At 47.9% G+C, this 67602-nt stretch overlaps 6 protein-coding genes across 13 annotated transcripts in view; 4 read left to right on the plus strand and 2 right to left on the minus strand.

Moving 5' to 3' along the window:
• Positions 1-3204: 3204 nt before the first annotated feature.
• FAM210B (family with sequence similarity 210 member B) lies at positions 3205-8390 on the plus strand. Its single transcript, XM_039719153.1, has 3 exons — positions 3205-3346; positions 5117-5289; positions 6304-8390. Exons 1-3 carry the CDS (start codon positions 3230-3232, stop codon positions 6518-6520), a joined length of 507 nt encoding a protein of 168 aa, XP_039575087.1. The 5' UTR covers positions 3205-3229; the 3' UTR covers positions 6521-8390.
• Positions 6790-14147, minus strand: AURKA (aurora kinase A). 2 transcript variants are annotated; one of them, XM_039719152.1, is made up of 8 exons: positions 13744-14147; positions 12680-12959; positions 12121-12196; positions 11320-11511; positions 10955-11093; positions 10466-10614; positions 9763-9937; positions 6790-9472 (listed from the first exon to the last, which is right to left on the minus strand). In XM_039719152.1, the coding sequence occupies exons 1-8, from the start codon at positions 13795-13797 to the stop codon at positions 9287-9289; spliced, it is 1251 nt and encodes a 416-aa protein (XP_039575086.1). In that variant the 5' UTR covers positions 13798-14147; the 3' UTR covers positions 6790-9286. The 2 variants fall into 2 exon arrangements, with proteins under 2 accessions (XP_039575086.1, XP_039575084.1); XM_039719150.1 differs by having other exon boundaries at positions 12674-12959.
• A 243-nt stretch (positions 14148-14390) lies between these two features.
• CSTF1 (cleavage stimulation factor subunit 1) lies at positions 14391-23814 on the plus strand. Of its 2 annotated transcripts, XM_039719148.1 has the most exons (7): positions 14392-14733; positions 15597-15758; positions 16256-16451; positions 18294-18571; positions 19677-19874; positions 20360-20750; positions 22318-23814. In XM_039719148.1, the coding sequence occupies exons 1-7, from the start codon at positions 14614-14616 to the stop codon at positions 22575-22577; spliced, it is 1605 nt and encodes a 534-aa protein (XP_039575082.1). In that variant the 5' UTR covers positions 14392-14613; the 3' UTR covers positions 22578-23814. The 2 variants fall into 2 exon arrangements, with proteins under 2 accessions (XP_039575083.1, XP_039575082.1); XM_039719149.1 differs by lacking the exon at positions 15597-15758 and having other exon boundaries at positions 14391-14733.
• Positions 23815-24599: 785 nt separating this feature from the next.
• On the plus strand, positions 24600-45551 carry CASS4 (Cas scaffold protein family member 4). Of its 4 annotated transcripts, none has more exons than XM_039719425.1 (7): positions 24600-25227; positions 36493-36867; positions 40017-40118; positions 41069-41215; positions 41718-43037; positions 43790-43849; positions 44478-45551. In XM_039719425.1, the coding sequence occupies exons 1-7, from the start codon at positions 25183-25185 to the stop codon at positions 44874-44876; spliced, it is 2448 nt and encodes an 815-aa protein (XP_039575359.1). In that variant the 5' UTR covers positions 24600-25182; the 3' UTR covers positions 44877-45551. The 4 variants fall into 4 exon arrangements, with proteins under 4 accessions (XP_039575359.1, XP_039575356.1, XP_039575357.1 ...); XM_039719422.1 differs by lacking the exon at positions 24600-25227 and adding an exon at positions 28208-28558; XM_039719423.1 differs by lacking the exons at positions 24600-25227; positions 43790-43849 and adding an exon at positions 28208-28558.
• Positions 45552-48694: 3143 nt separating this feature from the next.
• The window catches only part of RTF2 (replication termination factor 2), a 24501-nt gene continuing 5593 nt past the window's right edge, over positions 48695-67602 (plus strand). Inside the window, exons 1-6 of the mRNA XM_039719188.1 lie at positions 48695-48830; positions 49371-49465; positions 49717-49810; positions 50492-50631; positions 51739-51817; positions 66733-66846. Coding sequence (XP_039575122.1) covers positions 48762-48830; positions 49371-49465; positions 49717-49810; positions 50492-50631; positions 51739-51817; positions 66733-66846 — 591 coding nt within the window. The 5' untranslated portion in view covers positions 48695-48761. The remainder of the gene's footprint in view (positions 48831-49370; positions 49466-49716; positions 49811-50491; positions 50632-51738; positions 51818-66732; positions 66847-67602) is intronic.
• LOC120507014 (beta-1,3-galactosyl-O-glycosyl-glycoprotein beta-1,6-N-acetylglucosaminyltransferase 7-like) lies at positions 54967-63241 on the minus strand. 3 transcript variants are annotated; one of them, XM_039719187.1, is made up of 6 exons: positions 62968-63241; positions 59079-59311; positions 58476-58575; positions 56747-57777; positions 56255-56350; positions 54967-55531 (listed from the first exon to the last, which is right to left on the minus strand). In XM_039719187.1, the coding sequence occupies exons 4-6, from the start codon at positions 57720-57722 to the stop codon at positions 55305-55307; spliced, it is 1299 nt and encodes a 432-aa protein (XP_039575121.1). In that variant the 5' UTR covers positions 57723-57777; positions 58476-58575; positions 59079-59311; positions 62968-63241; the 3' UTR covers positions 54967-55304. The 3 variants fall into 3 exon arrangements, with proteins under 3 accessions (XP_039575121.1, XP_039575120.1, XP_039575119.1); XM_039719186.1 differs by having other exon boundaries at positions 56747-57774; positions 59079-59377; XM_039719185.1 differs by having other exon boundaries at positions 59079-59377.

Below are 67602 nucleotides of genomic sequence, written 5' to 3' on the forward strand. Positions count from 1 at the left end.
AACACTCTCGGAACATGATGTGAAAAAGCCAATGTACTAAAGAACAGGGCTACTTAAAACTAGTTCACATGCCATGCCCTTAATTTACTATAATATGAAAAAATTTACCTTAGCTTCTGTTCTAAATGAGGTTCATGATCAGTTCACAGCTCATCTCATTACATTTATATGCATGGCATTACTACATCTGTAATAATGCTAAATGACACAGCTTCCAGCACGAAGAAGAAATTGCCTCCCACTCTCACACAGGAACCACTTCCTACGTGTCCATTAGAAGGCATTAAATTTTGGTGCCAGCACATTCACAATCCCTGAATTATTTGTAGATTAAATAATTCTAAAAACATGTAATGAATCTGCTCTCATGCAATTTAGAAAACTTAGCAGACTTCTAAGATTTCTTCATCATCAAAACATCCTTGTAGTTTGGCTAAGGCACTCTCTCAAGCTGTTACTGAATTCCTGATCCCATTTATCCCTGCAAATGGATTTAACTCCTAAAGCAGCTCACTGCAGAGTCCCACAGGCAGCAGTGGCTGGACTCTCAGCAAAGCACAGACTGAACAACTCTGCATCCTGGATTTCTGCTTACAGAAACTGCACATTAGAGCACACTTCAGTTCTGTCACTGTTCCTGCAGCACTGTCAAACCAAGAGAGATTTTGACTTCAGAAAGTCAAATTATGGAAGGGAAATTGTTATCTAAGAGGTTTATAATAGATACCTTGATAAAGAGTACCCCCAGTGTTACTACATTATACACATTCTGATAAAAGCATGACAAACCTTTCTGACAAATTATAGAGAATGGTCATTATGGAAAAGTCCTTGCCTCACAGGAATTCAAATGCATCTCCTGGTGACATTATACCTACTGCCTCTTCAATAGCTCTCAGCTCAACTCCCAGCTTTCCTCTTACTGATGGTAAACAGTGACTGCAATAACACAAATAACACAAAACCAGAGCAGCACTCTCTGGCTGTAGGAAAATTGCAAATGGAAAATAAGAGTTTATCTGCATAGAGACAGGCTGAGAGATGGAACAGGGGTTCAGACAGAACAGGAATATGGTAGACAAAGTGCGTCAGTAATTTAGGTTTGGTTTTAAATAACACATCTCTGAGCCAGCTGGAATTGGGGCTCACAGCTCCACACCCCACACTCGTGTTTCAGGACTGCAGAACACACTGTTGAGATCTGTGCATTTTTTAGCATTTTTCAGCATGCCTCTTTTCAGTTTATCTTATATTTAGTGTAGACACCAAAACATTTTGAGATGTGTTTGTAAATGTGTGTCTGTGCAGAAGCCTTTCCTTGATCTCTTTCTGAAAGCTGTACCTTCTCCCATTTGTTTTAGTCACAATGAGCAGGACAGAGCTAATGTCTTTTTCTTATAAACAATCTTCACATTAAGGTGTCTCCAGCCTGGCTGCTGGCTCCTTTTTCACTGAGCATATATCATGGGGTGTTTATCATATTGCTCCTTCCTGCTTCCCAACACAACCTCCCACCGAGCTCTGGAGGCAGCAGACAGCCAGGCTGTGCACATACAGCTGCCAGCCCTAATGCTTTCATGCCTCATTAAGTGACCTCCTGCTCTCTTCTGCACTTGCCCAGGATTTTTGGATGTCCAGCAGCAGCCACACATCTGTCACAGGAGAGCAGCTCCGTGGTCTCTGTCCCACAGTGGCTCTGATGGATCTCCCAGACAAACACAGAGTCCCTGAGTAGAGCCCAGAGCTGCCACTGACACCTCCTGTGCTGAGACCAGACTTAACTCCTGGGAATTTTTATTATTCAGAAAGAAAATGGACAAAGTTGTAGTCAGGGCACTGCCATGCCCATATCGTGCGTCTGCTCCGGTGGTGTTGGTGTGTAAAAGGCACAGAAAACACACAGCAAACTGCTTTGGAGCAGTAATAGACACTGAAATTGTGTTCTGAGAAACTATTCTTCTCCAAAGCACTCAGAGAGGGGCTGGATTTATGAAGCAAGAGCTACAGGCAGTGTAAAGCCCTGGAACTGGCAGTGCTGTTGAGACAGAACAGATCATCTCAATAGAAGCAAAGCTCTCAGCCTCTCATCCCCTGAGATCCTCCCTGGAACCCATCTGTTCTGTAGAGCCCTGCACTCGACAGCAGCACTGCACCACGCCGTGCTGTCCTGTGCAGCTCCACTCCAGGCTCCTGAAAGGAAAATTCTTCTTATTTATCGATACAGTTCTCCCATTGTCCTCAGGCCTGTGTGCTCACATGGAAACACAGCGTGCCTGAAGAGGAAAGGCTTTGCAGCTGGGGGAGAGCAGGATTTTATTGCTGGGGCTTGACCTGGGGATGCAGTTTCAGGGATATTCACCCTTCACCCTGCTGTGAGCAGCTTGGTGGCACAGAAAAATGCATTTTTTTCTGCATTTCAGAAAAATGCAGGGATGAAACCCTTGTGACCACAGTAATGAGGGCACCCTCTGCAAGGTGCTGGCAGCTCCCGGCTGTGTCGGGTGGGCATGCACTGGAGGAATGGGATGGCATCCAGAGGGACCTGGGCAAGCTTGAGGTGGGACTGTGCGAACCTGGTGAAGTTCATTCAGCAAGGCCATGTGCAAGGTGCTGCTCTTGTGACAGGACCCAGGGAAGAGCTGGAGCTGTGGAGGGAGGCTTAGGTTGGATATTGGGAAAGGTTCTTCCCCAGAGGTGCTGGGCACTGCCCAGGCTCCCCAGGGAATGGCTGTGCATTCAGACACCGGGATGCCAGGGTGGGATTGCTGGGGTGCCAATTTCCTCTCTCTACATTTGAAGCCATTCCCCCGTGCCCTGTCACTCCAGTTCCTGAGGAAGAATCCCTCTGTTCCTTGGGGATTGTTGGGATGTCCTGTGCAGAGCTCGGAGCTGGACTGGATCATCCCTGTGGGTCCAGCCCAACTCGGGATATTCTGTAGCTCTGTGACCACCTGGAGCGACATGACAAGGGAAATGACTTCAAAATGAAAGAGGGAAGGATTCGACTGAATATTAGGGTGAAATTCTCGGCAGTGAGGACGGGGAGCCCTGGCACAGCTCTGCCGAGAGGAGCCGTGGCTGCCACATCCCTCAGGCGTCCAGTGCCGGGCTGCACACCCGCGCCTCACGAACGCGAACGCTGCGGCTTTAAGGAGGCGGTCGGGGCGTGTGCCCGGCCCGTCATGCCGCTCGGGGGGCCGGGCCGCTGCCGTGTGCCGGCGGTGCCGCCATGTACCGCCTGTGCCGGCTGTCCCCGCTGCTGTCCCCGCTCCGCCTGCCCCGCTCCCCGTGCCCCGCCTGGGCCGCGCTGCCGCCGGGGCCGGGCCCGCGCCGCGCCAGCGCCAAGGTACGTGAGGGCTGAGGGGCCCAGCGTGAGGCGCCCCGTGCCCCGCTCTCACGGCGCTTTTTGGGGGGTGCCTTTCAGGTTTTTTCACCTCCGTCCCCCTCTCCCAGCTCCCATGGGGTCAATAAATCGTGTTTGTCGCGGGTTTCTGGGGGAGCTGGTTCGCGCCTGCTGGCAGTGGGAGCTTTCTGCGGTTTAATGTCCACGGCGTAATTTGCAGCGTGGTTTCTGCTCCTCATTGCGGAGCATCACGGGGTGTTTTAGATGTGTTTTCATGCTTTAAATCGCCTGAATGATGCGAATAAAATCGGCTTTTTAGCTGAAATATTGTCTCGGAGTGACATGGGAATAAGCAGCAGTTTTACTTGCTAAGCTGGATGTTATTACCTACGTGACTGCCTTGGGTACTCCAAATAATATCAGTTGAAATACATTATTTTGTTTCAGTACTGTTCCTGGTGTGTGAGCCCGTGAATACAGGGAAATTGGAATGGGCTTGAAAGATCAGAACAAGCAATTTTTCAGTCCTTGTTATCCATCCTTACGACCGAGAGCTCATAAGCCACAAAAGAAAAATCTAAAGTTTTAAAACTACAAGGATCAGGATAAGCTGAGCCACACAGTTTCCTGTTTCTATATTTGACTTCCTGTCAAAATGAAATACAAAGTAACAGAAATAATTACAAAAGAGTAAAACAGCAAACAAATGTGTGGTTAGGGTTTGGGCGGGTGGTGTGCTTACCTTGGGGGTTGTAAGACTGTCTTGTGTGCTAATTTACAATCTTAGCAAGTCCGATAATTAATCAAGAATATTTTTCTTCGAACTTGTATGCCCTGAAACCACAGTGAGCCAGTGGTGGCAGGCACTTGGTGGCTCTACCTGTCCCGTGGTGGCTGTCACATTGTCACAGCTGCTGCTGAGCTCAGCTGGAAGGAGAGAACTCCTCTAATGTTTCCTGACAATTGCTGACTAATTAGAGACAAATCCTGAGGTTTTTGTGGAAATGTTTTCTTCCTGTCAGTATTTCTTCTCTGGCGAGCATGGGGAGTTTCCAAGGGCTGCCGGCACAGCTTTCCTCCTTTGATTTCTTTTCAGATTGCTTTGGGATATGGTTTTGCATGAACTTATACACTTGAAATGTGCCAAAATAAAAATCTGTCAATGACTTCTGCTGTGACAAAGATTTTCAGTGCAGTTGGGCTGTTGACACCAGCCCTGGCGTGTCCCTGCAGTTGTTGTCTGCACTGTAGCAACAGTTGCTTGTTGCTGTCAACACTCAGTTCTTCCTTTGATCAGCTCAGCATTAAGGGTGATTTATAGGAACTTAAACTTTGCTTCTCTTCCATCAGGGAGCTGTTCTTAAGTGGTACCAGGTGGGCTTCCAGTGCCCCTGGCTGCTTACCCTGGAATGAAAAGGAGTCACTGGGTAAAGCTGAGCAGTGGGTGGAAGCAAATAGCTCTCACACCTCAGCCTCACGGCTCCAGCAGCTGTGTGGGTGTGCCTTGGCACACGCTGGGATCAAATAATCTGGTTTTAATTATGAAACCTGAATTGTGTAAGAATTTACACCAAGACCAGTGCATTCCTTTGGCAGGAATAGGTGGGAGAAGGGAGCTTCTCTGGGCTCTGCCACAGCATCTGATGTGGAAGAGCAGGAGTGAGTTTCTGTCTTCCCAAATCACTCTGTGTGCAAGACACTTCTTTCACCATTTCAGCTAACTGTAATATGATCTTGTGCTTAATACTAACAATACTTTTGTTTTCTTTTTAGGATGCAACTGAACCCCTCAAAAAGACAGCCACTGATCCCAGTGCTGAAAACAAGAAACTCAACAAATCCCAGCAGCTGAAACAAGTTTTTAAAGAATATGGTGCTGTAGGGGTTTCCTTCCATGTTGGAATTTCCTTAGTATCTCTGGGAATCTTCTACCTGGCTGTGTCAAGGTGAGGTTTGTACAGCTGTCTGTCACCTCTAGATAGTGGTGAAAGTAAAATACATTTACCATTGTGCTTATCTCTGACAGGAGACAGGCACATAGTTACCTCCTGAATTTTGAGTATAGATTGGTCCATAAATGGACATTTTTGGTCCATCATGGACACATGGTCACTTTGCACGGGTTCATCAGCAGGGAAAACAGCAGGCACAGCACCACCATAACTGAGCAGGCAGAAAATGTGTTTGTTCTGCAGATATCTTTTGCTCTTGCTTGGTCTGGAGAGATAGAGCCATGCAAAAGTGCTCTGGGGCTTAGAGATAAAGGTATTTTTCTGGGTGTTCAACGCAGTTTGTGCAGTTGAACTGCAGAAAATAACAGCCACTAAAACAGGATTAGAGTGAAAATACAGGAGTCATGTGGGGAATTGTGTGTGTGGTTTGTTGGAACACATGTTACACAAGGTATTCCAGCTGAGGAGACAAGGGAACGTGTTATTACCCCAGACATTCCCTGCTGCTTATTCCTGACTCCAGTGGGAATGTGTGAATGCCTGATTTCTCCTGTTTACTACATTGTGGCACAGGGTGACAACATTTTTTTCCTCCAGGTGTGGTTGAATCCCTGATGTAATCTGCTATGTCTATATTAATATAATTTGGTAGATAATGCCCATTTGAGCTCCTCAACACTTCCTTCCCTTGCTAGATTTTAGATAATTTGTCATTTTCTAACACTAAGCCTAACAGCACATACCTAATTTGGTTTGTGCTTAGGTGATAAGTTTCCCCAAGACACAGAATAGAGTTTAATATAAATTTGTGAAGCTGAAACTCCAACACAGATTCACAGTAACTTTAAGAACCCCTTTGCAGAGAAACTTCATCTCTAAAAGAATCCCTTTGCAGAGAACATTAATCTAAAGGCTGAGTAGAGCCGTGACAGGTGAAACTTTGCAACCAAAACCCCGGCAGTCGATGTTCCTAACCCCAACCTGAAGCGCTGTCTCCTCTCTGCGCAGCGGCGTGGACATGAGCGCGGTGCTGCTGAGGCTGGGCTTCAGCGAGGCCTCTCTGCAGTCGCGGATGGCAGCTGGCACGGGCACCTTCGTGCTGGCCTACGCCGTGCACAAGCTCTTCGCCCCCGTGCGCATCAGCATCACCGTGGTGGCCGTGCCCTTCCTGGTGCGCTACTGCCGCAAGGCCGGCCTCTTCAAACCCCCCGCCTCCAGCCCCTGAGCCTGCCTCCTCTGCTCGTCAGTGCAGCTCTCCAGGTGAAAGGGTTCTGTCAAAGACTCGGCTGGGTTCAGGTCCATCTCATCTTGTGTTTCGTACTTGTTCTTTCGGGTAAATGTCACTGTGAAAATGCTGTCCTTGTCTCCTGTCACTTTTGCCGCTTATTTGTAGGATGAACCTGTTCAAATGGGATCTGGTTTGCATTTCGAGTGGGAATATAAATGCTTGGCAATGACCACAGTTCTGGGTCTTTATAAGCCAGCTTTTGAGCCTTTTTTTTTCCTTTTCAGATCAGAGTCATAGCTTTCATTTATTGCTGCATAGCTGAGAAACTGTGAGATTCTCCTTCTAGCCAAATAAACAGTATCTCACTACATGGGTAGTTCCCTTGACAAGGGTATGTATTGGAATCTAAAGTGGCAGGTGGGTGTTTCTTTAGTTAGAAGATGCTTTTGTTATAGCCCTTCTTACAGTACAACATAGGCAATGAACTGCCTGCAGTTAATTGTTTGCAGTCATAATTGGTTTGGTCACAATAGGTGAAGCACTGTTCTGGAACTATGTGTATTGCTTCCATAGTCCAAGATTGTATTGTTTGAAAATGTGCTGGCTGGGAGCCTGCCTTACTAAAGCCCCTTTGTTTTTAAATGTTTGTAGACTCAGAAGAAAGCCTGAGCCTCTTGAAATCAGTGTAACCACAATTACCCATGTGAACATACTCAAACAGCATCAAGGCAGAGAAGCTGGGAGGTTTTTAATAGTTTGAGATCTGGCTTTGTACTGGAAACACTCCTAAAACCAACTCCAGCTGCTTTCTGCTCCTGTGGTGAAACTCAGATCATCTGCAGCAGAAGTGCAAACATTCCAATTCCCAGCTTCCCAGGAAGAATTCCTGTGCTTTGGGCTGAGACTGGTGAATGTAGCAATGAGGGGGCTTTGCCTTTCCTAGGGGACACTGTGGTGTTAGAATGTAGTTGCAGGTGTGGATATCCACATTCCACCTTCCACTGACCCTGCAGGCTGATCCTAAAACAGATAAATTAGTGTCACACTGGGGTAAGCCTGGGTTTTGGGCTCAGCCTGTGCTGCTCTGAGCCTGAGCAAGAGCTGAGGCTGTGTGGGACCTGCTGCCTGCTCTTTTCCGAGTTCTCTTTGTGCTTGCACTTACCCCAGGGTGGCTCTGACAGATCTGTTCCTACAGAGCTCTGATTTAAATAAAATAACAGGAAAATACCCTGGAATAGCTTTCTAGTTTTGCTAAAATTTAGTGAATAGAGAGGAAGAAAGGGTGGAGTTTTGATAAGAACTGGCTGAGGGAAGAAAGGAGGAGCAAATAACTTCTTGTTATGAGCAGCCTCTTGCCTCCCCTCAGCCAGAACATTAAACTGCACCTTAACTCCTTCCCCCCAACAGAAAGGCCCAGGTTTCATGTGGACCAAGGATAAGACTTCAAAATAACTCTGAGGCAGCTTTGTTTACTTCAATTAGAATAATTTCTGAGAAGGATGTTTTGTCTTAAATGTAATAAAGAAGGAATATTCAACATTTTTTTCAAAATCATATGTAAAATCATATTAAATAATTTAAAACCATAAAATCATTTAAAAGTCATTAGGAGGCACCAGCACTAAACTAGAGTTTTCTTGCTGTAAAGAAACAGCTTCCTATAAATTATGGCCAGAATTCTGATTATGTGGTTGTATAAACTACTGGCAGTTTGTTTAGATGAAGATTTTTGCAAAGTATATTTTAAATTAATTTGAGAATATATTTTGAATTCTGGAGTCCTTGCTTGTAGAAGGATCATTTTTTAAAACTGTTTGTAAAATAGCAAAGTCTTATTCTGAAAAGACAATAAAATTGCTTTCTCTTAGTTTGCTTTAAGTGTTTTCCTGGAAAAGAGTTGGCCTTGATTTTGGTGGCAAGGAGCCTGACCCTTGGTCCAGTTTAAGGAGTGTCTTATAAACATCTGGTGTTGTTACTTGCTGAACATAATCTGAAAGTACTTCTGAGAGAAAGGGCTGGAAAATGCTTGAATAAATTCATTGGAAAAAGGAGAGAGCAGGCCAAGCTGTCAATAAACCCAGCAGTTTAAGTAGCAACACATTTGGTACTTACCTTGCAATCCTAAATTGGGATTGTGGGACGTGAATGACTGTGTGGTACCAGCACTTTGAGCTTCCTTTCTGACAGAGGTGGGAATTATACTTTAGGAATTCACCTCTGGGAGCAGTTCTGCTGAGCCAAGCAGCCACAAGGAACCTCACCCCGCTGGGTGCAGTATAACAAGTCTTTATTTTACAAATTGAGTGCTCACATTTAAAACTAGAGACAAAACCAATCATTTGCCACATCATTTTTAGAACACTTGAAAAAGGCATTCACCTCGCTCAGTTTCAGGTTACACCACAGTAAGACACCCTGAGCAGCCCAGGGAGGGAGGAGCAGGCATCTCCAGGATATTGCACTGTTCCATAATTCAGAAAACTTCCTTGTGGTGGAACAACAAACCATTTTCAGCACAAGAGCTTCACACTTACACCAGCCAACCTGGCCCACATGGAACTGATTCAAGTACATTAAATATTCCACAAGCTCCAGCTAGAGGTCAAATAATTTTATGCTGCAATTCGAGTTTAAGACACCAGCCAACCCAAGGACTTGCATCCCAATTGCCACTAGATTCCCAGACCTGCTTTTCCATTGTAAGCATTACAGTAGTCACAGTACAAGGCTCCTCTGTGCATCCCACGAGTCAGCCTCCTGCAGCTATGTTTTGGATGGGGCAGCACCATCACTCTTCCTGCTGGTGGGAACCTTGGTCGAGTTTGCTGTGATCCAGGGATGGAGAAGGACATCCTTCAGGGGCAGGCGGTGGAAGGGGTTGTGCTTCAGGAGCTTGGAAATTAAATCCCTTGCACCTTCTGTTACAAATGGAGGAAACTTGTATTCCACCTAAGGGAAAAAGGACATTAAGAATCATGCAAATGTTCTTCAGCAATAACCAAAGGGCTGTACTCAACTTCCAAGTTACCCCCTGGAAGTTGTGCCAGCCTTGCAGGCTGTGCACCTTCTGCCTACTGAGATGAGATCAAATCCCTCCATTATAACCCTGAACAAGCTTCTCACTGCTTGTGAAAGTTTTGTATATTCTTGTGTTTGTTTTCATTATGCTTGAAACTTGCTGAAACCTTTCTAGAACTAAAAGCATGACCCAGCTAATCCAGATAAGCACAGGCACTTACCCTGGAAATAGCTCTGTAGGTTTCTTGATAGGTTTTTGTTTCAAAAGGTGGTTTCCCTACAAGGAACTCATAGCACAGAACTCCCAGGCTCCAAATATCCACCTTTTCATCATGTGTCCTTCCCTCAATCATTTCAGGAGGCAGGTAGTCAAGTGTCCCACAGAGAGTTGTTCTCCTGAAGAAAAGTCCCAGTTAATCATTGATTAAGATAATTAGAGGATCTATTTCAAGAGCCAGATAAGATGCTGGCAATAATCTGTACCTCAGCACCACCAGAACAGCTGGGAAAGAAAAGCCAGCAGGACATTTTCTACTTCTCCTGAAGGTCTCAGGAGCCAAGACTGACATTGCAGGGACTTTCTTCACCCCACGTGCTAGAACAAACCTGTTCCTCCCTCCTCAGGCGCAATTTCCCACCCTCTCAGAAATCCCCAATTTCCAGAGTAATGTTTGAGTCCAAGTGCAGGTTTGTCATCTCAGGGACCATAGTAACCCTACACCAACCTTTCTTGGAGTGTCAGCAAGGTCTGAACTAAAAACCAGGACAGCAGCCCTCCTGTCACACCAGTTGCTGTCAGGCCCCTTGTTATAGCAGCATTCTCCCCAGCATTTCAAGAAGCTCCCATGTACCTCCCTTCCACAACTGTGTGACAAAAACTGACACTACAGAAGGATTTCAGTGCACAAGAGACTGAAGTCTCACCTAGAAGATGGAGCATGCACAGACCACCCAAAGTCAGCAATTTTTAACTCTCCATTTGAGCCCAGCAGCAAGTTCTCTGGCTTGATGTCTCTGTGGATCACACGCTTGGAGTGACAGTACGAGAGGGCATCTGCAAGTTCTGTGATGTACTGGGTGCAAAAAGAACAACCTGTAAGCCACAATCTTTCAGATACTGTCACCTGAGTTTATCTGGCTGCAGCACAGCCTTTTTAAGCCATAATTATAGTTTTAAGTTAAAGCAATTATTCCTTAACCCTTGAAGCCTGGCAATAGGGGCTATGCATTGCAACATTAAGCAATTCTGAACACAAATTCCTGCACAGCCCTAAATCTTCCCAATGATTCCCTGCCCAGATGCCCACTGGCAGCTCAAGAATCTCAGTTTCCCCCAGCAGAGTACAGAACTTGATCTGAAGGGCTGGCTCTGTCCTGCAGATATCCCAGACACAGAGGAATGGAACCACCTACAGTAGCAGTTCTTTGCTCATCAAACTTGGTGAGCCTCTGAAGCTCCCTGTAGACCTCCCCACGAGGTGCATGCTCCAGGATCAGGTAGACTCTTGTCACATCATGGAAGTAGCCATATAATCTGAGGATGTTGGGGTGCCTGCAAAGAGATTTCAATGTTCTTCTGAACCAGGTGTTTCTCCAAAACATTTTATTTCCCTGTCCTGCTCCCCCCACCTTTCAAGGCAAGCACAGGAATTTCAGCTCGTCTGTGTTCCTTCAGCTCACAGCAAAGAAATCTTATGATGAAGAAACCTCATGATAATCCAGGTAACTTTGTTTATTTGCATGCAAACAAAGCAGAGTAAATAGTCACTAAACTTTACCTAAGATGAGATTGTATTTCCACTTCTCTTCGTAGTTGATGTTCTACACCAGCCTCCTCAAGCTGTGTTTTAAAGAGCACTTTCAGTGCAAGAATAAATTTGCTCTGTTTTTCACGTGCCAGGTACACATTCCCAAATTTTCCTTTCCCCAGAGGACGACCAATTTCAAAATCATCAAGACACCATTGCCTTCTGCAAGAGGAAAGTTAAAAGCTGGAGGTTTGTGTTGGCTTTGACTCAAATTTACAGTTTATAACATTCCTGTTCAAGAGATGTTTAGTGCTCTAAACTAGATTTTAGTCTTTAAGAAAACATCAAGAGAATAAAGGCATTGAGATTTTTCAAAAGGAAGTTCTGAAATTTATTTTCTTTTTTCCTGAAGCTTTTGCAGACACTACACCAACCACACTGCTACAAAATGAAGACTGGATTGGAGTATCTAAAGGAGCCCAGCTTGGTAAACATCACCAGGGCGTGGCAAAACAACCTGAAGTTGCCATAAACAAATCCAACTTCATCCCAACTTAGACTCCAGCCTCCTGCTCAGCTGAAGGAGGCTTTGTTATCAGGAGTACATCTCGTGACTGGGGCAGCAGCTATCAGTGCTCTCCCATGGGAAGAGCTGCTCTGCATTTAGCCCAAAGTTTTCTTTAGATTACAGCAAGTCCTTGCTCCTGACAGTTACCAGGTCAAAGGCTGCTTTCCTGGTGTCGTGTCTGCACTGTGTGGGGGTCACCAGGCTCCACAGCCAAAGGAGCTCCAGCAGGGCTCAGATGTCTAGAATTCAGGCATAAAACTTACTTTTTAGTCTCTTCACTTTTCTTTTTGGTCTCTTCAGTTTTCTGTTTCGAGGTGCTTTCTGCTTCAGGGTTTTGTGCTGTGTACAGAGAAGGAAATCAGTTTATGAACCAGGCCCATGGGAACACACACAGGAACAAATCTAACCCCTCTGCATCACCTGAAGCAACTTTTAGAATCCATTCAGTGACATTTTAAGCAACATAGCATAGCTGACTGCTGGCAAAGAAACAGCACTGGCAAAAGGCAATTTTAAAAGCTTTCTGAGCTTTCCCCCTCCCTAAAGAAAAGTATCCTTGTGCATGGATCTTGGAAAATCTGTGAGGTCTGAATGCCATTTACATTAACTCCCAGCTGGCTGCTGAGCACCTGGAAGTTTTTAACTTCATACTGGCTCTAATTAGAGATAAATTCACAAGGATGCTGCAGTAACACACCACGTGCTGTTCTTCTGGCTGGGGACACAACCAAGAACTTCCCTCCAGGACCGTCCCTGGGTCAGCAGCAGCTTTGGGAGTATCCTGAGTGTGACAGTGACCACACAAACCACCCTCACCATTACCAGGTGCTGCAGCCTGGGGAGGCTTCTCACTGCTCTTGCTCGCAGCCTGAGGTCTCACAGCAGCCTGCTGGGGCGGCTTGGGCCGGAGCTGCTGCGCTGCCTGGCTGCTGGGCACTTTTTGGGTGGACAGTGCAGGTTTTTGGGGCTGCACGGGCACTCGCTGGGCGAAGTTCGCGGGACACAGAACTCGGGCTGGAGCTCCACTGGTCAGGGAGCGGCTCTGGGCCGAGTGCTGCGACACGGGGACACGCTTGGGGGCATCCCCGATGGGATTGGGGACCTGCAGAGAGAGAGGAGAAGGCGTTAATGGGGCAACAGCACAGCAGAACCGTCACAGCCCCGCTCAGGATGGCAAAACCCCACAAAAGCACTTCAACAGAAACACTAAAAACCATGTATGTAGTTGATTGAGAGGAAATGTTGCTTATGCTGTTCCAAAAGCTTACCAGACCTATTTGGTTTTATATAAAATAGTGAGAAAGTGCCTGTATTTCGAAATAGAAAAAAAATTCAATAAGCAGAGTGATCTTGAGCACTGCTGCATATATGTATCAATAGTGACATTTGCACAGTGCTTGCTTTTAAAAACTACATCTAAAATAATTTGATTATACACACTCACTTTCTCTTTAAGGGCTCTTAAATACTTACAACATGAGGAGGGTTTATACTATCGAATATAAAAATTATATTATTATATCATCTTATATTATTACATTATGTTATGTTATATATAATATAATATGTAATAATATTGAATATATAATACAACATATATATTATTATATTATTTAATATAAGATACGCTAATGTTAACAACAATTTGAAAAATCAGTTCTGGGCTGTTTTCTCTAGGACAAAGCTACTTAAAGATTAACTACAGGTTTCAAACTAGTAATTTATATGCGATAGGGAGAAACAAACCCAAAAAGTAAAAAATAAAAACTTCAACTCCGTAAACCGACCAGAATTGTAATGGCACACTCCCGGGCACCGCTAACAGTGATGCAGCAGAGACAACTGCTCAGGAAGAGGAGCACGAACCGCGCGTCTCACACCTTTACCTTGGCAGCGCGGCCTGGCAACGCGGCGTGGTTCTCCTTCATGTTCCTGTCCATAGCGCCAGAGCGGGAGCGGCCCGTGCGGCTCTGCCCGAGGGCGAGAGGGAGCCAGCGGGGCTCGGCGAGCGGAGCACAGGAGATGTGGGCTCCCTTATCAATGGCCGTTCTTTATCGAAGCGGCCCCGTATCGATGGCCCCGCACCCCACACGCACCGGGCCCGCCGCCTCAGGGCCGCCGGAGCTGTTTGAATTCAAACCGCCGCGCCTTAAATCCCCCTTTAACCCCCCGCCGCCCGCCATTGGCCGCCCTCCCGCGGCCCGCGCACGCTGATTGGCTCCTCCCGCGGGCGGCCCGTCCGCCCATTGGCTGCCGGGCGCGCTCCGCCGCGCCGCGAGGGGCTGCGTAGCGCCGCGCCCCCCCTCCGGCGCGCGCCGCCCGCGCACTTCCCGCCGGCCGAGCCGCCGCTTCCGCTACGCAAATCGCGTAACGCGCCGCGCTCCCACCTGTGGCCGCCGCCGCCTCCGCTCCGGTCCGCGCCCGGGAGCGCCGCCAGGTCAGTCCCGCTCCCGCCAGCCTCCCCCCGAGACACCCGCACCCGCCCCCGAGCCAGGCCGGCCAGCGGCGCTGCGGGACAGCGGGAGCGCGGCCGCTCGGCGAACGCGGCCCGCGAGGAGCGCGGCGTGAGGCGCGGCTGCCCCGGAGCCCGCGGGTCCCCGCGAGCGAGGAAACTCCACTCGGCGCTTGGGGCTCGTGAAGAACTGCGATCCAAGGCAACTTTTCAGTGTCTCCGCGGTGCTGAAAACAAGAGCGAAGGGAGAGCCTGGTTGTGTGTGTCGGTGTTTACAAAGCGGTTCAGGATAGGTAAAAAGAAGATGTCGGGTCGCCGTGTGGCTGCAGCGTGTGACAGACGACAGCTGCCCCGGGGCATGGGCAGCATGGCAGCGCCGCTGCTCGACCCGCGCCCGCTCCGGCTGCCCTTTCTCGAGGCTGACGTGAGTAGCGCTCGGGGACGGGACGGTTCGCGCTGGGGACGGGGCCGCAGCGCCGGCCGCTCCGCTCCATGCTCAGCCCGCGCACGTCGCCGTGTTTGGGATCCGGGGTCTGGCGGAAGCGGCGCTCCGGAGCTTTGCGGCTGCGACACAAAAGAACGGCCGGGCTCCCCCCGCGCCCGCCGGGGGCCGGGCCGGCGCCGCTGCGCCGCCCCTCCGCCCCGGCCCCGCTGCCCCCGGAAGGGGAACGGGGATGGAGCCTGGGGATCCCCGGAAGGGGAGGAATGGGAAGAGCGGCGCCCGGGATCCCCGGAAGGGAGAACGGGAAGCGGGACCCCCGGAAGGGCTGGAACGGGGAGAGCGACCCCCGGGATCCCTGGAGAGGAGAATGGGGAGCGGGACTCCCGGAATGGAGAGGAATGGAGAGAGGGATCCCCGGAATTGAAAGAAGGGACCCCCGGAAGGGGGAACGGGGGGGAGGACCCCGGGATCCCTAGCGCCGGGGAGGGGGGATAGGGATCCGGACCCCCAGAGCGGGGTTGGGTATCGGGGTCCCGAAGCGGGGTCGAGGATCGGGACCCCTAGATCGGGGGTTGGGACCCTCAGATCGGGGCCCCCAAATCGGTGACCGGGACCCGCAGATCGGGGACCCGGTGCGGGAATCGGGGCCCCCAGAGCGGGGATCGGGCCCCCCAGATCGGGGGCCCCCAGAGCGCGGTCGGGACCCCCAGGTCGGGGTGCGGGGTCGGGCCCCCCGCCATCTCCCCTCACCGAGGGAGGGGCGGGGCTCCCCTCGCGTGACGCGGGGGGGCGGGGCGTGGCGCTCACGTGACGCCGCCCCGTTGTGTCGCCCCCCCTCCCCTAAGAGCCGCCTCCCATCGATGTGCGGGCGCTCGATGCAGCAGCCTTCGCGGAGGAGCGTCCTGCGGGCCCGGCCGCCCCCGCCGCTGCCGCCGCCGCCGCTCGATGCGCTCCGCGCTCCCGCCGCCATCTTAGGGGCAGAGCGCGGGCGGCAGAAGGAAGGCTCGGTACGTACCGGGCCGCCCGCCCGCGGGGCTCCGCCGCCGCCCCGAGCGGCGCCCCNNNNGGCTCCGCGGGCACGCGCTGCCCCGGCGCCGCTGCCGCCCGGCCGGGCTGGGGCCCGCCTTTTCATTGACACGGAAAACAGGCGCAACAGGTTTTTCCTCTGCTTTTCCTTCCCTGTCCGCCGCTCTTTTCCTCCCTCTTGCCTCCCCGTTTTCCTCCCTTTTTCCCCCTCTTCTTCCTCTTTTTTCCTTCTCTTTTTTCCTTTTCCCCTGCCTCTTCCTTCCCTTTCTCCTGCCTTTTCCTTCCCTTTCCCCTGTCTTTTCTTTACCCTTTCCTCTTCTTTCTCTCCCTTTTTTCTCCTCTTTCCCCCTCACTTTCCTCTCCCCACCTCTGCTTTCCACCAAAACCACAGCAGTATTTAGTGCCTGCCCTGAGGTTTGTTCCAAGGTTCTGGTGGTTTCATGCAACTCTTGTGTGTGATTTTTGTTCTTCATTCCAGGCCCCCCCAAGGCAGTCCCTGCTCACAATGTATAGGACAAAAGTCAGTTTGAAAGACCGTCAGCAACTTTACAAACTGATAATTAGCCAGCTGCTCTATGATGGATACATCAACATTGCCAATGGCTTGATAAATGAGATCAAACCACAGTCTGTCTGTGCACCCTCTGAACAACTGCTGCACCTAATTAAGTTAGGTAAGCTGGAACCAAAAGCGGACATTAAGGTCTAGTTTCTAATTGCCCAGTGAATTAAGAGGTTGGTGTCACTGCAAAGACAGCTCTGATGCAAAGGTGGTGTCTGGCAATAGCACAGCACTTGGACCTCTGGCTGCAGCCTTTGCTCTCTGGGGTTTGGAAGGGCATTCCTGTTTCAGCACCAACAAACCAGATCCCTGAGTGCTGCCAGTGTTTGAACTCCCCTAAGGACACTCAGGGTGTGTTCTCAAAACATCCCAGTGAACAGGATCACTGAGCCCCAGATCTGAGGGAAAATCTCACCCTCACAGTTGTGCTGACTCCAGAAAGAAATCGTTCCAATCTGGTTGTTTCTGGCAGCATTGGAGAGGGAGCAGGTCCTTCATTGGCAATCTTTGCTGGCTTTATAGATCAGTCCCAGGAAACAGCTGCACACTGTGGGGTCTCAGCAGGGCTGTCACCTGTTCTGTCCCTGTTCTGTCCCTCTGGGAGTGCCACAGTGTGGGGAGAGCAGGGACCCCTGAGCTGGCCAACTCCTGGAAGGGCTCTGGCCGTGGCTCCACGTGTAACTCAGCTGGTTCTGCTGCCTGAGCTGGCTGAGTTCTGAGGGTATAAATCTGAGAAGCTTTGTGTCTGCTTGAAATGCAAATTCTAGATGCCACAGTGTGGGGAGAGCAGGGAACCCCTGAGCTGCCGTTGGAACGAGCTGGCCAGCTCCTGGAAGGGCTCTGGCCGTGGCTCCACGTGTAACTCAGCTGGTTCTGCTGCCTGAGCTGGCTGAGTTCTGAGGGTATAAATCTGAGAAGCTTTGTGTCTGCTTGAAATGCAAATTCTAGACTTGAAATGAGCAGATGAAAGCAGCAGAAAGATCAGCACTGGCTGAAAACTCCTGTGTCTGCCCTGCTGCCACTGCCAGTGCTGAGCTCTGGTCTGCAGCTGCATCTTGGCAATAAAAGTCTGTGAAGTGGGCTTGGAGACCAGCAAGGTTTTTCCCTTGCAGTGCAGGAATAGTTCGGTTTCAGTGCAATAAAATAGGGGAAGAATCAGTGAATGCTTTGGATTTTATACTTTAAAACTCATGTAAGTGTTGGGGCTTGTTGCTCCTCTGTGAAAAGCTCAGGCCTGTGCATGGTCAGTGGCTGATTGTCAGTGAATTTTTCAGCATTCCCAATCCTTGGGGCATTCCCAGAGCACTGATCAGCATTCCCAACCCTCACTGGGGGCATTCCCAGTCCTCACTGGGGGCATTCCCAGTCCTCACTGGGGGAAATCCCAGGGCATTGATCAGCATTCCCAGTCCTCACCGGGGCATTCCCAGGGCATTTTTCAGCATTCCCAGTCTTCACTGGGGGCATTCCCAGAGCACTGATCAGCATTCCCAATCCTCGGGGCATTCCCAGTCCTCACTGGGGCATTCCCAGAGCACTGATCAGCCTTTCCAGTCCTCACTGGGGTATTCCCAGAGCACTGATCAGCATTCCCAGTCCTCACTGGGGATATTCCCAGAGCATTGATCAGCATTCCCAGTCCTCACTGGGGTATTCCCAGAGCATTGATCAGCATTCCCAGTCCTCACTGGGGCACTCCCAGAGCACTGATCAGCATTCCCAGTCCTTGCTGGGAGGAATCCCAGGGCACTGATCAGCATTCCCAGTCCTCACTGGGGCACTCCCAGAGCTCCCGAGGCTCTGTGCCCGCTCCAGCGCAGCCCAGCTCTCCCTCAGCCGAACCTGCTGTGCCAGCTCAGCTCTGCCCCCGGGGCTGCCCTTGCCCACCTTCCCCGGAGCCGCGGCGGGCTCTGGCGAGGGGGCTGCCAGCTGAGTGTCCCCTGCGTGTCCCCAGGCATGGAGAACGACGACAGCGCCGTGCAGTACGCCATCGGCCGCTCGGACACCGTGGCGCCGGGCACCGGCATCGACCTGGAGTTCGACGCCGACGTGCAGACCATGTCCCCCGAGGCGTCCGAGTACGAGACCTGCTACGTGACGTCCCACAAGGGGCCCTGCCGCGTGGCCACCTACAGCAGGGACGGGCAGCTGATAGCCACGGGCTCGGCCGACGCCTCCATCAAAATCCTGGACACCGAGAGGATGCTGGCCAAGAGTGCCATGCCCATTGAGGTGAGGGACTGGGGGTTGTGTCTGTGCAGTGCCCATCGAGGTGAGGGACTGGGGGTTGTGTCTGTGCCATACCCATCGAGGTGAGGGATTGGGGATTGTGTCTGTGCCATACCCATCGAGGTAAGGGATTGTAACCACTCAGAGAATCCTCTTCATGCCATACCCATTAAAATAATGAATTGTAATCAATTGGTATCCTGTCCATGCCGTGCCCATCAAGGTAAGGGATTGTAACCACTCTGGGAATTGTGTCCATGCCATGCCCATTAAAATAATCAATTGTAATCAGTTGGAATCCTGTCCATGCCATGCCCATTGGGACAATGCATTGTAATCACTTTTGGGATCCTGTCCATGCCATGCCCATTGGGGTAATGGATTGTAACCCCTCTGGGAGTTCTCTCCTTGTCGTATCTGTACCTTGTGGCTGCCTCAGTGGGTTGGACTAAATACCTGTCTCAACATATTCCCTACTCCAGCAGCTGCTCATAAAATCCCTTTGAAGGAAGGAGAACCAGGGCAAGGACACTGATGTCACCCCTGGCAGCAGGGAGAGAGCTGAGCCAGGAGTGGCTCCTGCTGGGTGCTGATGGTGGCTGCAATGTCTGAGCACAGTTCACGTTAAACCCACCTGTGGCCTTGCAGCCCCCGTGGCTGTGTTTTCACTGGGTATTTCAGAACTGGGTATTTCACACATTGATTTGCTTTATCTTTCTCCAAGACAGTTATCAGGGGGCAATGAAAAGTGGGATTTTTTTGCACAGACGCCCACCAAATTCTCAGCAGAGAGCTGCAGTTTCAGTGCAGCTTCTCTCAATTCTTCCAGCAGTGTTTTGCTTTGGGCTGTTTATGAAGGTGATGTTTTCTTGCACCAGCTCTCTGCTACTGAAGTAGTTTGTCCTTGAGCCAAGTTGTTTTGACCTTCATGACACAGGGATCTCATTTGTTGACCTATAAAGGGCCTTCAAGGGAACAGATTGTGTGCCTGCTCGTGTCAGAGAGGAGCTGCTGTTCAGCCACTCTGACAAGCCTAAAACCTACTTTTCTTGTCAAAAACCTGCTTTATTTTCCAAGAGCACAGCAACATGTTGAATGTTCTTTGTAGGTCATGATGAATGAGACAGCACAGCAGAACATGGAGAACCACCCAGTGATCCGGACTCTGTACGACCACGTGGACGAAGTGACGTGCTTGGCTTTCCACCCCACAGAACAGATCCTGGCTTCTGGCTCAAGGGACTACACACTGAAATTGTTTGATTATTCAAAACCTTCTGCCAAAAGAGCCTTCAAATACATCCAGGTGAGGTAGTGCTCAGAGCAGGCAGAGCTCAGGTGTCTGAGTGCTGAGGTGGTGTGAGCTGAGCTGTGCCTCAGGGGATCAGGGGGTGCAGGAGCACACAGGTACAGCATGTGCAGACCTTTCAGAGATTGTGTCTTCATTCTGTGCATCATGGACACTTGTATTCAAGTCTAGAACCTGTCAGCTTTTTATTCATTAATCTGAATTAACTTGGAAGTCAGTTCTGTTATCTTTGAGCATTTGGGAATAGGTGATGGTGGGCTTGGGGAGTGTGATATCCTAAAATAAGGGGGCACTGCAGGCTGCTCTAGGACAAAAGCTACAATGCAGCCAGGGGCAGCCTGTAATTTCAATCCCACAGGAGACATTTTCCACTTTGTGCTGATAACTCCAGTAGGTTTTTATCACTTTACCACCACCAGCACCAACCCTTCCAGTTGAGCTTTTCTCCTTCCTCACCCCGCCGCGTGTTTTTATTCCAACAGGAAGCAGAGATGTTACGCTCCATTTCTTTCCACCCTTCTGGGGATTTCATCCTGGTGGGGACCCAGCACCCAACCCTTCGTCTGTACGACATCAACACCTTCCAGTGCTTCGTGTCCTGCAACCCCCAGGACCAGCACACGGACGCCATCTGCTCCGTCAACTACAACGCCAGCGCCAACATGTACGTGACAGGCAGCAAGGATGGCTGCATCAAACTCTGGGATGGGGTCTCCAACCGCTGCATCACCACCTTTGAGAAGGCACACGATGGGGCTGAAGTCTGTTCTGCTATTTTTTCCAAAAATTCCAAGTATATTTTGTCCAGTGGGAAAGACTCTGTGGCTAAACTCTGGGAGATATCCACTGGCCGGACGCTGGTGAAATACACAGGTATGTGGCAGGTGACCTAGACTCCTTCTTTTCCAGGTGCTGAGCTGTGGCAGGGCTGGAAATACTGTCAGAAAATAAGAATTTCTGAAGGCAATGGAGAAGCTGATGCTTTGAGGAAAAATTGCCCAGTATTTTTGAAAATATTTCCATTAGAGCAATTCTGGAAGAGAAGCTGTGATTCTGTGTGTGTATGTTAAAATATTTTAGTCTGAGTAGATTTTGGAGAATTTTCTGACATCATTACTCACTCCGTTGTTCTGGAGGGAAGTTATCACTGAATTTGGGAAAAGTAAGAAGAAACACTTCAGGGCAGTTGATTTAACCATTAACTCTGTGGCTCTGTAGCCATGGAATACTCTGAAATGTACCTGCAGCTGGTTTGTTCCCTTTTTTGTGTATTTTTTCCCAAGGATGCAGTTGTGTGCAAGGTACTCATCCTTGGAGCATGGTGACAGTGCCATGCTTGGATCTCAGCAGGATTTAGGGAATAATGAAGGCTGTGGAAGCTTTGCATGTGACAGCAGCTGTGTGAGAGGCTCTGGGGTCAAGCACTGATGTGCTTAAGCAGTAGGAGCACAGAATATGCTGGCAGTGGTGTGTGGCAGCTTTTGGGGTTTTTGCAGTCCAGCTCTGCTGCTCGTGGCCAGCAGGGAGCAGCACCTTCCCGGGAAACCGTGCAGATCCCAGGGAGGATCTGTGCCCTGCCCTGGCTCTGTGGGAAACACGTTTTACCTGAGGGTATGGCCAGGGGAGCTCATGCAGCAGGAGCTGTGTGAGAAATACACTGAAAAGTCCTCAAGGATTGTCACACTCTGTGGGTTCTCCTCTTGGGGTTCTTTCTCCTTGGTCACAGCTGAAAGCCTCATGCAAAAATACCAGGCAGAAATGCTCTTGGGTAAAGCATTGGACATGGCACAGCTGGAGCAGGTATTCCCTCTGTCCCCTAAGGAATTTTAGCATACATACATGGACAGCAGGAGGAATTTCCCCATGGAAAGGGTGCTCAAGCCTTGGCAGGGGCTGCCCAGGGAGGTTTGGAGGTGTCCAGGGAACACCCAGACATGGCACTCAGTGCTCTGGGCTGGTGACAGGGTGGGGAGGGGGCACAGGCTGGACTCAAACCTTTCTGGTCCTGTGATACAAAAGAATATTTGTTACTGCACCACCTGTTGCTTGTGGAAGTGGTTGGATGTCACTACAGGACACAAAACAACACGACACAGGCTCAGCTGCTCTTTCCAAGGTAAAAAGGGCAGTTTATTTGCTGACTCCAACATTTATAGATTTCTAAAAGTGACAGTGGATTGGAGGGTGAAAGTGCCATCTATCCAATGACACTGGACAAACCAAACATCAGATTTCTTGTCCATAAAAGAATGCAAAACAGTAAGTTATTTGCAGAAAGTGTGTGAGAGTGTTCGTTACAAGAATGTAAATATCAGAAGGCTTAGAAAATCTTTAAAAATCAGGGTGACAGTTGAACAGCAGAGAAAATTGATAGAAAATTGATACTTAGAGGAAATGATTGCTAGGTATGAAAACTTGTCGTTGTGCTGGCTGTGTTTAGGTGCTGGTCTGAGCGGCCGCCAGGTGCACAGGACCCAGGCTGTGTTCAACCACACGGAGGACTACGTGCTGCTGCCAGACGAGAGGACCATCAGCCTGTGCTGCTGGGACTCCAGGACTGCAGAGCGCAGGAACCTGCTGTCCCTGGGCCACAACAGCATCGTGCGCTGCATCGTGCACTCCCCCACCAACCCCGGCTTCATGACCTGCAGCGACGACTACAGGGCCAGGTTCTGGTACAGGAGATCCACCACAGACTGAGGGACTCCCCAGGCAGGGATTTCCCAGCTCCTGCCCCCCCTGGGATGGTGCTGCCTCTGGGGAAGCCGTGCTGGGTGCTTTGGATTCTGTCAGACCTGACAGGAAAATAACAAATATTGAGACTCTTCACCCCACACTAATTTTTTTTATTAGTGTGCGTGGTTTAATTTTTGTAAGTCATCTCTAATTGTACTGAAGGGAGGGGGTGGAGAATGAAATGATCCTGGCAGGAAGGGCTAAGCTTGTCCCCTGCCTGTGAATCACACAGAGATAAAGGGACTGTCCTGCTCACAAGGAGCCAGTTCTGCTCTGTGTTGTGTCTGTGCAATCCCACTGAACTCTGGCAGAGAATAGATCACACAGATCTAATGTATCTGATAGATCACACAGCAGCAGAACTCTGTGTAGAAACTTTAACAAAGCCTTAAGCTGCCTTCAGCCACAATTCATTATTTGTAAAGCTCTGGTTTGTATCTTTCAGTCTGGGGTTTTGATGAATTCTTTGTGGTGTTTTTTGTTCATTGGCCAGGTAGGCCGTCAGTTCTGAGTTGTGCCATAAGAATTCAAACAGGATTTTAAATTGTTCAGATGAATTCAAGAAATGGTCTTCTAGTTCTTGTGTTAAAGTCAGACTTCATCTCATCTTTTGAATTTATCTTAACAAGTGGGACCTCAAAACAATTCCTAATAGTTTTAAGGAATATCCACATTGCAATTGAAATGTGGCAGTGCTGCTGCAGGTGAAAATGAAAATAATTTTGCCTTAGAGACCTTTAATATCCTCTCAAAGAAAGAAACTTGTGCATCTGAATTTTTGTATGTGTACCTCAGAAATGTCACTGTTTCATTTGACTGAGAAATCTTCATCTATGTCTTACACAGCACTTCAATTACATTCTTTTTTAATTAGTCACAAAGCCGGTGCCCATCGTTGAGAAACTGTGCTTAAAATTTCTCTAAGTTGGAAAATTCACTACTTATTCTCCCAGAGATCTGCCTGAGCAGAGTCTTGGACTTGTTTTTTGAGGCCTCCTCGTGCAGAGCTCTTGGGCATCCCAGCTGGGAGGCTTTGGTCAGAGCTCAGCACTTGCCTTTGGGAGGGTTTGTAAATGTGAGGTGGTTCTTGCTGCTGGATTAACTTCCATTACACTGAGGAATTGTCAAGGGCTGGTGAGGGTACAGGTTTTGTCTGTATTTAAATAAAGATTGCCTTTTAAAAAGCTCTTTGATACAGAAAGAAGGAACTGTATTTGTTTTCTGTATAACAAAGGAGAAATGGTCAGATATGGGAGGCTGGGGCTTGGGGACTTGGGAATGATGAATTTGTTGTGTTCCACCTGAATCAGGTACAACTACAGACTCAAAATGCAGAATGTGGGATATTTTTATTGAAATAATGAAATTTCATTTTCTCTTGAGAAGCTCCCTCAATGCAGAGCATTTCTGAGGCTGAATCCTCTTTGCTGCTCCTCTGCCTGTGCGTTGGTGACCCTCAGCAGCAGGGGTGCTCAGGATTGTGGTGCTGGGGAAACAAGGAGCAGCAGAGCTGGGGGCAGGGAAAAGGGAAGTCCTGACACAGTCACTGGGGCGTGATGTGCCATGGGTGACAGCAGTGCCTTTTTATTTTTGGAGTGCCACCTTCTTTTAAATTCTCCTAAAGCACCTGTGTGTAATTCATCTTGTTGCTGGTGTTTGGGATCTGCTTTTAAGTGCCCTTTTTGTGGTTTCTGTGTTAAAGCACCGCTGTGGCTGTGAGCAGTGGGAGCTCTCACCTCAAGCTTCCATGGTTCTGGGGGCTTGAACTCACAGTGCAAGAGCAAAAAGTTACTTTTTGAACACAAAACCATCCCGCCATTGGCACCCTGCTGCCTTTCCATATCCTGGACATCCTCCTGAGGCCGCAAGGTTGGTGGATTTCTGTTGGAGAAAGAAAGGCTGGGAAAAACTGAACTCATCCTATTGAGGGAGAAAATGAACCTGGGGTGAAATTCAGTGTGCAGGGCCAGGCTGGATGGGCTTGGAACAGCCTGCTCTGCTGGAGGTGTCCCTGCCCATGGAATGAGGTGGTCCCTAAGCCCCTTCCAACCCAAACCATTCCCTGACTCGGGAACACCTTTCCTGTGGGAGTCTGGAGGTGCCTTGAGTTCCTGACGGGCTCCTGTTCCTGCAGTGGGAGCTGAGACTGCCTGGGAAGCCGGGAGAAGCTGGCAGTGAAAGGCTGCCCTGCTGGGACTGGCAGGGCTGTCTTATCAAGGCTGTGCAGCTCCTGGTTGTGCCACAGCCCTGCTCTCACTGCTGCAAAAGAGGAAACAGGAGCACGGGCAGAGGGCTCAGACTTCCCACTGCTGAGCTGCGACAAGTTGGTGCAGGAAGACCAAGGAAAATCCCACTTGACGCGGCATTTTCTCACTTCCAGCGGCCAGAAGGGCTGATTTTGGGTTTTATTCTGCCCTCCTTTCATCTTCTGCTGTCTGAGATATTATCTTACCTTGTCTCGGAGTGCTGCTGGGGGCAGAGCTGTCAGATGGACTTGGCTGAGGGGAGTTCCCCGCCCGGCTGAGCTGTCCCCAGCCCTCCTGCGCCCCTGCACTGCTCCAAGGGCACCATGACAACGATGGCTGCAGGCCCCAGGAGCAGCACAGCTGCAAAGGTACGTCTGGATTTGGGCAGGGAAGGGGTTGGTGTTTGAATCCACTGGAATTCTTGGTGATGCTGGAAGCAGCAGCGATGAGACCCCGCCGGTTGTGGCCCTTCGTGACCAGAGGGACACTGAGGGGCTGGAGTGTGGCCAGGGAAGGGAATGGAGCTGGGAAGGGCTGGAGAATTGCTGAGGGGGGTGGGAAGGGAATGGAGAATTCCTGAGGGAGCTGACACCTGGAGGTGCCCAAGGAACACTCAGAGCTCTGGGGACAAGGTGGGGAGCAGGCACAGCCTGGACTCGTGCTCTCAGAGGTCTCTGCCAGCCTCAGGTCTGTGGCTCTGTGAAGTGTTTGGGTTCCTCATCTTGGGGGACATCTCTGATGTCCCCCTGTGCTTTTCATGGTGACAAAACCACTGACGGGGAGAAATGTCTTCTTGGTGAGGATCCTGGATAAAGCAGAATTGAAAACCAACAAGTAGCTGGAAATAAGCACATTTGTGAAATTATAAAGATACATTGTCAAGGTTGCACCTTACTGCAGTGACATTAGAGACACAGATCCTTTCTTTGCCAGCCCTGGTGCCCTCTTGCATGACATAATTTCTTTGTTACATGAAAACATTTTGAAACACTCTGTGTTCCTATTTTGAAAGACTGGATGCAGTGTATAAGGTTTGTTACACTTATTTCTGTTTCCATATTCCATCTAGATTAATTTTCTGTAGATCAGAAGCTCTGAGCTGTAAGGGTTGGAGAATGCTGAAATCTCAAAGTCAATGCCTTGCTGTCCTGCTGTCTGCAAGTCTAATAAGTGTACTGGAATTAAGATTTTCATAGTGGATTATGATCTCAGTGTTTACTGTAAATAAACTGCCTCCTGGAAATTTAACACAAAATGTTATGGGGGGGAAAAGCTTAGTAGGAGCTCAATGAGTCATTTTTTTACACTCCAAATTTCCATCAAGGCTTGTAAAGAGTCGGGGGCTACGTTTCACATTGAGTCATCAGTGACTGACGCAGGGCATTTCTCACTTCTAGATAATTTTCTATTTCTACATCTATTTCCAGTTCTCTTGAGTGGATTGTCAATAAATCAATGTAATGGTAGCAGACTGATTACCTGTTCTGCTGTGAGCATTTTAGACGTGGCCAGAGCCCACCCAGTCAACTTCAGCTGAGTAATAAAACACCAAAATTCTTTCTGCAACGTCATTTATGAACTCTTTATAAATCCCCTACCACCTTGGCAGTACTATTACAATACTTAAATTATATAAAGACACAAAGGGTTTGGTTTTTTTTTTTAATTTCTCTCTGCACTCCTGGAAGCACCAGCCCTGAGCAGCATTGCTGTGGCAGGAAATGCTCTGCAGTGATCCCTGTGCCCCAACTTTTGCACCTGCAGGGGAAAACCCCTGTGAGAGGAGTTCAGGGTGAGTTCAAACACCAGGGCTGGTGTTTGTTTGAGCTCAGCCAGGGCTGGGGTTTGGTTGTTGTTGTTGTTGTTGTTGCCAGGGGCAGCACAGGAAGCCTTGCAGCCCTTGCTGCAACCTCAAACCCCTGAGCTCCAGGGGCTCCTGCAGTGGCACAGCTCTGGCTGAAGGAGAGCAGAACAGTGTTTGGATGTGCTTGAAGTGGATCTGGAGTTTCTCTCTCCTAAAGTGCCCCGTTCACACCTCCCCACCCCAGTGCCAGAGGTTCTGTGCCCAGGTGGGAGCTCACCTGCAGGGCTGCCCCAGCCCTGGGTCTGCAAGGAGCTGGAGCTGCTGAGAGAGCCCAGAGGAGGCCCCAGGGTGGGCAGGGGATGGGGCAGCTCTGCTGGCACTGCTGGCATTGCTCACTGGGCAGGAGAAGCTCTGGGGTGAGCTCAGTGTGGCCTGGAGGAGCCAGGAGCAAAGATGGAGAGAGGATTTCCAAGGGATGGAGGGACAGCACACAGGGAATGGCTTCACACTGCCAGAGAGCAGGGTTAGATTGGATATCAGGAAAAAATCCTTCCCTGGGAGGGAGGGCAGGCCCTGGCACAGGTGCCCAGAGCAGCTGTGGCTGTTCTGATCCCTGGCAGTGCCCAAGGCCAGGCTGGGCAGGGCTGGGAGCACCTGGGGCAGTGGGAGGTGTCCCTGCCATGGCAGGAATTCCCTCTGGGCTTCATTCATGGGAACATTTATTTGTATTTGAAAGCAGTTCTGTGGCCACAAGCTGTGGGTTTGTAACTGGTACTTCTCCATCATTTCAAATGCTGGAGCACCTGGAAAACTCCAGGGTAACAAATGGATGGCTCCTGATCACAGCATGAAGTGTCTGTAGGGGTCAAACTGCTGCTCCTGATGTTTAAAAAATAAAAAAGAAAGAAGATAAAAACCACAAAGGCACTGAAATGGGCTGCCTTGTGCCAGCAGTTCTTTCTCCTCGGGACAGCAGCTGGTTTGCTCCCAGCCCAGAGGTGTAGATTTGGTTGATGAAGCTTTTCAATTCAGCATTTTCTATTCAAGATATTAAAGTCTTTTCTAGCTGCAGGATTGTGGCTTTAGGAGCCAGTGTCTAATTTGAAGCTACTGTGGAAAGAGGAAGGAAGAGGCTTTTACCAGAGAAAAGCCAGCGTGTACAAAGGCAAACCAGTAAAAATTTGCTAACCCCCAAGATATCCTGAGTCCAAAGAGGTAAAACCTGTGCACCAGCACGACCAGGACTCAGCTGTGGCCAAGCAAATAGCAACCATTAATAATTTTAATTAACATTATACCTTAACAATATTTAAGTCCAAGACACAAAACCCTTCAGCTGCAGATCATGTTTAACTTTTCTCATTGGTTTTCTGCCCCTGCAGGGTGAGGTGGTTTTGCAGGGAATTTATAACCACAAAGGGGATCTGTTCAGTTTTCTAAAGACAGACTAAAAGTGTATCAAAACTCACACCACTTTGAACTTAAAAAAAAAAAAACCAAAACAACTAAACAAACAACCCAAACATAACAAACCAGGAGTAAAAAATGCAGCAAGAATGCTTCCAAAGCCAGCCCTTTTCCCGGTGCAGCCCTGCTGCCCTGGGTTGTGTGCTCAGAGCAGGGCAGGACTCCCTGCAGGGGAGTCTGTGTGTCCTGCACATCACCAGCTGCAGCCAGGGGCTCCCTGGAGAGAATTCTGCCACGTAACGAGCTCCCCCCGCTGCCAGAGCTGCTTTCCTGGGGCTCCCAGCGAGCAGGAGGGGGCAGAGGCTGAGCTTTCCCTCTGCAGCCTCCAGCCAGAGCCTGCAGAGCTGCCTGAGCCGCTCACAGGGCTGGGGACACCCTCCTCCTCCTCCTCAGGTGATGGACTAGCAGGGAAACGCAGCAAAATGAAGGTCAGTGGAAGCTCTGGGTTCTTTTCGTTCTGCTGCAGCTGATTTGGTGACTTTCTGATTTTATTTGTAGTGGACAGAGGGTAAAATCTGCATCTGGCAGGGTCTCTTTGCAATGTGTGTGTTCAGCTGATTTGCACATTAATGGAGCACGTGGGCTTAATTTTTAAAATACAATCCAAATTAACTGTTTCCTAAGAGCATCAGCGTGGCAGAGGAGGGTGAGGGTTTGTTCTGTGTACGTTGAGTAATGACAAGTTTATTAGAAATGATCATGAGTGACTCAGACTGGTCACTTCCACATTCTCTTGGAAAAAACGAGGTTAAGAGTTGAGCAGTGTTATTACCTCAAAAGAGATGATGTTTTTGCATTGACCCCTAGAAAATGGGTAATGGAAATGTCTCAAGAATTGAGGTCACTGTGTGATGAGGAAAATGAAATTTCAGCTGTGAGCCTGGGAAAGCCTTTGCACTCGAGGCTGAGGACTGGCCACATCTGCGAGGAGACCTGGGGCTCACAAGAGCAAAGCAGTGCTCAATTTTTAGGAAATACTCTTTTCTCCTGGTGTGGAGGGATGAGTGATGGACCAAACCCATTTTGCAGCCGTTTGTGTCGGTTTTCCCCAGCCCAGGCTGGGCTTTGTGCTGGGCTGTGACAAGGAGTGGCTCAGCTGGGCAGGCAGGGCTGTGCTGTCACCATGTGTCCCTGCTAATGACAGCCAAGAGTCCAGCTGCTGCCCGGAGCTGGGACTCCCGGCAGGGACCAGCCCAGCTGGACACCCAGAAATGTGACAATGTGACAATGCCAGTGACAGCCACCCAGAACCATCCACTGCTCCGTTTGCTGATGCACCTCGTTCATCTGCTCGGGAACAGGAGCCCTGTGGGGCAGTGCAGAGGGTGGGGTGAGGATAAGATTTGGGGGTGAGGACAAGATTTGGGGGCTGAGCACAAAATTTTGGGGGGTGAGCACAAAATTTGGGGGGTGAGGACAAGATTTGGGGAGGTGAGGATAAGTTTTGGGGGGGTAAGGATAAGATTTTTAGGGATGAGGACAAGATTTGGGGGGATGAGCACAAGATTTTAGAGGGATGAGGACAAGATTTGGGGGGGTGAGGACAAAGTTTTGGGGGAGGAGCACAAAATTTGGGGGGTGAGGATAAGATTTTGGGGGGTGAGGATAAGATTTTAGGGGTGAGGACAAAATTTTGGGGGATGAGCACAAGATTTGGAGGGTGAGCACAAGATTTTGGGGGGTGAGCACAAAATTTGGGGGTGAGGACAAGATTTGGGGGGTGAGCACAAGATTTGGGGTGGTGAGGATAAGTTTTGGGGGGTGAGGATAAGATTTTGGGTGGTGAGGACAAGATTTTGGGGGTGAGGACAAAATTTTGGGGGATGAGCACAAGATTTGGGGGGTGAGGAGAGATTTGGGGGGTGAGGACAAGACTTTGGGGGAGGAGCACAAAATTTGGGTGGTGAGGACAAGATTTTGGAGGGGTGAGGACAAGAATTTGGGGGTGAGGACAGGATTTGGGGGAGTGAGGACAAGATTTGGGTGGTGAACACAAAATCTGGGGAGTGAGGACAAGATTTGGGTGGTGAACACAAAATCTGGGGAGTGAGGACAAGATTTTGGGGGGTGAGCACAAGATTTTGGGGGTGATCAGTGCAGCCAGAGAGCCCCAGGAAGCCGCGGCTGTGGGAGTTGTGCTGCTGCTGGTTCTGGGGGGATCAGAGCCCCCCAGCCTGACCTCGGCCTCTCCACTGCTGCCACACCAGGGACAGCACCCTGGCACCTCCAGCAGCAGCAATTCCTGAAAATTTCCAGTTTTTCAATGAAAAATGTTTTGCCTGATTCACAGGAGGGTGAGGACCCTGCTCTGAGGAGGACACTTGTACCCAGCAGAATTTCTCTCTCTGTAAAGCCACATTTAGAAATAAATACAGTCAGGTGTCATTAAGATACTAAAAGGTTTAAAAAAGTCAAAAAAACCCTAAAGTGATTGGGTGCATATGGGAAAAAGAAAGGTCTGAGGACCCAAAGGCCAGGAATGCTCCCACAGGGAGTGCAGGGAGCAGCAGGAAGTTTTTATTTTCCCTGGAACTCGGGCATGAGAGCACTCCTGTAAAAATGCTCTGAGTGGGGTGAAATCCTGGCTGCACTTGTCTCTTGTGGTGATTTTAACACACATAGGATTTGATTGACTTCATTTGTGGAGAGAAGAGAGTTTGGGGGAAATTAACAGAACTCCAGCTTGTAATTCCCACCTCTGCAGCAGTGCCTGTGTGAAGCTGCACGATGTTTAACCTTGATTTTTTAAAGTGTATTTTTTTTCTCTATATGATCAAATTTAGAATTCAAAACCTGCTGATCAGCACCTGCTTCCACCCCCACAAAATCAATTAAAGCCATAAAAGCAAGTCCTGATGTTCATTCCTCCTTGAGGCCCACACAAAACTTCTGTATGAGCTGAACATTTATTTTCCAAAATACAAACAAAAGAAATGCAGAAGGACCTTCTGCAGGTCACAGGAAATGCTGCACATGCAGGTGGAGAACGATGTGAGCTTTTAAGGTAAATTCTCCTCTTTTCCTGTGGATGTTGATGTGAACTCTCTACAATGAACTGACCAAAATTTAAGTGACTCAACGTGGTCTGGGGTTTAAAAGGGAATTCTCAGGGAAGGCTGTTCCCAGCTAGGGGATGATGGAGAATGTTTATTTCTGCAGCTTTGCTGGGAGGTGAAGAGATTAACTGGAAGCTGCTCTGTAAACATGTCAGAGGTGTCTCTGATGCATGAGCAGAACTGTTTAGCAAACACAGCCCTCTATCTCTTCCTCCTCAAATATTTTAGTCCCACTTTCCTGCAGTAAAAGAGCTCACTCACGTATTGATGTGCAACATGAGAAATATTTCTCTTGATCCACAAAAACTCCCAAGATTAAACTGACCACAAAAACTCCCAGGATTAAACTGTCTCCTTATTTACATGATCCCAATAGGGGTTTTTGGGAAGCAAATTGAAGATAATGAATGAAAAATATCTTTTTTATCTGAAATGCTGTGAAATAGTGCAGTACCCATTCACATGAAATAATACAGGGTAGCAAACTGAGATTTCCAAATACAAACTGAGTGGGATGGGGGCAGAGAGAAATTATTTTGTGAGGCTTGTGGGCAAGATGCTGAAATTATCACGTGCTGTACATCATTGTGTTCACTTGGCTTTTTCCAGCAATGTTTGTATACATTTAATAATGATATTTCTTTCTGCTGCATGAAGATCAGGCTTGGGATAGGAGAGGCATCAGGAGACTTTGGTAACAGTGGGATGTTTCATCCTTAGCATAAATATCTATTGTGCACACAGAGCACAGATGTCACTCTGAGGGTACAACATTTTACATTATAGAACTGGGCACTGATCAGCTTTACTGCCCTTAATTACAACCTCTCCATTAATAAACATGAGGTGGCAGCTCTCATCCCCACGGCTCCCAGGGGCTGCCAAGGCTTTGTGGCTGGAAAAGGATCTGCCAACAACAAAGGTGGGAGAAGTGCACTTTGGGGGGGAATTGCTCTCCCCACGTCTGAGCCTCGCTCCAGCAAAGGAGATGCTCTTGCAGCCAGATGAGAACTTTGGGAGTGAAGCTGTTCACAAACCCTGCATTGTTAAACCCCTCCAGTTCCCTGCTTTGCCCTGGGGGGGCTCCGGGGGTCCCAGTGCCTCGGCAGGGGCTGCAGGGGACACTTTTCCCCTCTTTTCGGGTCTGTGCTTTGTCAGCAGCTTGTTTAAACCCACCCAGAGAGAGCAGAGCCCCAGCACTGCCTCTCAAGGTGCTCTTGGTGGGGATTTTAGGATGGTCCTTGTCTTAGGAGAGGTTTCACAAGGCTGCTGATGGGGATGAGGCAGCAAGAAAAGAAGGAAAAGCACTTGGACCTCACCCGTGTTGCTTTAGTGCTTTTTACACGTTGGTTGTTTGAGGACACAACACACAAAGCACCAGAGAACCCTGCACAGCCAGAGCTCTGCTGGATAACGGGGGAAAAGCATCTCCCGGGGCCCCCAGCACAGCCCCTCCTCTCTGAGCATCCCGAGGCTCGGGATCCCGGGAATGCAGCGCTTGGTTAGAGTCAGGGCAGGGCAGGGATGCCTGGGAGCACAGGAGAGGAGGGGGTGCCACAGTGATGCCCCACACAGCTCCGGGGAGCTGGGGGGGCAGGCAGGGCTGGGCTCTGGCACACAGATAACCCACCCATGGCCAGAGAGGGAGCGCTGAGCTCCTGCAGCTCTGCTGTGCTGCTGGAACACTCTGCACCCTCCTGAGACACTCTGCACTCTCCTGAAATACTCTGTGCCCTCGTGAGACACTCTGCACCTCCCTGAAACACTCTGCACCTCCCTGAAACACTCTGCATCCTCCTGAAACACTCTGCATCCTCCTGAAACGCTCTGCACACTCCTGAAACACTCTGCACCTCCCTAAAACACTGCATTCTCCTGAAATACTCTGCACCTCCCTGAAATACTCTGTACCTTGCTGAAATACTCTGTACCCTCCTGAAACAATCTGCATTCTCCTGAAACACTCTGCACCTTCCTGAAACACTCTGCATCTTGCTGAAATACTGAAATACCAACAGGGGATGGCAAAGATGTGCTCTCCAACTCCACAGTATTGAGGGTTTGTCCTGAAACTTGGAGTTTAATTAAGCCCTGCCTTAGCTGGAAAACCTTTAGGGTTTATTTTTTGGTTTTTATTTTTTCTTTTTTAATCTCTTTTTTTTAAGAGCTCCACTGACCCTGCTTGTGTGAGGTCTGACAATCTCTCAGCTCAGTCATGTTCTGCAGACTGGAGTTTAGGGCTTGTCTCCATCACTTCTCTGGTCCAAGTCTTCATTTTTCCATCCCAGCTCTCTGGATGGGAGATGATCCATGAACAGATCTGTTTTCCAGCTAGGTCAGGTTCCCCAGAGTGCCCTATGATTTCACTGCTTCATTAATTAATCTCCTGCTTGGCTTGATTTGGGACGATTCTAGAGGATCCTGGGTTTGTGTTGCTCACAGGTGTGAGCCCACATGCCCCAGTGTGAGCTCCAGAAATGCAAAATCTGACCACCGTGCTCTGCCTCAGCCTGGCCTGGGGCTGGGGCTGCTGCCCTGGGATATTTGAACTTATTTATTGGTCAAAGCAAGGGAACGTGTGCTGAGCCTCGAGCAGAGACCCCTCTGATGGCAAGGTTTGTGTCTCTGCTTATAAAATTAGGCTGAGCAGCATCTTGAGTGTGCTGTTTCCACAGGAAAAGGGAAACGTCAATATTTAGTTGCCTTTTAAAGCCACAGTGTGAACCCAAGGCTCCTCTCAGCTGCGTGGTGCAGTAGGAAGGGCAGCCTTGCTGTGTGTGCCAGGCTCAGGTCCTGAGCCCAGCCTTCCTGCCCCTCACCATCTCCTGGTGTGCCTGGACAAGGCTCTTCACGTTGGAAAAGGGGCAGAGTTCTCCTCTGCCCACCCTCCTCGGGGCTGAAGAAGAGGATTTGTCCTTCAGAAGTGCAGCAGCCAGCCCAAGGAGCCAGCAGTGTTGATGAACAACAGGAAAAGTTGGCTGTTCTTTTTTTGTCAGGGGGGATTCCTGGGGGCCTGACTCCAACATTTGGCTTTGTCCCAATCCAAAGAGGACTCCTGTGTTCGAGGCAAAAGCCAGGCTGGACCATGAGGCCAAGGGGGCTGCTGTCCAGCCCTGGCAGCTGCCCTGGTGCCACAAAAAGCCATTGTTCATGAAATGCCTGCAGCCAACAGCGGGCCCTGGTCGCCAGCTGAGCTGACAAATTTGAGTTCTTGAGCTGCAGCTTCAGGCCAGCTGCTGCCTCGCAGCAAATGCTCTGCACAAAAATACAAGGCATCACGTTTCCTATTTGGGTGCTATCTCTCTGGACATTACTTGCACTTTCTGATAAGAAATTCATGCTGAGGCACAGCCAGTGTCCCACGGACTGGGGAGCAGGCAGTCCATTTTAAAGCTGGAAGCAAAATCTATCTTGTACTAGAAAAAAAAACCTAAAAAATTACATCCAAAACTTTACCTATCCTTTGTAAAAATGCCTCGGGTGACTAAAGCTACCTGCTGGCTCTGGCTGCTCCATCCCTGGAAGTGTCCAAGGCCAGGCTGGACAGGGCTTGGAGCAACCTGGGGCAGTGGAAGGTGTCCCTGCCCATGGCAGGGGTGGGATGGGAGGAGATTTAAGGTCCTTCCCCACCCAAAGCATTCCATGATTCTGTGATCTTGTAATGTGTAAGTATGAGATGAAGAATTCACAGAATTACAATGGGAAAGCACCTGGTTTTCATATGGGATCACAGAATAGATCCCAGTTTTTCATATAGGGATCACGGAATAGATCCCTGTTTTTCATAGGGGATCACAGAATAGATCCCTATTTTTCATATTTCAGAATCATCAGGGTTGAAAAAGACCTCTGGAGATCACCAAGTCCAACCCCCAGCCAAGGCAGGGTCACCTGGAGCAGGTGCAGGAATGCATCCAGGTGGGTTTGGGGTGTCTCCCCAGAGGGAGATCCACACTCTCCTTGGGCAGCTGTTCCAGGGCTCTCATGGAAAGAGGTTCTTCCTCATTTTGAGGTGGAACTTCTCGTGTTTTAGCTTACAAGTCCAATATATGTAAGTCTAATATAATAAATCTAAATAATGAAGATTAGCAGTGCTCTTCAAAAGCCTCAAGCAGGAAAAGGTGATGATGAAATATATCACAGTAATCTTATTATTATCTATTTCTTTATTGCACTGACCACAGCAGACACAAAGCATGAGAATAAATCACATGGACTCAATTTCCTTCATGGTGGAACAAGTCCCTTCTTTATTCACATAACTCCTTTTTTACAGTTTTACAGACCTTGTGGGTCAGTAGCTTTCTTGCCAATCACTTTATGGGTCAGTAACAAGTTGTTATCCTGCATTGATTGGTCACTCAGACCCTGGTGTGTAGTGCAGGGAAAGTTGTTTGTGAGAGATAGTTTTCATTTTTCTATCTCAGGGTGTAAAACCAGTTTACACAGGTGCAGGTTGTTTTCACCCAGGAGTAATTGTTATGTTAACAACTGCTCACACCAGGATTGCTTCACATGGGAATTGCAAAGGGCCAGCTTGCCTGAGAAGAAATGACAGGCCAGACAGAGCAGGCTGATTTTATGGAGCCTTTCTTGATGATTTTCCTGCCTTACTGCAACCACAAAGCGCCACATTTAACTCTGGCACCAGCACTCCAGAGAGGCTGCTCAGTATGAAACGGGGTGGGGGAACCAAACCGAGATCCGGGTGGGAAGGGATCCCAGCAGGGTGAGATCCGGGTGGGAAGGGGATCCCAGCAGGGTGGGAAGGGGATCCCAGCAGAGTGAGATCCAGGCGCAAAGCAGATCCTAGAAGGGTGAGATCCAGGTGGAAAGCAGATCCCAGAAGGGTGGGAAGGGGATCTCAGCATGGTAGGAACCAGGTGGGAAGGGGATCCCAGCAGGATGAGATCCAGGTGGAAAGCAGATCCCAGGAGGGTGGGAAGGGGATCCCAGCGGAGTTAGATCCAGGTGGAAAGCAGATGCCAGAAGGGTGAGATCCAGGTGGGAAGCAGATTCCAACAGTGTAGGAACCAGGTGGAAGGGATCCCAGCAATGTGAGATCCAGGTGGGAAGAGGATCACAGCAGGGTGAGATCCAGGTGGGAACATGACCCCCGCAGGGTGGGAACCAGGTGAGAAGGGGATCCCAGCAGGGTGAGATCCAGATGGGAAGCAGATCCCAGCCGGGTGGAAAGCGGATCCCAGCCGGCTGGGAACACCAAGCTGGAAGCGAGGAGCCAGGCGTGGGTGCGACACTGTGACACTGTGACACTGTGACAAGGTGGGTGTTCTCCCTGTCCCCAGCACAGCCTGGCCAGGGCTCTCTACGACAACAAGGCGGAGTGCTCGGACGAGCTGGCGTTCCGCAGAGGCGACATCGTGACGGTGCTGGAGCAGCACGTGGCGGGCAGCGAGGGCTGGTGGCGGTGCTCCCTGCACGGCCACCACGGGCTGGCCCCCGCCAACCGCCTGCAGCTCCTGCCCCCCTCTGCAGCCCACGGCCCCGCCGAGCCGCCAGCCACGCTCAGCATCTACCAGGTGCCCTCCGTGGCCAAGGCCTCGGCAGCATCGGCCACCTACGAGCGGATGGAGGGCTGGGTGCAGCCCCACGCCGTGTACCAGGTGCCGGCCCTGGCGGCGCAGCTGCTCAGCGAGAGGACCAAGCGCTCCACGCAGCAGGTGAGCTCTGCAAAACCAGGTGGTGTTGTTAAAAGGATGGCTGGGAGGGGGGGAAGTGAGGAAGAGTGAGGATTTCGGTGGAGTTTGCAGCAGAAGAATGATGGTGTTTAGGAAACTCGCATCAATTTATGGATTAATGTGGGAAATGCTGCTCTGGGCGACAGATGAGAGGCTCTACTCTCTGTAGAGTAGAGACTCTCCATTCTGTGCTCCCTCACCTTTCTGACAGTTTAAAACAGCTGTAAAACAGGGCAGGAAGTAAAGAATATACCATTTGTTTGGGAGAATCTATAAATGATTCACAAAGTTAAAATAACAAGACACAGAACTTTCTCCAGCAGCCATCCAGAGCCCTCTGGGCACGTGTGGAGTCTCTGCATCCATCTGCACAGGAACACGATTCATCATTTTTAAAAAGTCGCCCTTTGGTGTGTGATTGCTGGGTTTGGTCTGGTTGTTACTGTCTCCAGCAGCTCAGCAAGCTCAGCGTGCTGCTGCCTCTCTCTTGTGCTGTCACTGGGCTTGCACCAAGCAGCAGCCCCTGCCAGATGCAGAAAAACACAAAGTTCTGTTGTGTGCCCTCCACCAGTTTCTCTCCCAGCCCATTTTTGCTGAGACACTGACCAAGGTGTACAGGAGGGGAGCTGCCACCAGTTCCCCCAGTCACAGAGGGGAACAAACTGGTTTTCCAGGGTTTCATTGCAGCTCCCTGGCCTGGCTCTTCTTTCTCCCAGCTCCTCAAAAGTACATGGAACATGCAATTTGATTACATCTCACTGGTTTTAACATCAAAACTTTGTGCTTTCTTCAGGAAAAAATGAGTGGGGAACGTTTCACAATGAAAGGGAAATGGAGCAGGTGGGGACAGAGTTCAAGTGCGAGGTTTTGTTCAGTTCTGTGAGCTCTGCAGCCCTGGGTGGCTCTTTATTCTGTGTATGGAAATCACATTTGAAATTCTAATTGAAAAAGAAAAGGAAGAAAATTCAGCTATATAGTGTTTTAAGCTGATTTAATGGTCGTTTGATTTATGGGGCTCATTCAGCCACCTTGCCTCCTGCTGTGTGGAAGGCCAGCCATGGAAACCATGCTGCTTCCTGCTGGGTGGCAGGTGGGTGCTGGAAAACAGCAAACTCAGGGCATCCCTGCTGACCAAAACCTCATTTTCAGCTCTGCAGCTGCACTGCACAGCCATAACTCAAACTGAGTACAGCTACAAGAGACTGTTCTGCACTTGCTGTCACTGACTTCTCCACATTCCTGACCCTAAAGGAGCCATTTGCAAACTGAACCAGAGATTGGCATCAATTTTCCATGTTGTGCCAGCAAATCAGGTGGAAAATGTCATCTTTTCATGATGTGGATGAATGGCCTGGCAGAGCAGCTCCTTGGCTCTCCCTGCCTCATTTCATTAATTTATCCACCTAAGCTGTGCCTAGCCTAAGAATGAAAAAGAGTGAAGGAGGAAAAAGAAATTATTATCCTGATTATCCTCTGATAATTATCCTCTGCAATGTCCCAGCCTCTGATGATTATCCAGAAGCTGGGAGTGGGGCTGCCTGTGGCACAGTGTCCCAGCTGTCCCCACAGCAGCTGCACCCTGGTGGTCACAAGCTGTCCCCAAGGCAGGGGAGCTCAGGGAGCACAGAACAATCCTGGCCATCCCTCAGAGATCCCGTGGCACAGCTGGCAAAGCTCCTGCCATACTCAGCTGTCCTCTGAGCAGCTGGGAAAAGCCACTGTGAGTCTTTGAGGGAGCTGGTTGAGAGCAGGGAAACAAGAATAAATCCCTCAGAGCCTGGGTGTTTTCACCCCACAGAGAAACCTCCTTGCTTCTGCCTCACACCCAGGGCACCTCCTGGTTCTGCTGCCCTGACAGGACTTCCAAAAGTACCAACATGTGATATCCAGTGAGTTTCCTTTCTGCTGGATTCTCAGATTTGCCCATCTGGAAGCAGACCTGGCCTAAGGATGGCTTTTATCTTTCACCTTTCCCCTCGGGGAAGTTGTGCCTCTTTTGCAAGGAAGATGCTCATATTCAGGCACAGGCTGGCCAGGATTCCCCATCCCTGGAGCAGTTCCAGGCCACACTGGAGGGGGTTTGGAGCAGCCTGGGATGGTGGAAGGTGTCCCTGCCCTCTGCAGGGGGTGGAAGAGATGGTCCTGTAGATCCCTCCCAACCCAGAGCATTTTGTGATTCTCTATCACAGCACCAAGGGGATTTGTGTTCATTCTTCATTCCGTTTCCAGGTGAGAGCTGAGCCAGGCACAGTGAAGCTGCACTCTTCTTCCTCCACCATATTTCTCCTACATTTATCTGCTGTAGGACTTGCATGATGGGAATCACTCCCTCCAGTTTAAAACCAGTTTTAAGTTTAAAATTTCCTGTAGTATCTCACCCCAGCAGTATTTCTGGAGGTCAGTGGCTTGCAAGGGCCCATTTATAAATTAGCTGAGGGCAGGCAGGCTGGATGAACAAAATTCCATCTTTTGGTGGTTGGTTTTAAAAAAGAAAAGTCCTAACCCAGCATTCATATTTTGTGACATAATTTGTCCCACAGATCTGGTTATGGCTGCTCAAATTACGATTTAATCAAAGAGGAGAATCTGACTGCAAAGATACAATTCCCATACTGGACTTCCCTGTTTGTGGAGCTGGACAGGACATCAAGGTTTAATCCTTCCAAATGAGTCATTAGTTCATAACTACAGAATAATGCTCAGCCTGCCTTTTGTGCTGCTCTGACATTAAATTGGCTTGACCCAATGACTGTGGGCTTGGGGAAGTCAAAATTTCCCCACTTCCTTTTTTAAGTGGTTCTGCTTTTGGGCAGTTTAAAGGTTTAAGTGATAACTGCAGCTGGATTTTCTCCAAATCTTTTCTGCCCTGTGGTTTGTAAGGCAGATTGTCTTTGTGCCAGTTCAGATCTTATCTAAAATGTACCAGAAATGCTGGTAAAGGAGAATTATTTGAGAATAAGCATGCTGTTGCTCCTAAGGTCAGTTCCCGTCTCTCACCTTCAGTGAAGAGCTGAAGGTTTTTATTGCTTAAGAGTGATTACTCCAACAGTGCCTTTTTCAGCTAAATGACTTTTCAAAGCTTCCTGCTGATGCACTTTTATTATTATTTTTTTTTTTTTCTCCCCTCCAAGCACCTGTTTACCCTCCCCAGAGCCTGCAGGGCCTCAGCCCCAAACATCAGGGCTGAGGTGTACGACGTCCCCTCCTCGCAGCACCGCTCCCTGCTCCCACAGGTGAGTCCTGCCCCTCCCTCCCTGGAGCACCTCAGAGCAGATCTGCAGCCAATTCCACTGTCACCCTGCTTGCTTTTTGCAAAATTGGGAAGAAATCATTTATTTTTAGCTCAAAACCTCAGTTCTCCTGAGTTTCTTAGACATTTAGAGCAGTCTTAAATCTGGTGTGTTTCTAATAAACAATTCCATTTTTTCTATCAGTAACTCTGATAAAAAAACACTGACAGATATCAGTGACACTGATACAGAAAATACAAAAAGGCATCTCTGGTGTCACCCTCTCTACCTTTGAATCCATGGGGAAATGCCTTAGTGACAGAAAAAACAGAAGTGTTTATTAGAAATGCACCAGATTTAAAACACATTGCTCTGAATTCCTAAGAAAGTCTAGAGAACTGAGATTTGGAGCTAAAAATAGATATTATTTTCTTCCCAATTTTACAAAAAGCAATCGGGTGACAGTAGAATTGACCTGTCACCCTCTCTGCCTCGGAATCCGTGAGGAAATGTGGGGGTGTCATTTGGTGGGGGGTATTTAGAGAAGAGTCACAAGCGCATGCCCAGCCAGAAATGAAATGTCACCTCCCCACCCTCCTCCTGGGAATAACACACCCTGGCTTTGCTCACATCACCGGGACGTGTCCTGTTACACAGTCCTGTCCCCGGTGCTGTCCCACTCCCCTGGGCTCAGTGAATGCCACATTTCCTTCACCTCTGAGGAGGGGACAGCCCCCAGCCTGTCCTGTCAGCTCCCACAGCAAGGTGTGAGTGGCACTGGAGCACATCCAGGGGCCTCCTCCAGGGCAGGCTGGAGCCCAGTCCATCATGATCCACAGGTTTCCTGGGTGAGCCCTGCTCACACCCAGACCTACTCATGCGTGGCCCAAAGCCTTTGACCCAGTGGGCTCTAAAAAGGATCAAAATAAACCAATTTTCTTCCCTTTGAGCAGAGTGGTGCCACTCCCCCCAGCGCACGGAAGGGCTCCATGATGGGCAGATCCACTGAGAGCTTCCAGGCAGAGCAGAAGCAGCTTTACAACATCCCCTCCAAGCCAGAAAAAGCCGGAGCTGGCAGCCAGGACTCAGCAGCAGGCAATGTGAGTAAGGCTTGGTGGGCACAGAAGAATCTGTCACTCCTGGCATGCCTGGCGTGGAGCAGGGACAGGTTTCCCATCTCCTCCCCACTGTTTCTTACACAACAAATGGTCCTGAATGTCCCTTTTCCAGCTTGGACTCCAGCTGTACACACAAATATCTGTATCAAACAAAATTTAAAGTCATTGAAGATGTCTGGGCAGAGTCAGTGGTGTCTGTTGGTGAGTTATTGCTTGAAAGGGTGTGCATGTGAAAAATCAAGTGTCTACAGATTTCACTGGCTGGGGACTCTGCTGTAGGATCTAATCACCTGTGCTCCAAATATTTTACCTTTGATACATGCAGCTTGTGCATGTTAGAAAATGAAAAATACAGGCAGCCCTTCCGTGGTGCTGTTGCATTGACATCAGTAAGTTGCACACATTTGTGTGCTCTGCAAATTCAGTTCTGCTTCTCATTCTTGTCCAAAAAGATGGTTTATGAACTCTCTGTGCTCTGTTGCAGTTATATGATGTCCCTCCCAAGAGAGAGCTCGATGACTCAGAAAATAAATCTCAGAAGAAGTGCTGGGGCCATTACAACACCTTGCCAAACCCTCGGAAGTCCGAATGGATTTACGACATCCCAGTATCCCCCGAAAATTCCGGGTTCAAAGCCAACCCTCCTGGGCAGCCTGTGGAGAAGCAGGTGCTGTATGACATTCCCCCAGCCAGGTACAAGGCTGCAGCCACGGCCGCCGAAGCCAGGGCTGGGACTCCACAGCTGTACGACGTTCCACCGGCCCAGCGGAAATTAACGCTTCCAGCAATCCCCCTTTACGACGTTCCGCCCTCGCGGGACGCGCTCCTCCTGCCACAGAACAGCAGCTCTGAGCTGCCCCCGAGGCTCCTGGCTGCCAAGGCTGAGAGTCAGAGCTCTGAGGAGAACGTTTATGATATTCCCAAAGGTTTGCCCAGTGCTGGACACTCCAAGAAAGAGATGGAAGACAACAGTGATGGCTCTGGGGACCAAGCACGCGGTGCTTCTCCACAGCTCTCCATGGATGCCAAGTCAGAAAATGACACTTTGTGTGTCTCTAGCACTCTCTCCTCATCCTCCAGCTCTTCTGCTGAGTTGTTTTCTACGCTGTCACCATCACCAGAGCCTGTCCAAGAAATCAAGCTGGAGCTGGAAGCAGCCATCGAGACCCTGACTCGGCTGCAGCACAGCGTGTCCAGCTCCATCGCCAGCTTAATGATCTTTGTGAGCAGCAAGTGGAGACTGCAGGAGCACCTGGAGAAAAGCCTGGAGGAGATCCACAGAGCAGTGGACCACATAAAGGTGTCACTGGGAGAGTTCCTGGCCTTTGCTCAAGCCCTGAAGGGAAACGCCTCCAACCTCACGGACAACAACCTGCAGGCCAGAATTAAAAAGCAGCTGGAAATCCTCATGAACTCCTACAAAATATTGACAGAAACGAGGGAAGCTCTCAACAGCTGCAGCTGGTCCCTGGAGGCTTTGGTGCTCAGGAAGCCCCAGAACAACCCTGATGACCTGGATCGCTTTGTTATGGTGGCCAGGACAATTCCAGACGACATCAAGAGGTTTGTGTCCATCATCATCGCCAACGGGAAGCTGCTCTTCAGGAAGAACGAGAAGGAGCAAGAAAAGAAGCAACCAGAAGTGAGCCTGGAATGCAAAATGGCAAAGCAAATCCCAGTGCCAAGAAGAGTAGAAATTGAGTCACTCCAGAGAAATGCTCCTCAGAAATGCAGCCAAAGCCAGGTCCCTGTGGAGAAACCAGAGGAAAATTGCAGCGAGGATTGTGATTATGTCCAGTTACAGGTCAGTGACACCGGGCTTTATTCTCTGAACTCCTCACCCTTTGCAGGTGTTGGCCTGTTAATATCAGCACTATTTCACCTCTGCAGTGCCACATTCAGTTTGCTCTATGTCCCACTTCCCAGGCTTTACGCAGATCCAGGATTTTGTGACAGTGCTGGATGGCGCGTGTACAGTGAGCAGTCATTTTAATCAACACAGAAAATCAAACATTTTTGTCATTCTTGCCAGCTTAAATTCATTTGGGAAGTAGGTTTCATTGGAAGTTAGCAATGCCTTACTTCTCTTTTCTCTCACAGTTCTCTTCCTGCCACTACATTGTGTTTTGCACGTCAAGAGATGTTCCTTCCTAACTTGGTGTGTCATGGAAATCCTGTTTGCATAGAAATTAAACACATTTATTTGTTGGAATCATTCTGGATGATTGTAAGCATCTCCTTAGAATCACTAAAGTATCTACTAAGAATATCTCCCTTAATTTTCCAAAGAAATGCTGATTGTCCTTAATATTTAGGGAATGTTACATTGAAACATTTTGTTGATGTTGGTTTCAGTCTCAGATTTTGCAGGACCAAGTACTACATTTTTAGGAGGAAAAAACCTACAGCTCCTTCTAATAAATCTCCCATTTCTATTTGCAACATGAAGGCTGCAGAACAAGTAGTTGTTTCCCCATGAAATAAGAGAAAACCACATTTTTATTCAAATACTTTATGTAGTTGTTTCAACTTTGCTTTCATTTCAATTTGTAACAGGCTCAGAAAGTCATTTCAGGTAAAGAAGTAGCAAAGAAGAGTACAGAGTCAAACCCAAAGGTATTTCTGACTTTGAAAATATTATTTATGAGGGCTTTTAGTCCCTGATTTCTGTGCTTGCTAAAACTCATGGTAATTTGCATTCAGACACACATCTCTATACACAGAGACCTGTTGCTTCTCAGAGATCATTTTCCCAGAATTACTGCTGAAAACCTGTGAAGAACACTTACTTACCTCAATCAAACCACTCCAGTTTGAAGTCATACCATTTATTTTATTGCCTTTCAGCATCATTTGAGATAAGGCTGTGAGAATCAGTATTTCAAAGTATCTTGTCATGTACTAGCACAAAATTGCCTCTTGTTTTGTGCATTTTAATCATTCATAACCCTGATTAAGTCCATTAAAGATCAATGTTTTGTATTAGTTGAAAGCTTCAAGGCCAGGCTGTGTAAAGGACTGACGTTCAGCTGCAGCACTTTGTGTGCTATCCAATATTAAAAATGTATTTTGGGGGGGGAAAGCAATCAGGAGAATTCCCAACACTTTATGAAAAGAGAAATTACTGTAAAGGCTGCGGGGTGTGGCGACTTGGACACCAGAAAAATTCAGGGCAGAGCAACCACAGAAACAACCAGCGTGTGACACCAGGCTGAACCTATTTGTATTTCAACCCTTTCTCCAGGTTTTGCCGTGTGCAAAAAAGACTGAAAACACCAGCAGGAAAACCCCCCTCCCCGAGCACTGCAGGCTGTGCTTCGCTGCCCTGCACAAGGCCATCGGCGTGTTCACCGCCAGCCTCAGCAGCCAGCAGCCCCCCGAAATCTTCATCTCCCACAGCAAGCTCATCATCATGGTGGGCCAGCGGCTGGTGGATTCCCTGTGCCAGGAGAGCCAGGAGAGGGAGGCCCGCAGCGGCATCCTGCAGGGCAGCAGCCGCTTCTGCAGCCTGCTCAAGAAGCTGGCGCTGGCCACCAAGGGCGCAGCCCTGGCGTTCCCCAACGCCCAGGCCAGCCGCGAGCTGCGGGAGCACGCCGAGGAGCTGGCCAAGTACGCGCAGCAGCTCCGAGCCATGCTGGACTGAGCACTGCTGCTCCGGGGCACCGCTCGCACACACGGCTCCCTGAGGGACTCACTGCCGCGGGTGAGGGGCCCCACGCTCGGGATCCCACCAGGAGTTCACTGGGAGCAGGTGAAGATCTCCTCACTAGAATTCCCTCCAGGAACTCACTGCTGGCAGGTGAAGAGCCCCACACGCAGAACTCCCACCAGGAATTCACTGGTAGCAGGTGAAGAGCCCCACGCTCGGAACTCTCTCCAGGAATTCCCTGGGTGTCAGTGCAGAGGAAGATTCCCCCACTCAGAATTCCTTCCAGGAATTTCCTGGTAGCAGGTGAAGATTCCCTCACGCAGAACTCCCACCAGGAATTCCCTGGGTGCCAGTGCAAGTGAAGATTCCCCCACTCAGAATTCCCACCAGGAGTTCCCTGGTAGCAGGTGAAGAGCCCCATGCTCAGAATTCCCACCAGGAATTCAATGGTAGCAGGTGAAGATCTCCTCACTCAGAATTCCCTCCAGGAACTCACTGCCGGCAGGTGAAGAGCCCCACACACAGAATTCCCACCAGGAATTCCCTGGGTGTACTGTTGGCAGGTGAAGATCCCACCCACAATTCCCATCAGGAATTCACTGGTGCTAGTTCAGGTGAAGATCCCCCCACAAAAAATTCCCACCAGGAATTCCCTGGTAGCAGGTGAAGAGCCCCACACTCAGAACTCCCACCAGGAATTCCCTGGTAGCAGGTGAAGAGCCCCACACTCAGAACTCCCACCAGGAATTCACTGGTAGCAGGTGAAGATCCTCCCATTCAGAATTCTCTCCAGGAATTCCCTAGGTGCCAGTGCAAGTGAAGATTCCCCCACTTAGAATTCCCTCCAGGGACTCACTGCCGGCAGGTGAAGAGCCCCACGCTCGGGATTCCACCAGGAGTTCACTGGGAGCAGGTGAAGATCTCCTCACTCAGAACTCCCACCAGGAACTCACTGTCGGCAGGTGAAGAGCCCCACACGCAGAACTCCCACCAGGAATTCCCTGGGTGCCAGTGCAAGTGAAGATTCCCCCACTCAGAATTCCCACCAGGAGTTCCCTGGTAGCAGGTGAAGAGCCCCATGCTCAGAATTCCCACCAGGAATTCACTGGTAGCAGGTGAAGATCTTCTCACTCAGAATTCCCTCCAGGAACTCACTGCCGGCAGGTGAAGAGCCCCACACTCAGAACTCTCTCCAGGAATTCCCTGGGTGCCAGTGCAGAGGAAGATTCCCCCACTCAGAATTCCCTCCAGGAACTCACTGCCGGCAGGTGAAGGGCCCCACACACAGAATTCCCACCAGGAATTCCCTGGGTGTACTGTTGGCAGGTGAAGATCCCACCCACAATTCCCATCAGGAATTCACTGGTGCTAGTTCAGGTGAAGATCCCCCCACAAAAAATTCCCACCAGGAATTCCCTGGTAGCAGGTGAAGAGCCCCACACTCAGAACTCCCACCAGGAATTCCCTGGTAGCAGGTGAAGAGCCCCACACTCAGAACTCCCACCAGGAATTCCCTGGTAGCAGGTGAAGAGCCCCACACTCAGAACTCCCACCAGGAATTCACTGGTAGCAGGTGAAGATCCTCCCATTCAGAATTCTCTCCAGGAATTCCCTAGGTGCCAGTGCAAGTGAAGATTCCCCCACTTAGAATTCCCTCCAGGGACTCACTGCCGGCAGGTGAAGAGCCCCACGCTCGGGATTCCACCAGGAGTTCACTGGGAGCAGGTGAAGATCTCCTCACTCAGAATTCCCTCCAGGAACTCACTGCCGGCAGGTGAAGAGCCCCACGCTCGGGATTCCACCAGGAGTTCACTGGGAGCAGGTGAAGATCTCCTCACTCAGAATTCCCTCCAGGAACTCACTGCCGGCAGGTGAAGAGCCCCACGCTCGGGATTCCACCAGGAGTTCACTGGGAGCAGGTGAAGATCTCCTCACTCAGAATTCCCTCCAGGAACTCACTGCCGGCAGGTGAAGAGCCCCACACACAGAATTCCCACCAGGAATTCCCTGGGTGTACTGTTGGCAGGTGAAGATCCCACCCACAATTCCCATCAGGAATTCACTGGTGCTAGTTCAGGTGAAGATCCCCCCACAAAAAATTCCCACCAGGAATTCCCTGGTAGTAGGTGAAGACCCTCCCATTCAGAATTCCCTCCAGGAATTCCCTGGGTGCTGGTTCAGGTGAAGATCCCCACACTCACAATTCCCTCCAGGAATTCCCTGGGTGCTGGTTCAGGTGAAGATCCCCACACTCTGAATTCCCTCCAGGAATTCCCTGGGTGCTGGTTCAGGTGAAGATCCCCACACTCAGAATTCCCTCCAGGAATTCCCTGGCTGCACTGGTAGCCAGGGAAGATCCCCACAGCAGCTGATGCAGAAGAATTAAATCTGCACTTTCCTCTCCACTCTTCACATCCTGCCTGGAAATGTCATTGTCACAGCGGCTGGGTGGGAATGTTTGCTGTGTATCGGAGCAAAATTTGTTGATTATTGGACTGATTTCTTATTTTTTATTCTCTATGTATGTCTGATAAATGTATTTTCCTTTTTAATTGTTTTTTTTCTATTCCTGTAAAGTCTGTCTTTAAATGTAGCTGCACAATGTTCTGTAACTTATGATATTCCAATATCAATTGTTTCCTGAGTTTACTCAAAATTTGTAATGACAGGGTTGGTTTGGGTTTTTGGTTTTTTTTTCAACAGCTGCAAAGCTAATTTTTGGTTTCAACAAATGCAACACAGTACAAAATCTGGTGAGTAGGAAATGCACCAGGTTGGTACCTGAGCACAGAAAAAAACTTTGGGAGAAGTCCTGACTCCTGATAAATCCCCAGGGAGCACATCATCCTCTGTCACAGCCCAGAGCTCTCAGAGCACTTCTACAGCTGGGGAAAAAAAACCATTTATTCCAGTCCCTAAAGGTGCAGAGCTTTGGGCAGGTGGACAGGTGATGTTATTCCTTGTTGGAATCCCATTTATTCCAGTCCCTAAAGGGGCTTTGGGCAGCTCACAGGTGATGTTATTCCCTGCTGGAATCCCATTTATTCCAGTCCCTAAAGAGGCACAGGTGATGTTATTCCTTGATGGAATCCCTGGGCTCCAGCCCGGCCCTCAGAGCTTCGGCCTGCGCAGCTTTTTAACTTTATCCCCCAATTTTCTGGACATAAAAACTCCTGGGTGTGACAAAGACACGCGCTACACCCGCGCTAATTGCAGTTCTGCTAATTAATTTATTTTAGGGCTGCGAGGCCCGGCTTTGCTGGGTGTCCCTCACAAGGGACAACGGCGGCGGGAGCAGCCCCGGGGCCGCCGCCCCCTCAGCGTCGTTGTCCTTGTCCCCCCCGTGTTTTCGGGGTGATTTATCGTTCTCCTTGTCCCCCGGTGTTTTCGGGGTGATTTATCCCGACATGGGTCACTGTCACTGCGATATCACACTCGGGGCAGCGCCCGCATCCCGCCGGCAATTCCTGTGGAGCAAACTCGCTCCTGTGCCGGCCGTGACAGAGCTGAGGGCGGGACGCGCCTCCGCAGCGCCCCCGCCAGCCCGCGCCGCCTCGTTCGGCCGGAAATCCTCCCAAAATGGGTGTCCCGAGGGATTTCCTCATAAAAAACAGGGATAAACCTGAGGGAAAGGGGCGGGAAGGGCGCTGGGAACACCCCCCCTCCTGACTTGGTACGTTCCTCACGCCCCCGATCCCGGCGCGATGGGCTCGCCCGCCCAGCCCCGCCCAAGTGCCATGGCCACGCCCCCAGCCGCACGTTGCTAAGCAACAGCGATCGCTGCTGGGCGATCGTTGCTAGGCAATAGCGTCATTGGCGTGAGCCGGAAGCGGCTCGGCGTACCCGGAAGTGCGCGGGGAAGGAGAACCCGGAAGCGCCATGGGATGCGATGGCGGCACCATCCCCAAGCGGCACGAGCTGGTCAAGGGGCCCCGCAAAGTCGAGAAGGTCCGGGGGCAGGATCCGGCATGGCCGGGGGGCTGCGGGCACGGGGAGCCCGGGGCCGGGGGCCCGGTGTTAGCGTGGCGCTGGCGGCGGCTCGGGGCGGGGCGGGGCCTGCCCTGGGGTCACGGCGGCACCGGGAGCGCCGGGAACGGCCGGGCTGGAACGGGGCTGGGAGGGGATGGAGAATCCCTGAGGGAGCTGAGAAGGGGCTCAGCCTGGAGCACAGCAGCTCAGGGGCCCTTGTGGCTCTGCACAGCTCCACAGGAGGGGACAGGTCCCAGGAACAGGGACAGGAGCAGAGGGAACGGCCCCAGGGGAGCTCAGGGGGCACCAGCAGGAATTTCCCCATGGAAAGGGGGGCAGGAATTGGGGCTGCAGAATGCATCAGGAATTGTACCCAGATCTCTGGCTGGAGCTGCTCTGTGAATTATCCCAGTGCACAAAGCAGGTTTGGTTAAAACCTGAGTGCCTCAGGTGTGAGCTGCTTTTAGGCGTAAATCATTTACAGATTTTTTAACTAATGAGGGTTTTTTTTCCCTGCAGGTGGACAAAGTGGCTGAGCTGGTGGCCAGGTGGTTCTACTGTGCCCTGAGCCAGGAGAAGCTGCGCCCACCCATCGTGGCCTGTGAGCTGGGCAGGTATATTTATTATAGATTTCTATTTTCAATTAAACCTATAAATATAAAGTTATAAGTGCAGAATTAAATAATGTAAATACAAAATATATTTAAATTAAATTTAATATATTAATTATAGCCTGTATTGTAATATATTAATATATTAAATGTATTAAATATAAGCCATAAAATCAATTAAAATTATGAATTTAAATCTATAAATACAAAACACTATGGCAAGCCAATATCCCCACTGGGGTTTTCTGTTGCAGGCTGTACAACAAAGATGCCATCATTGAGTATTTGCTGGACAAGTCCCCTGATAAAACCCCCATGGAATCTGCATCCCACATCAAGAGCATTAAGGTAAACACGCTGTGTTTGATGTGAGAGTCACAATAAAACGTTCATTTCCTGGGTCAGGCTGTAAAATCTCCATTGCTTGTGCTCCCACTATGGATTGAAGTGTTTAAAGAACAAAACACAGTGGCAGAAACATGAAGGGTTGTTATCGTGGGGGAAAAGCTTAAGGTGTCACAGAATTCATGGAATCACTGGGCTGGGAGAAACTTCCAGATCACAGAGTCCAGCCCAGCCAGAGCCTGACCCCAGTGCCACATCCAGGCTTTGTTAAACACACCCAGGGGTGGGACTGCACCACCTCCTGGGCAGAACATCCCAGAACTTTCTATAAAGAACCTTTTCCTGATATCCAGCCTGAATTCCCCTTGGCTCAGCTCGGGGCTGTGTGCTCTGGCTGTGTCAGTGCCCAGAGACAGAGCCCAGCCCAGCTGAGCACAGGCACCTTCCAGGAGCTGTGCAGAGCCATGAGGGCACCCCTGAGTCTCCTTTTCTCCAGGGGAGCACCCCCAGCTCCCTCAGGGGCTCCTCACAGGGTTTGTGTTCCCTCTGGACACTTTCCATCCCCTCCATGTCCTTCCTAAACTGGGGGGCCCAGAGCTGCACTGGAGCTGTGCCCTCAGCAGTGCCCAGTGCCCTCCTGCCCTGGGGCCTCTCCTGATGCAGGTTTGTGTTTTTCCTTTGCAGAACGTGACAGAGCTGCAGCTGGTGGACAACCCAGCCTGGTGTGGGGACAAGGAGAGCATCAAGGGGGACAAGTATGATGACGTGCAGGCTGCACGCTTCATCTGCCCCGTGGTGGGGCTGGAGATGAACGGCAGGCACAGGTCAGGGCTGGGGCTGCACTGCCCACAGCAGGGAAACTGCCTGGGAGCTGGAAATCATGGCTAACCCAGGCCTTGGGGGGAGTATCTGTCTGGCTGTCAGCTTTTAAGCTGGAACTTTCAGAGTTCAAGAGGCTTCTGGGTGTCCTTTTGTGGTATATTTAAGAGGAAAGATAAAAGTTAGCCTTTTCCTGTATAAATTGAGATGTGTAATGAAGGAGTAGGGGGAAATGTTGGCAGGGAAAAAATGCCTAAAGGTTGTTTGGGGGGTGAAGCACAGGAGATGGGGTGTGACCTCCCTTGGAGTCACATGAAGCAGTTGGAATCATGGCTTGATTTGGGTTGGGAGGGACCTTAAAGCTCCTCCAGTGCCACCCCTGCCATGGGCAAGGACACGGTCCCAGGGGGCTCCAGGCTTCATCCCACCTGGCCGTGGGCACTGCCAGGGATCCAGGGGCAGCCCCAGCTGCTCTGGGCAAGAATATTACTCCCCAGAATCGCACCCATCCCTGCGCTCTGGCAGTTTGGAGCCATTCCCTGTGTGCTGTCCCTCCATCCCTGTCCAAACTCTCTCTCCCTCTTTCCTGCAGCTCCTGCAGGGCCACACTGAGCTCCCCCCAAAGCTGCTCCTGCCCAGTGAACAACCCCAGCTCTGCCAGCCTTTCCTCACCTTCTGTCTCTCCCTGTGTTGGGACAGACTGGAGATGGACTCTCTGTCCCAACCCTCAGTAAATCTGTATTTTACTGCTCTGGGGCAGGGGATTTCCTCACAGCCTGGTTTGGGCAGAGCAGCAACTTCTTTGTCACCTGAGGGATGAGAAGAGGAGGAGTTCACAGCTTAGTGGCTGCAAAGAATTTCTTCCTCCAGAGAGGGATTAGCCAGGAGATACTCAAGATAAAAAACCAAAGTACCTGTTGTGGTTTAATATAGCCAATACTTTTCATTCATTTTTTGCATTGTGCAAATTAATAATAAATTAATTAGCCACTTAACTATGCTGATAGTTTGATTAGGTGCAAGAACTTGTAAAGCAGGTGGGCTGTGACCTGCCAGCACTGCACAGAGCTCTCCTAGATTTGTTAAAATTATTGTGTGTTTTTTCTTGGAAGGTTTTGCTTCCTGAGAAACTGTGGCTGTGTGTTCTCTGAGCGTGCTCTCAAGGAAATTAAAGCAGAAGTTTGTCACAAGGTGAGTTTTGCCAGCTGTGGAAGCAGCTGGGCTGTGTGTGTGTGTTTATACAGTTCCATTCACTGCTCTAAAAAGGGAGGTTTTAATCTCAGCATGCAAATTGAAACTGAACTTGTGCAAGTTCTGTTCTGTGATGGCCTCAAGTATTTCTTAATGGCTTTTTAATTTAAAAAAATATTCTAAATAATTATAAAAATGAGTATTTTTGTTCTCAGAGTGTGATTTGGCAGTAACTGCTTTTTTTTCCCCAATATTTGCTACTAATTTCAGTTTTTTGAAGGGTGTTGGTTTGGTTTTGGGGTTTTGTTTGACTAGTAATTTTTTCTTCCTGAATGCACATGGCTTGTTTTATCAGTACCTGTCTATGGTTAAACTGGTTGCAAGTTCAGGTTATGTTTTGTATTTTTGAAGGACATTGGGCATTTCTTTTTTCTTTATTTTTGGGTGGGGCCAACTTTGTAGAATTCTCAGCAGTTCTATAAATTATTGTAGAAAATTCTGACAATTTCACATAGCTGATCTCATTGTACAGGCTTTTTTATAGCTAAGGACAATGATAAAATGAACAAATACCCTTTTTTCCTATCACTACTTTCATTATCAGCAAGATTTGTGGTGGGAGTTGCCCCACTTGGGCAGTTATTTAATTTCTCTGAACACCCTGATATTGGATAAAACATGGAGTATATTTACATTAAACAAGACCTGGAAAGGAAACACTTTTGTCTTGGTAAATTGTTGAATATTGTAAGGTTTAATCTCATGTTGCTGCTTTCAGTGCTCATTTTGTTCTGTCCTAATGGCTTTGTTTCCTCTTGGCAGACAATCATTTATTTTTAATGAGGTTTTTTTGTTTGCATCTAAATTTTTGTTGATGGATGGGTGTAACCAGAGCATAAAATGCAGGAATAAGATGGTTTGGCCAGTCTGATAATTATATAAAAACCAAATGAATCTCACCTATTTTTCCCTGGCTTTTTTTTCAGTAATGAGTATTTAGCATGCAGCTGGAAATTCGTCATAATATTCAGAAAGATTCTTTTAGAAATAATGAAATGGATATAATATTTAATCTCTCATCCCCTCATGCCTGGGTTTTGATGCACAAAGACAATGGTGACCAGCTGAAAAACACATTAAGTAAGGTCAGATCAAATTTGGCAGATTTTGGGTGTGTTCTGATGCTCTTCTCCTTCAGAACCAAGAAGGGGAGTAAAACCCTTCTGAACAGGAGCAGAGGGAAGAGGTTGCTGTGCTTTGTGGTATTTATATTTGTTTATGTCCAAAGCACTAATTAGCAGCATTTAAATGAAGCTTTAATTTGGAAGCTCTCTGAGAAGTTCCTATGGATGTAAAATATCCTAGGAGTGTGTGGGGCCAGGACAGAGGTTATGGGATTGGTGCTGGAAATCCTTCTGGGGTCACTTTGAAAGTTAAGGACAAGATTACATTTAAAATGTACTTTCTTGGATCACTTCAAAGTTTATTTTGGACCTGTTTTCAGAGTCAGTAAACACAGACTTGAACCAGTGCCCTAACTGTGCAGCTCTGTGCCATATCAAGCACTCAACCCCAGGTTTCATTTAGATATGGAGCTTTCTGAAGCAGATTTTATGCCTGTGGCTGGCAGATCCAGAGCTGGGTGTGCAGCACTGGCTCCAGGGCCACTTTGGCACTTTCTGCTCTTAGGGCACCAAATCAGCAAATATTTGCTGAGGTCTGAAAGTTGTGATTGATCAACTCTTTAACATAATAACACAGAATTCATGAGGGCTTTTCATGTGTGTTTCAAGGTGATATGGTAATCACAGTATTGAGTTGAATACTGTTTATTACTTGAGAATGGTTTAATGATGATTTTCCTAAAATTTTGTTTCAAATCCAAAATCCTTTAAGCAAAGAAAGTCATGCTGCAAAGATATCCTAGGCTGACATGGCTCAAGTCATACCAAAATTGTATTTTCAGAGGCCTTTTTGTGCAGGTTTTTCTCCTGATTCAATTTCTGCAAAAGGAGCCCATGATATACAGTGCCTGCCTATTGAACTTTTCATTTTAATTCAATTTGGAAATGATGTACAACAACTGTTCTGCGTGGTGGTGCCAGGGCTGGAAGCTGGAGACTGGATTTGCTGCAGTGATGGCAATAAGGAACCTTCCATTCCCCTTTTAAAAGTCATCATGGAGTGGATAAATGCTGGCAGTGCCCCACAGTGGACTGGAGAGAAATTAATTATGAATATTGCTGTGATTAGTACTTGCCAGACACCCATTAGCTTCAGTAATGGTTTGGAGAGAGACTCTCAACAAGCTCATCATGAACATGTGCCTGGCTTTTATTTTCCTTTTCTTTTTTAGCTTTTATTTCCCTCCATAAAAAAAGGATCTCCAGCAATATTTAGCCACAGGATAAATCCTGGATTATCCATGAAACCGAGCACAGGCCTTTGGGTTGAGTTTGTAAATAAACAGGGAGCAGATGGCCTTTCTTCAGGTTAAAGTTCATTTGCAAGAAATGATGTTTCCAATAAACATTTGTGGGAAAATGAGGAGGAAAGTTCCAGCAACCTGGGAATAAGTTTGGAACAAGGAACTTTCGTGTCCTGGTTTTGGGTCATTTGATTTTTTCGGGAATAGGCTCAATCTGTAGCAAATTTTCTTGTAAAAACTCAGGGATGTTTAGGGTGCATACTGAAGCTTGCATTGAAATTGCTCATTTTAAAATTAATTTCCTTTTATTTATTTAATTTCTATTTATAATCTGCAGTTTTTAATCGAGTTGTCCAGGTGTTACTGCACTTGCTGCAGGCTCTTTGCTTCTCTCAGTCAGGGATTGAAAAATGGCTTTTTGCTCAGATTACAGGAAAACTGAGCCTCAAATCTTCCCTGTCTCCTTGCCCTAAACTCCTGCAGCGACTCAGAACAGAGACTTGGAGATAAATATGTGTTCCAGGATCCTTCTGTTATTAGGAGCAAAGCCTGGGAAGGGCAGCAGTGATGTTGCCATGCTACAAAATGAAATTAGGGATGTGGCTGGCCACGGGAAACAAAAACAACCCCTCACCCCCAGTGGCATGGGCTGTGTCATAAACTGGTTGTCACTTATGTACAAGCTCTGAAATTTTAGCATCAACTCAATTATTCAAAACACTTCATGAGACATTCACTGGCCATGACTTTAATTTGTAATTTCTGCATATTTTATCTTCGTTCAGTCACTGCTCCCATTTTATTATTTTCATGCTTTGGCTGTGGACATGAGGAATATTGACTTTCCAGCTAAATAAGTCACTTGATGGATGATGAACTTCTCCCCTTGAATTCAGACATTTTTTGGGAATGAACCCATTACCACCGGAATAAATAAAAATTCAGGGTTTGCAGGACCGCGCTTTCCCCTCGCGCGCAGAGCGAAGCCGAGCCTGCAAACACCCCCATGTCCTGCTGCTCCTGCCAGGCTGCTGCCCAGCTGCAGGGCAGGGGCTGAGCTCACACGTCCAGCTGCATGTTGAAGTGGCTGTGCTCCTGCAGGCGCCAGTGCTGCTCGATGGGCACGCGAGCCTGGCGCAGCGCCTTGAGCCGCAGCCGCCGCTCCAGGCACTGCAGCCCCAGCGGGTCCCTGGCAGCCTCGAACTTGTTGGCAAACAGATGGGGGGACTCGATGATCCACTGCAGATCCCCCAGGCCATAAATGCAGATGTCTCTGACGTAATGACCTGCAGAGATAAATTGGAGAGGCGTGGCAGCAGCGGGAAGATGAACAAAAGCGTTTTTTAAAAAAACAAGTTTTTCACTTTGGATTGCTGCATAGAAATCAAGCTGGAGGAAAATGCCACAATATTATAAAGACATTTAAAATGTTTATATTTTACATAAATAGGTGTTTGTTACCTCCAGCTGCTTCCCTGCCATGTTGCTCTGCTTAATAAAATCTTGTAGTTGGGCATCAGATGTTCTGAGCTCCTGCTGGGATTCCCTGCTCAATCACACCCGGGCTCAGCCTGCCCACTTGGGGATTTTAATTATTTCTGCAGGCTTGCCATGTGGCCAGCACTATTCTTTCCTATTGTTGTTCAAATTGAAGGGATTTAAGCCAATGCTGATGTACCTTGTCAGGTAAAGCCCCTCCCCTGAGAACTGATCAGACAAATTAGTGCATTGGTAATTAGGGGCTGAAAAAAGGGTTGTCAGTGTGTGGATACTGTGCTCATCTCAAAATATATCAAATATGTAACTAATAAATTAATATAACACATATCTCAAAATCTCTTCAGTTGGATATAGTGCAGTAATTTATAGGGTGCCTTGTTTTATTTAATACTTCCAAAATTATATATGACCACTGAGGCACATTTAATAGCTGGTTTAAATAATATGCAATCACCAATTAATGCTCACCAGTGAATCAAATTTAAGTTCATTATCAAAATTCACGTTACCTTTGCAGCCTTTGTGTGAGAGCCCTTCTTGATCTTTCCATTTAATGGCTCTCAGGTCTCCTTGCCAGCCTGCATTGGGTGTAGCCCCTGGAGCATCTTTAAAAACAAAAGGCTCTGATAAGATTCTTTTCTACTTATTACAGGGAAAATTTTCACTGTTGGACACTTAATAACTGCAGTCACATTATTTGCAGCTATTTATGTCATAAGAACAGATATTCGCAGTATCACTTTTTAAAATTTCTTCAGAGCAAAAGCTTTCATGCAACAAAAAACTTCTTTTTAACCAGAATTTTTCCATCTCCTGGTCTGCACTGAAGTGGTAATTTCCTGCAATCAAGCTTTGTTTCTCAGCCACCAGATGTGACTTTTTAAAGGGCAGCAGCAAAAGAAATGACTTTTATTTCTGCAGTTCAGAGCTGTTCATCTCCGAGCTCGCAGCCTCTCCCTGCCCTGCTGGGCTTATCCGTGGCAGAAATGCCAAACTCTTACCAGGTAAACGATTGAGGGTGACCCAGTAGTGCTCATCAGGGCTGTAGGTGTCCCTGGACCACTCCAGCAGAGCTTTAGCCCGGGCATCGCTCAGGGTGAACTCCACAAAGGCCTTGCTGAGGATGTAGTAGGCACTGCCAAAATAGATGGTCAGGTTGTGTGGGGGCTGAGCTTTCCTGACCTTGGCTGGGTACACGTAGGGCACTCCAGAGTGCACGTACTCCCTGTAGCTGACCTCTGTCCTGTGCTTCACGTGCAGGGGCTGCACGATCCCAGGGGTGATGTTCTTACCATTCCATTTACTTTTGATGTATTCAATGATTTCTTTATTTGTTTTCAAGGGGTAATCCTGACCACAAAGATTAATAACATAATTCCACTGAACTTTGGAGTTCACGAGGTCTCTCATGCAATTAATATCAGCTTGTAATCTTGAAAACCCTGCATAAACAACGTGTTCTCTTTTGGAGGAAATAAAAACATTTTCAAAGCAGTTAACGATGTTCTGTACAGCAGTTTTATAATCTCTGGGTGACTTTTCATCAATGTGGATGCAGTAAATATTCTGAGGCATATAAATAGCTCTTAGCAGCCTCACAAACATTTCCAGCTCCTTGTGAATTGTAATAATGTATGCCAAGGAGAAATTTCCTTCTTCCTCTGACAGTGGTGTGGTGATAAAATGCAAAGTCTTCAGGACTGTGGAGCAGCTGCAGGAAGTCTGAATGCAGCTGAGGGCTTTGGGCTGGTAGGACTTCTGACAAAAGTTTCCAATTCTAAACGCTGCAGGTTTCCCCACAAAAAGAGCAGAGCAAAGTTCATCTGGGTAAAAACCACACTCTGCTCTTTTGACACGGAATTTTTGCTCATCTGACTCGTCATAAAGTGGAACCTTGAGGTAAATGAAGGTGTAGATGAACATACAGACAGCAACACACACTAAAAATCTTGATTTCTTTGCATGAAGTGGGTTCATCTTTTACTTCCAGATCCTGTCTTCTTATCATAGTCCAGTTAAACATTCAGATCATCTGAAAGGAAAAGTGAGATAGAGGGAAAGAAACTTTCTGTTTATTTTTTAAATAGATGCCCTGTTAGTGCTGCATTTATAAATGTTGGGATTACTGCCAGGAGGAACTGTGTGTGCCCACACTGAGTGCAGCAGCCCTGGGAATGCAGAGCCACGAGGCAGCAATTTTGTCTTTCCAGCACAAAATCATCTCAGAATGATACAAAAGGACCCAAAATGGCTTTGGATTCTTCACTGCTTGAGCAGGGGGTCTCAGCCCCTCAGGTGGGAGATGCCTGAGCTCAGAGGTGAGCCCAGGGAAGAAGTGAGCTCTGAGTGCTCAGGAGCAGCTGCTGCTGAGATTTCCTCAAGGCCTGGGAAACTTGAAGTTCTGCCAGAGGATCAGAATTCAGTAAATTAAATCAACAGAAAATTTATTAAATAAACAGAAGGAAGAGGCTAAAATGTAATCCACGAAATACACTGGGTTTTATCCTTATAAAGTCAGCTAATGTTTCTGACTCTGAGATTATTTTTTTTCCTCTGGCATCTTTGTATTTGAGCTTTGTAAAACTGAACAAGGGGACAAAACTAATTTCTTATTTTTGCTATTTGTGCATACCCTGAGATAAGGACACAACTGCCAGTACTGGCATTCTGAGATAACCAATTTACAGCAGTATTAGCACAGGAGTTTTTCCATTGTGGTCTTTTCCTTACCTTTGCCTTGTTGAACAGTCAGAAGAATGAGAGTGCAGCAGTGTGAATCCCACAGCAATTACATGAAGTCTTTATCCTTGAAGCACTTGGTATCAAAATTCTAGGAAAAAATACCAAGGAGGAGGTGCATCAACTGCCATTAAGCTTAACAGTTACATTTTTAAGAATTTAAATTTTATTTTGAAGGTAATTAATTTTCTGTTCTTTCATTCAATTATTTTTTAAAACAGAATCTGCATTTCACTTTGAAATATTTATATTTTGCAGCTGTCAAAATCATGAAGTATTTAGCTTTACATAGAAACAGAGAAAAACAGATTTTTATAGAGCTACTTTCATTAGAAGAATGCTGCTGTGGTTAGAAGGCTCAAGGTTTTCATTAGAAAGAAGTGGAAAATACTTCTTTTTAATAAAAAAAAATCAGTATCTCCCTTAAAAGCTTGCAAATAAAGAGAGCATTGTAGTTAAAGCAGCAACGAGACATAAAATTCAAAAAGCATTAAGAAACAAATTGAACTGAGGGGAAGGGATCCTCCATATTCCCACATTTTTAAGATCTCATTAGTCTGTTGGGAAGGAATGTATTTCTCTTCTGGTCCTTACTGGTTTGCACTGGATTTCATGCTGGAATGGTGCCTCCTTCCCACTGAGCAGAAAGCAGAGCTGGCTCTTAGGTGCAGGGCTCCTCCATCTCCCTGGGATGTTCTTCAGGCAGCTCAAAGAAAAACAGGAGGAAATCGGCTCCCAGGAGAACCTTCTCGCCCTGCAGCTCCTCAGGGATCCATTTAGTGGGTAAACAGCCTTGGTGGGAGCCTTCCATCCATCTGAGCAAAAAGCTGCAGCAAATCAAGTCCCTGTCAGCCTTTGGGTGCTGTGCAGAAAGCAGGAGAGCAGGGGTGCCACTGCAAGGTGAAAAAGCAGGATTTCTGCATTAAAAATGAAATTAAATCCCTCCTGTGCCAGAGCCCAGAAGGGTTTCAGTGAGGACCATGGTGCACATACCCAGGGGCTGGAATTGGGGGAACACTGATTTCTGTGGAGCCCTAATTAACCTAATTACACATTACTACTTAAACTTGTAAAGAAGAAGGACTAGCTTCTGCTCTAAAACTTCTATTTTGCTTTATATATATATATTACCATATTCTAAAACTTTAAATTTATAGTTTTCTACTATGTGAGATTACACACTTCAAACTACACACTTAGAATCTCAGTTCTGTTATTTAATTTTGGAAGCTTTCTTTATGGCTTCAGGTTAAATGTAGTGTTCTCTTGGGGGTTAGTGTCTGATAGTACAGAAAGTTTAAAATTCTTAGCAACTAGGGTTCTAACAGAGCTGGACTTGGACAAACTCTTTATTCTGAGGGAATTATTGGCAGGAGGAACATTGAGATTCCTCTGAATTAGTGAGCATCACGAGATCTCTGCCGTGTCACAGGGAAGGTTCATTCTGAATATAAGAATTACACTAAAAACAGCAGGCAGCTGTAAAACATATTTAGAATTTTATACCTGATTAAATATAAAACATCTTAGCACCCAGATTGGGGGTTCAGTCCCTGTACAGATCATTCACCTGGGGGTTGAACTCAGTGATCCTTGTGGGTCCCTTCCAACCTGGAATATTCTCTGAACCTGTCCAGAATGAGGGTGCTTGGCAGGTTTTTTTCTTTAAATACATTTTGGACAGGTTGCAAAGTGTAATTCTAGGGAGCCAAGCTGTAAGCTGCTTGTTTCATACACCTGAATTTTTATTACCCTTCAAGTAATAGCTTCTAGGGCTGTTTCAGGCTGTTAAGTGCTTACCATGGATTTTTTCCTACTGGACTGCGTGACATCTAGAAATTGTATTTTTATGGCAGCATAAAAGTACACAAACACCCCATAATCAGGTAAGAGGCAGCAATTCCTCTCCAGTGTTAACATGTTTATGGGGAACTGCAAGAACAGAATTTGACATCTTTCAGCCTCATGAGGACATTATGGAATGAAAGCTTTTTGGTACCAGATTTAGAGCTGGAATTGCAGCTGTCAGTGCCACTGGATATGAAATCTGTTGTTTAACAGGATCCTCTCAGCCCCTTCTGCTGGAAAGATCATTATCCCAAATTTCCTGCTGCCCTTGAGGAGCAAAAGATCCCATTGGGAATGTCCATAATGATCCTGCTGGGACTGTCTTGCCCTTGAGTTTTATTATGTAAGAGTGCCATGACAAGTATTTTCTGTTAGCACAATGTCTCTGAAACTCAGCATTTCGTACGTTATGCACAGGTTTTCTAAGTCTGGAGGATGAAGTTGTATGAATTTTTAAAACTCCTGTGAGTAGCGTGTGGCATTCTGGGAAAGAAAAAAGGAAAGAAAAAAAAAGGCAGGGATTTTCAAGCACCTCTGTGGATGCTTTTAAGGACATTGCTTAACAGAAAATTGTTGTAAGCCTAAGATGCTCCATCTCAATTAACAAAGTAAACTCTAGAGGAAAGGGGAATGATGATGATGATGCCTGGAAAAAGCCTGTGAAAGTCAGCTCAGCTCATGGGGACCCCATTAGCACACACTGTGTTGTGCAGTAACAACTCCTTTTGCTTTCTGCTGCTTCTCCTGCCATTGCATTTAGGACTGCACCACTGCACCTCGAAACGTTCTGTTTTCTCTGTGCTCTTTGCTTTTGCCTAATATTAAAGTTTAGATCTAGTTTGCTTCTTATGACCTCATAATTTAGTGAGACAAATTATTTGGGAATGCTTCGTCTTCTAATGAAATGCTGGAAAAGCATTAAATACTTATTTCAACTTTTTATAGCTGATTTTTTCTGTTTGAAAGGTATTTATGCAGGCATTAGTGTAGACATTTTATAAACAAGAGAAGACTAATTCAATCCTTTAAAAATGTTAAAATCAGTCCTTTTAAATGCTTTTTCCATTGCCTTGTATTTTGTTTAAAAGGGGGTCAGGACATGGAGTCTGCTTCTGGACTTTGATATGCATTGAGTAAAAACATTTCGCCACCAAACCCAGTTATTTAAATCATTATTTAAAAACACTGCGTAATTTGCATATACAGCAAATTTATGAAGTTTTAACGTTCATCTTTGCTCATAGTAATTTAAAACAAAAACAATGAAAGCTATTTAAACTCTTAAATTCTAGAGCTGTAAAAAAATAAGTTGTGATTTTTATAAGATAATTAGTACTAATGACCTCCATCCTTCTGACGTCCATCAGAACGTAAAGAAGAGGGGGAAAATTAACCTGAGTGCAGATTTGTGTGTTTTCTCATAAAATGACCAGCTGGCATAAGGAAAAAGGAGGAACCTGCGTGCTGCGGTGTGAGCGCTGCAGCCTTACCTGGTGCAGACCCAGCCAGGGCACGGCAGCTGTGATTTTTATAACAAAATTAGTACTAATGACCTCCATCCAAAGAAGGGGGGGAAAAATTAACCTGACTGCAGATTTGCGTGTTTCCTCAGCAAAATGACCAAAAAAGCAAGAACCTGCACGCTGTGATGTGAGCGAGGCAGCCTTACCTGGTACAGGCTCAGCCGGGGGACGGCAGCTGTGATTTTTATAAGATAATTAATACTAATGACCTCCATCCTTCTGTACATCCATCACAACGTAAAGAAGGAGGAAAAAAAATTAACGTGACTGCAGTTTGCGTGTTTTGTCAGCAAAATGACCAGTTGGGATAAGGAAAAAGCAAGAACCTGCATGCTGTGATGTGAGCGAGGCAGCCTTACCTGGTACAGGCTCAGCCAGGGCACGGCAGCTGTGATTTTATAAGACAATTAGTACCAATTAATGACCTCCATCCTTCTGCATCCGTCACAATATAAAGAAGGAAGAAAAAAAATTAACGTGACTGCAATTTGCGTGTTTTCTCAGTAAAATGACCAAAAGAGCAAGCAGCTGCGTGCTGCGATGTGAGCGCTGCAGCCTTACCTGGTGCAGACCCAGCCAGGGCACGGCAGCTGATTTTTATAATACAATTACTACTAATGACCTCCATCCAAAGAAGGGGGAAAAAAATTAACCTGAGTGCAGATTTGCGTGTTTCCTCAGCAAAATGACCAAAAGAACAAGCCGCTGCGTGCTGCGGTGTGAGCGCTGCTGCAGCCTTACCTGGTGCAGAGCCGGCCGGGGCTCGGCAGCTATGATTTTTGTAACAAAATTAGTACTAATGACCTCCATCCTTCTGTACATCCATCAGAACGAAAAGAAGGGGGAAAAAATTAACCTGAGTGCAGATTTGCGTGTTTCCTCAGCAAAATGACCAGAAAGCAAGCAGCTGCGTGCTGCGATATGAGCGATGCAGCCTTACCTGGTGCAGACCCAGCCGGGGTATGGCAGCTGTGATTTTTATAACACAATTACTACTAATGACCTCCATCCAAAGAATGGGGGGAAAAAATTAACCTGAGTGCAGATTTGCGTGTTTCCTCAGCAAAATGACCAAAGAAGCAAGCAGCTGCGTGTGAGCGCTGCCGCCTTACCTGGTGCAGGGCCGGCCGGGGCTCGGCGGCGCGGGGAGGGCGAGCGGAGCCGAGCGCGGGGCTCATTGTCCTTCAGCGGGGCCGGAGGCGCTGCCGCCGCCGTTAACCATTAACGGGAGCCCCGCATCCCGCCCGCATTGCTGTCCCGGGAATGCCGCTCCTGCCTTCCCTGCCGAGGTTTCGGCAGCCGGGGGTGTCAGGGGGTATTGGCGAGGAGCAGCAGCGCTGTGTCCCCTCACGCCTCAGCCGAGCCCCCGAGCTGCGCTGGAGCACTGGGAGCACTGGGACCTGCCCCCTCCTCTTCCTCCTCCTCCTCCTCCACCCCTGCCCTTAACTGTTCGCCTGCCGAAACTTTCCAGTTCCAGCAGGGAATTGCTGCTGCCGGGCATTTCCCGTGGCTGAAAAGAGAATAAATGAGAGATCTGCTTAAGGCGCAGAGCTCACTCGGGAGAAGCAGCTTAGCGGAAGTTAGGAAGAATTGAGGCGTAAGTTAGCAAAATAATTAAATGTGAGTGCCTGTTATAAATGTAACCACCTCTGCACAACGGGCATCAAGCCCTGAGTAGGCCGAGGAGATAAGAAAAAAAGGGTTTGAATGGAACTGCTGGCATTTCTGCAAAACAGGGTCTGGCCCTGGTGGGTACGGAGATAAAGAAGAGGTTTCAGAGTGGCTGCTGTGTCTGAATGCTTCTGTAAGAAAAGGACCAGCCCTGCTGGGCCAGGAAAACAAGAGCTGATGCAGAAGGCTAGAAAAACATACTGGCAATGGATAGGAAACAGAAGGACATAATAATAGCAATAAATCACAGCTGTAAACAGAATGGAAGTCTTGTAGCAGTAAGCGAGGTGTGTGTGATGAATGCGTGTGGTGGAGCCGTGTGCCGTGTTTGGAGCCCTGAGATAAAGAAACCACAATTCTGTTAGACCCCAGCCCTTCAAACTCCAGCTTTTAGATAAGCAAACAAACAAGGGCAGACGCCAGAATTTAAAATTATAAAAGCGTGTGTGAAATGAACCCCCGGCAGAAATGCACAAGGAGGTGTTAACCCTATGTTCTCTGGTGCCAGAAAAGTGCTTTAGTTTACAGTACCCGCTGTGGAGCGGATTGAACCATCCTTCACACACACAGTGTTTGCTGTTACAGCCTGTTAAAGGTTCTTTAATACGTGGAAAGTTCAGCTTAAATGTGCTGGGATTAGGAGGAAACATCCTGATAAAAATACCATGTTGGTCAGAAATAAACAGAGAAAATCTCAAAGTCAGTTAAGGCAGCTGCAGGTGTGACAGGTACAAAATTATCACTGATTTTAAGAGAAACTCTGTGAATTGAGGCTTTTTCTTGTACTGGTTTGGAAGTAGATGCTGCAGCTCCTGAGTGGAAGTTCACATTCTGTGAATCACTAGGTGGGGAATTTCCACTGCTCCCAAGTTGTCCTTTACTCCCTGACCCATTGCATGTCTGGGTTGGCTGACAGTGTGAAAAAACATGTTCAGCAAATCTTGCACTCCTGAACTTTTAATGGCTAAACCTCTGGAAAATTCTCTCTTAAAACGAGTTTTACTTAACTGTGGCAAGCAAGGATAATCTTGAATACATGAGCTTGTGTGGCTGGGAGATGAACAGTAAGATGGGTGTTTAATCCTCCTCCTAAATGTCCCTGTTTGAAGAGGGACACTCAGATTGTGGCCATCCATGTCTCATATCCTGTTGGCAATTGTGCATTTCCTGGTAATGGTTCAGGAGAACTGCAGGAATTCACTGTTAAAATGTGAGAAAGAGCCTTCAGACTGTAACACTGGCGTACATATTTAGATATGAAAACATATTTGCCTGTTGTTTATTTGTATTACATTAAGACTGGAATCTTAATGTAATACAAATAAACTGGACAGAACTACATTTTAGATGCCATAAAAAGAAATAAATGTGTTCTTGTAGTTTACAGCAGGAAATAATGTACAACTCTTGTCTTAGGCAGCTGAAACTGTAAACTCTAGAATTCAGGAAGTCAAATTAAGAGTTCATTACTACTTTAAAAATCCTGTATTTTATACTTTAAGAAAGATAAAAACGATGTCATTTAGGAATGTCCTCTACTCAAGGTGCTAAGAACTACAGCAGGTACCTTCATCTATATTTAAAGGCCCAAGAAACAAGGTACAGCAGAGGAGACCCTGTGATATCATAAAACAAACATCTTCCCCAAGACCTTAATTAATCTGAAGGAAGAAACATCTGAATTTGCAGAACTGAAACTTCTTTCTGCTTTTTATCTCATTAAGATGTTTGGAAGGGTATAGTCTCTGACATAATCCCATGTTGTCATGGCAAAAAATTTTTTTTCGGGGAATGGAAAGAACACTGTCTTCATTTCCTTGGTTCTTGTAAATACTTCTCAGTTTTGAACAATTCTGCCTGTGTTTTCCAGATGGGAACCTGGATTTGCTTGCTCTTCTAAAATGCAACATCTGCTGACAAAATAAGTTTGAAAAATGCTGTATTAGGAACCACCCTAGAAAAGAAATTGTGGGGCTTCTGGAAATGCATCTGTGGGGCTGCTTTAGAACTAAGTCAGCTCCTGCCTCAGAATGGAGACTGAAATTCTTGATTTTGGAGCCTTCTCACTCCCAAGTGTGAGGTCACACCAGGCTGGGATCTCTGATTGAGTAGAAATGGAAAAATATGGGTTACTCCCCCATTTCTTGGGTGTGATTTACACTCTTCCTGCCTGCTGTGCCTTCTCCAACCCCTGTTTCTCCTCTCAATCTCAGGTTCCTTTCTGAAGCTGTGCTTAGCACTTGAGCAAAGTCCTGCCCATATGTCCTTTCATTTATTTAATTTCCACTGCAAATACAGGAGTAACCTTGCTAAACCTTTGTTTAAAAAAAAGAAGAGTAATGGCAGAGGCCAGATTATAAATTAATCTTGCAGATTAATAGGAAGCTTCTGCATTTAACAAAATAACAAAAAAAAACCCAAAACCAACCAAATAAAAAACAAAACAAACCAAACAACCCAAAAACAACAACAAAAACCACCCAAAACCAAAACAAATAAAGAAAAAAAAAAAGCAAATTGAGATCTTAGACAAGAAAACATCATGGTCAATGGGCTGGTACATCAAATGATTGCAAATGTGCACAGGAAAACATCTGTGCCTTCAACCATGAAACAAATGTGGAGGTACACAGAGCACATTACAGCCATTATCCAGATTAATTTCTGAAAGTAGTTGGAAACTTGGGAGTGTTTGATAAATCAGATAAGGGTATGGTCTCTGTGATACAATCCCGTGAGGCAGCAAGGCAAGGGTAATGAATTATTCTGCTTTTATGCCTCCTTTTTATTCCCACGGTTAAATTAAAACAAACAAACACACCAAAAACCCCCTTCATGTTTTCCTGTCTACCATTTGAAGAGAAAAATTTGCTGTCTGTTCCACATGTGGAGGAATAACACCTTTGCTCCCATCACTTGTTGTTTCTTATCTCACTGAAGTAAAAGACAAATTCAAGAGCAGAATGGCATCCAGGTCTTAATCAGCTGCACTCATGACTAAAAATCAGAAATACTTTTGGGTTTTAGCCGTGGGGTTCAGTAAATTGAGTCGATTCTAATTAGGAATACTTTCAAGTACATTTGTGCCAGTAAAACAAGGGAACCATGAACAGAAAATACACAAATAAAAGAATTCGTTCAGAGTGTTGTTTATAGGAGACAGAAAAAGAAATATGCAATTTTGTCCTTCCTTTTTTTTCATGAAGTGTGGCGTTCCCTTTCAAGAGGAAGATGTGATTGTCCTTAATGGGAATAAAGAGGATGTGGAAATTCTGAAGAAAAGGATGGAGGAAAGAAGACTTAAAAGTAAATTAGAAAAGGTAAGATTTTTATACATTATTTATTATAAAATTAGAAGAATTCTTGTCTGCAAGGAATCTGCTCTTAGATTTGCTGACCTTTATAAAGATGGAGGAATTTCCTCCATGAGCTGTGCTGTATTTAAACACTACCTTGAAAAGCAGTGGAGTTTTTTGGGGGTATTTGGCCAATAAAATCTTGAAGTTGTACATCCTCCTGACCTTGTGCACTCAAAATGGGTAAAATCGACTCTTGCAGCAATATTTCAGGGGTTTCTTGTAATGAATTAATTCTAGTAATGAGCTACATCATCCCTCTGTTTCTTGTGGCAGTTCCTGATGACGGCATCAGTTTTTTGATCTTATAAAATAAAATGTCTTTTATTGGCCTCTGTCAGAAACAGGATGTTGGGATCTGTGCATTCCTGGGCTGTAAGAATGTGGAAATTGATCCTGTTTTGTGCTTCTCCCAGTCCTCAGCAATCCCTGCTCCCCTAATTCCCACCATGCTCTTGAGGTTTTTGCATTTTTATGTGTGCCCAGGTAAAATGCAGTGGGAATGAAATCCTTGCAGCTCTGCCCTGTGAGCTGGGAGCTGTCCTGTGCTGCTGAGCTGTCAAATGACACTTCTGCATTTGGGATTTTGTCAGCACTGCTGTTTTGCCCTCAGTTCCCTGGAGAATGCCAAGGCAAGCAAACCTTTAGTGCTGACTCAGTTCAGGGTGCTCAGGCTTAGCTGCATCTCAGGAGCATAAATCACAAATCATAAATCATAAA

Source organism: Passer montanus, unplaced genomic scaffold, assembly GCF_014805655.1.
Source record: "Passer montanus isolate IOZ18808 unplaced genomic scaffold, ASM1480565v1 scaffold41, whole genome shotgun sequence".
NCBI lineage: Eukaryota > Metazoa > Chordata > Aves > Passeriformes > Passeridae > Passer > Passer montanus.

Coding starts and splice junctions, on each gene's coding strand:
- LOC120507014 (XM_039719187.1), bottom strand. CDS start 57,722: ATGAACCCACTTCATGCAAAGAAATCAAGATTTTTAGTGTGTGTTGCT. Junction 56,351..56,746: donor CACCCTCAATCGTTTACCTG/GTAAGAGTTTGG, acceptor TTGTTTTTAAAG/ATGCTCCAGGGGCTACACCC. Junction 55,532..56,254: donor CTCACACAAAGGCTGCAAAG/GTAACGTGAATT, acceptor TTATCTCTGCAG/GTCATTACGTCAGAGACATC.
- AURKA (XM_039719150.1), bottom strand. CDS start 13,797: ATGGACAGGAACATGAAGGAGAACCACGCCGCGTTGCCAGGCCGCGCT. Junction 11,094..11,319: donor GAAATACAATCTCATCTTAG/GTAAAGTTTAGT, acceptor ATCTCTTTGCAG/GCACCCCAACATCCTCAGAT. Junction 9,938..10,465: donor GTGCATGCTCCATCTTCTAG/GTGAGACTTCAG, acceptor ACTTTTCTTCAG/GAGAACAACTCTCTGTGGGA.
- FAM210B (XM_039719153.1), top strand. CDS start 3,230: ATGTACCGCCTGTGCCGGCTGTCCCCGCTGCTGTCCCCGCTCCGCCTG. Junction 3,347..5,116: donor CGCGCCGCGCCAGCGCCAAG/GTACGTGAGGGC, acceptor TTTTCTTTTTAG/GATGCAACTGAACCCCTCAA. Junction 5,290..6,303: donor TTCTACCTGGCTGTGTCAAG/GTGAGGTTTGTA, acceptor CTCTCTGCGCAG/CGGCGTGGACATGAGCGCGG.
- CSTF1 (XM_039719148.1), top strand. CDS start 14,614: ATGTCGGGTCGCCGTGTGGCTGCAGCGTGTGACAGACGACAGCTGCCC. Junction 15,759..16,255: donor GGCGGCAGAAGGAAGGCTCG/GTACGTACCGGG, acceptor TCTTCATTCCAG/GCCCCCCCAAGGCAGTCCCT. Junction 19,875..20,359: donor GAGCCTTCAAATACATCCAG/GTGAGGTAGTGC, acceptor TTATTCCAACAG/GAAGCAGAGATGTTACGCTC.
- CASS4 (XM_039719422.1), top strand. CDS start 28,220: ATGCTTCCAAAGCCAGCCCTTTTCCCGGTGCAGCCCTGCTGCCCTGGG. Junction 40,119..41,068: donor ACCGCTCCCTGCTCCCACAG/GTGAGTCCTGCC, acceptor CCCTTTGAGCAG/AGTGGTGCCACTCCCCCCAG. Junction 43,850..44,477: donor GTACAGAGTCAAACCCAAAG/GTATTTCTGACT, acceptor CCCTTTCTCCAG/GTTTTGCCGTGTGCAAAAAA.